Source organism: Dermacentor variabilis, chromosome 3 (assembly GCF_050947875.1).
Source record: "Dermacentor variabilis isolate Ectoservices chromosome 3, ASM5094787v1, whole genome shotgun sequence".
NCBI lineage: Eukaryota > Metazoa > Arthropoda > Arachnida > Ixodida > Ixodidae > Dermacentor > Dermacentor variabilis.
In genome coordinates this window covers 65,981,895-66,053,983 of record NC_134570.1, presented here as the reverse complement: position 1 = coordinate 66,053,983, position 72,089 = coordinate 65,981,895, and the positions used below count along the sequence as shown (strand labels likewise).

The 72,089-nt window shown below is 46.3% G+C and overlaps 1 protein-coding gene across 2 annotated transcripts; it reads right to left on the bottom strand.

Annotated features, from left to right (window-relative positions):
• Positions 1-16,555: 16,555 nt before the first annotated feature.
• LOC142575772 (uncharacterized) lies at positions 16,556-67,616 on the bottom strand. Of its 2 annotated transcripts, XM_075685401.1 has the most exons (10): positions 67,451-67,616; positions 41,131-41,212; positions 40,553-40,628; positions 38,648-38,803; positions 37,888-38,073; positions 36,331-36,420; positions 24,298-24,364; positions 22,881-22,980; positions 20,312-20,463; positions 16,556-16,871 (listed from the first exon to the last, which is right to left on the bottom strand). In XM_075685401.1, exons 2-10 carry the CDS (start codon positions 41,194-41,196, stop codon positions 16,748-16,750), a joined length of 1,017 nt encoding a protein of 338 aa, XP_075541516.1. In that variant the 5' UTR covers positions 41,197-41,212; positions 67,451-67,616; the 3' UTR covers positions 16,556-16,747. The 2 variants fall into 2 exon arrangements, with proteins under 2 accessions (XP_075541516.1, XP_075541517.1); XM_075685402.1 differs by lacking the exons at positions 16,556-16,871; positions 20,312-20,463; positions 22,881-22,980; positions 24,298-24,364 and adding exons at positions 29,708-30,617; positions 32,420-32,641 and having other exon boundaries at positions 67,451-67,612.
• Between the last annotated feature and the right edge of the window lie 4,473 nt (positions 67,617-72,089).

Genomic DNA, 72,089 nt, shown 5'->3' with positions numbered 1-72,089 from the left:
GCCTCCTCAACTTGAAATCTCTAGACAGAGGCTTCCTCCACCTGAGAAAGGTTGCGGGGAAGGCAGCGGACATGCTGGTTGATGAGGGCATGCGTGACATGCTGGAGAATGCATTTTCGGGCTATGAAAACATAGCGGGGGTCAGAGAAATGCGAAAGAGGAGGAGTTAAGGGTGTTGAGAAAGAGGGAGGAATGTGATCTGTAAAGTCATTGTTGTGGTCATGACCATGTGCCTGCACCCAGTGGACTAATTTTCACACGTGTAGAATTGTGAATTTTGTGTGTCTGCTCACAAATATGCAACCTTTTTGCTTATCTTCGCCGATGTTGTCAGTGTAGACGTGGGTGATGTTGATGCGCATGCACTACAGTTGCATGCTCTCGCGGTCTGCTACGTAGCGTAGCAGACTCGCCGTGAGGTGCCGCGGCGAGTCCGCCGGCTGAGGGCGCTGCAGCTTGCGGAGGACAACCACGTTTAGCACGTGTTACGTCTCAAAAACGGACAGTCCTTAGGTGTTTCCCACAAGGCAGCCCCTTTATGAGCACCTGCCCAGACGGCGATGGGCTCCGACATAGACTGTTAGGAGAAAACAAAGGAGCTCACTTCGAGGCGACAATAGCCGCCGCCCTCCGTAGATCCGGGAACTACCGCGAAGGTCACTCTCACTCTCCTGACCCTGACAACCTGACCGTCGCGGAGAGCCCACTAATTAATGCACGAGGCCAACGTCGGGGATTTCTGTGGGAACTGCGTTGACCGGTTTTCCAAATTGCCACGTGGTTGCCTCGTACACGTGGGTGATCGCGCAACATGGTGCGACGCCATGAGTGGGATTTTGGGAACGATTCGACGATTGTGATTGGTGAAGGCCCATTCATCAGATTCCCTAGTCTGGTCATCCTAGGAAAATGAACTGTTTAAAAGGGACATTCCTTAAGTGCTTGGTTCCTTGGTGCAGTGGTGTGTCCTGACGTCTTCCGATGTGTGCTCGGACACGTGAGCCGAGACCTCTTAAAGTGCTCCTACATGGAGTGGGTTTCCCTATCTGGAGCCAGTGTAAATAATGTTAAACAAAACCTGTTCTCTCACTCCTACTCCTGGACGTACTCATCCCTGTGCCTGGAAGATTCCTGGCCTAAACACTACTCCGAGCCGCAACACGCGTCGTAGGCCCCGAGATCGGAAGTAGGTGCTTCTGCGTGAACATCCAAAATAAAATTTGAACTGCGCGTCACGTTGACATTCAGTAAGCAGAGCTCTGTGGGCACGCCCCGCTCCGCTATTGCCTTCGCAGTGCAAGACATTGAAGAAGCGGGAGCGCCACGCGAGGTATGTTTAATTGCCAATAACTCTGCTTCTGCTGAACGCATTGAAGTACTTTTTGCGGCAAAGTTTTTCTGGAATAGTCTGTTTCACCTTCAAATGCATTTGTCGATTTTGATAAAAAATGGTTCAGGGGCGCTTAAGCTTTCTTGCTCACTGTTGCTGCTCAACAAGCTCATAAATGGCATTATGCTGTGCGTGCTCTTGTGTTGGTGTATGTGTTAGACGAGGGAGGGCGGAAATTGCCGTCATGGCACTTCTGCTGTAACCTCAAATTTGTCCCACTGTTGAGAAGTCAGAGGTAGGAACTGCGCTTGATATATAATGCGAGACTGCAGGGCGGAGCGCACGAGGCAACGAGCCACGTCAGTGGGTTATTTCGCGCTGTGTACTGTCAGTGCGCTCACAAACACACATTAAAGTTGATCCGCACGGCCAGTGGCCGACAAATCACACATGTACAGAGTCTTGCGCACTGCTGCCGCCTCCACCAAAAATGAAACTAGCAGGGATATAATGTTAAATGGTTTACTGGTTAAATGGTTAAATGGTTTACTATTAAGAAGACATGGCCGGTACAAGCAGTATGGCGGGACGTTGGGCTAGCCACCACTACGTCGTCTCCTTCTTGTTTTCTTGATCGTCTTCTTTGTCGCTCTCGTAGCACCGTGACAATATTTTATTTAACGTACGCTTGAAAATACATGTACCGCGTGTCGCTTGTGGGAACGGCGCGGTTCGTCAGTCCACGCCAACGGGCCCCAGTCCTGGCCGGCCACGCCCAAGAGCGCCCAGCTGAGCCTCGAACCACCGCTCGCGCTAACGAGTCACTAAATTTGTCCTCAACTTCTTCGACTGCTGCCTCCGATGCCGGAGTTCCCAATAAGCTATACAGAATAAAATAAATGTCAGCCAACCGCTACCGGCAACCACCGTCCAATCATGACGTTTTAATTTTTGCGTTGGGTCGTATATATAAAGCGCTTATTTGTTTCTTTTACTGATTTCGCTTCTTTGTAGGCATTCGTCGGACGAAAAATACGGGCCAACTTCGTAGGCAGAGCGTTCTAACATAGCGTCTCAAAGAGCAAGCTGTCACGATGGAAAAATGCGAGAAACTGGCACGGGGCGCACACTCCAGGCTTTTCAACTGTTACTTCGGCACCAGAGAAGCATGCATGCGATCGTACGCCAACAGAGCATTTGGCTGCTGTGCTGAAAGGGACAGGCTCGATGCCACCATCGGTCGCGCGTTACCTTATAGCATTAATGACAGACTTCATTGACTTTGGCGATATCTAGCTCGAGGTGTGTTGAGCGCACGCGAGCGCACCACAGCGTGCACGAAATCAGAACTATAGGCTAAAGATAAGAGGTACAGAAACGTTACTTTGATAACTGAGAGGGGAAGGTCGCTTATGACGCGTGCGTCTGCTGATATTGGAACTTCATAATCGTCGTCTTCAAAGTATCATTTGAAAATTAACGATGCTACGCTGTGGACTACTTTTCTATATTGTTACCGAGCGATCCGTACACGGATGAACGTGTGAGGCTTGGCAGAGTTACGAAGATGGCGATGAAAATCCTTGCACTTGGGCCAGATCAGTCATCTTCTCTTGCCCTAGGTTTCCTTGTAAATACTCTGTAAACATGTATCCTTCGCGTACATCTCGCATCCGTCAAACTTTGGTGGAGGTGTGCTGTACGTCACGCCTCGCAACGGAACTCCGCAGCGGAAGTCGTTTCGGACGTCTGTCCGCAATGGCGGAAGACACGTCGCCTACATCAGCGCCTGCCACTTCTACGGTCGTGCTTGTGCAACCCCGGGATTCTGGCACGCCCTGCGGTTCCGGCAAAGCGGACCTTGAAGACTGGCTGGCGTAGTACGAACGCGTGAATGCCAACAACCGGTGGGACCCTACCACCCTACCCTTTAACGCGATAGTGCTGAGGGCCCCCGTATCGCAGAAAATCCAGCATCGCGGTTACGGGGTTGGACGTTGCCGTGCCGAAAAAAAATTTTGAACCGCGCATACCCGATCACGCAGGCCCTACATGTGACGTAAGGAAATTACTGAACTAATTTAATTTCTCAAGGTAGAATACGTAGAAAAATCGTAAAGTATGATTTACACACAACATGCAGAGATGATAGCGTCGGATTGTAAGTTGGAATGTATACGAGAAAACAATTCTGTTAAGAGAAAACAAAACAGAAAATCATTTTCCAGCGTTTCTACCATTCATGTAGTGGTCATGGCCTCCCACATTTTCGCGCGCAAATCTCAAATGCCATAAAGCGGCGCGCCCGGTTCTTTGCAATATCTCCAGATGGCGCTCGCCTCCACCGCATCCTAAAGCCCCTTAATAATTTGAAAGTAGCGACACTCTCCTCCACTCCCGCGCTTTCCTCCTCGATTCTCCTCGCCCGCCGGCTGTGCGCGCTGCGCACGGCACGCTTCGCAGGCCATCGCGCGCTCGGCGGCCCGATGCATCAGCTGGCACCCGTGATCGCACCTAACTTCGGGATTTTTTTCTCGCTCTATTATTAAACGAAAGCACTAGACAGGGATGCAATGTGCTTGACTCTACCATGACCCACATTTATCACCTTCTCGTTTGAGCAATGAAAGCGCTAAACGTGCGCGTTTGCGGCATGAATTAACAATCGCAGCGTATTGTATATAGCCCACATTGGCTTTGATATCTTTATACTGGTCACTTCAACAGGGCAGAGCTTTAATTAGCGCAGTATTTAATTTAAATTTGTACATTCTTTAATATTTTTCGACACAGTGACGCTCCGTTAAATGCAATTTCAACTAGTGCTGCATTTTCGCGGAAGTACTTTTTATGACACTATATTTTTGCAGTCGAGCCAGGCAGAGATTGCGGTAATTTAGTTGGACGTCATTGCGTGCGTGAAGCTTCAGAAGCAGGACAGTGGCCGCAAAAATGATGCGAAATTTGCTATAACGTGATTATGGATATTTTTTTTGGGGGGGGGACAGGGTGGGAGAAGTTCAGTCCTAAAAGGCTTGGGGCCTCGGTGTAATGCATATGCCGCGCATTTAATACCTGGGCTATAGAAATTTCATTCCTGCTTGAAAGAGAACAATTTTTTTCTAGTTTTTCGTGCTCTCAAGAGATATATATTTTTATTGACTACTGTAGAAGTGAGCGTAGCCAACGGTTGGCTTGAAATTTATGAATGATTGCTGACGGCAACGGACGACTAGATTAAGAGATGGGAAGGGGATGCTGTCTCTGTGACTTATTCAGTGTAGCCCATCGAATGCATTCAATTAGTGCCTCAGACGCCCGTGGTGATGCAATATTCAGCGCTGTAAAGGACGATAAGAAAGGATTTAGCCCTTCTGTGACTGGGTCGGTTTCAAGGAAACAATTCGTACTATTTTAGAAACACAGAACTTAAGAATCTGACGTTATTTTGATAGCATAACTAAATATAAATTGTAAAGATTTCACCTATGGCGAATGAAAGTCAGCCTTAAAAGGCATCTCTGCTGACTCGCTCCTCACGTGACGCTAGACCTCGGAATCGCGGTAGACTTTCACAGTCGCGGCGGTCACACAAAGGCCTTCATCGCTCTAAAGATCCATAGCAGGCAAGAAGATGCTCAAAGCTTATTTGCGCGAAGTTTTGGTCCTCCTTTGCACATTATTCTTCCCATCTGTGGCATTAATGACTCTCCCAGATGTCATTCCTTTTGCAATTTGCCAATAAAGCTGTTTCGTAAGAGCTGGAAAAGCTACCAGCCGCAGCCATTACCATAGATCTGAGAGGGCGGCATGCAGGGTTTTGCCAGTTTTTTCAGCTACTTACTGAAAACATCGTGCCACCCCAACACAAATTTCAGACGCAGAGTACAGGTCTGGAGCATAGAATACACAGCCACTGTGACACACCAGCACATATCTGGCCAGATGCAATTTTTATTGCAGCTGACTCCTGAAACGTTACACGGAAAACACACAAAACATCCAGGATGGCACACACTTCGGAAAATAAAAATATTTATAGACCGTTTCATCGGGCGAGGAGGATAGGGCGCGCGGACAGCCTTTCCTCCTCTCTGGCTTGGGCGATCCGGCACGGCGCTGCTAGAAAGTATATTGCTGTCGCGTGCTGCGGAACGATTTCGAGATGTTTTAGATCTTACTTTGGGAAATTTACGCCATGTTCGTTCATATAAGGTCGTCAGGGAAGCCTTTCGGTGCATCAGCAACTACTGTAGGCGGAAATATGTCTTGGGGGCGCAAAAATGTGACGTGCATAATCAGCCACGGTGTACGCGCATTATCAGTCGCGGTGCGTGTATGAGTTGTTTACTATTTTGCTAATATTGATTATAATTCTACAAAGAAAACCGGCTTCTCTGTATTACCAGCATTAAATGGTAAATCAACTGACTGTCTGATCGATTAGCGTAGGGAGTAAAATATAAAACATACCAGCGCATGCTCGTGCACGGCCAACCTAAGGCAACCACGAAACATCTGAGCGGCAGGCGCTATCAAATATTTGTGATACACTGGCATCGTTCTCACGCATTTCAAGTCTAGTGTGCTTGAAATTACCATATGTCTACGCTAGCCTTGCTGCATGAGGCCCATGGCGCTGCTCAACACAGCGATCACTGCGGTTGGTGAGCCAGCACGATACATACATAAGCTGTGTGCTTCGGCATTGCCTTTTTGGCCTATATACAGGCATAGTAAATGAGAGGGTTCGCATAAAAAGAATGCGATGGCTATTTTTGAGCGCAAAATTTCCGTAATACGTGTCATTACGTCGTAGAGGACTGAACGAACACAACCGAAAAAAAAATTCGGTTATCATCTTATTTCTCTAAAAAGCAAGTTAAACGGGCTAACGCCGCACAACGTTTATAAATATATAACCGCTGATGCCGCATGCTTGGACCATGCGCTATATAGAACAAATATATCTGTAACACAGCACCTACTACTGCTTAGGATGCTCGCGCAGTTCGTCAACGGTCGCTTTGCTGGACAAGCTTAATTCACACTCTAAGGTATGCTGCTATTACTAGCCAAAACTATTTTATTCATGGGTGGAAACCTCACCCATCCAACCAAGTAGTCACGCAATGTAACCTGCATCGAACATTTTGAACGCTTGTCAAAGTATAACAGCACAACTCCTATTGTAGCAGAACGATGCCCACGCTGTTACGATCGTCGCGTATTTTTCATGGCTCCTAAACCGCAGCTTAGAAATAGAGGATAATACTGCAATAAGGTCACATTAGTGATTGGAACATTGAGAAATACACAATTCATCTCCAAGGCTGATTGTAGGCTCAAATATGCGCGCACACATCGCGCTGCGTGCTCCGTCCACCTCAACGCCAGCAGAAATTCCGGCCATGACGCCTTAAACCACTTCAGCACGTCTCACAGAACCGTTTACCACGTAGAAGACGCACGTCATACTAAACAGACCGCACGACCGCGAAAACAAACGCCAGAACCTACCGCCAAGCGTATACCTGCCATGCAAAAGAACGCTTTCACCCAAGCCAGTATGGCGCTGCTCATAGGCGGCGCCACTGCGTTCACAATATGGCGGCGCCTACGAAAAAACGGTCTATATAAACCGCCGGTTAGAAGTAGCATAAGCTCGAACCCAGTAACATGAAACATTGCATGGTGTTATTCTCCAGACGATATGCGTCCGATGTTGTGAATCCACTTTATTCTGCGGCTGATGTCGTTCTTCCCTCGAGGAATCGTGAAAAGCATGAAGCTATTTTTTCACGCTGGCTTGTGCACTGAAATGCGCAGCAACCCGGCATAACGCGGTGCGAAATGCAGAGTTCGAATTAGCTGAATAAAGGAACACGGCCTGCCCATGGCGCCGAAGAAAAACAACAACACAAGCAAAGCGACGCTTTCGCGCGCGCTTCCAAGGCGACGGCTGGGGCCGGCCGGAGCGGCCAATCATCGGTCAGAAAAGCGCCGAGTGGAAAGGCGGGCGAGGAGGATGTGCGAAAGTTGGCGGCGCGGCGGCAAAGTTCACAGAATGGCGCTACTTTCAGTATCAAGGGGCTTTACCGCATCCCGGCTCACGCAAGAGGCAGCGCTTCTACCAGAAAACTCGCCTTCATGCATAAGCTGCAGTTGCAGGGCAGCGTGAGAAGCGGGGGTCTTTGATTGCCATCGAGTTCCACTCTTAAAGGCGAAGCTTAAGCGTCCTTTAAGTTTTTCTACCTGAAAGGCACTGCGAAAGTATGGTTCGATAACCACGAAGCTGAGTTGGAAGCTGGGACACCTGCAAAGAAAAACTACGGGGCTTGTTTGGGAAGCCCGTTGGTCGCAAGATCGCCGCAAGATGCTCGCGTCACTTGCGCAGACGTCTACAGAATCTTACGTCCCGTACACAGAAGACGTGTTATCGCTATGCCGAATGGCCGATGCAGAGACGACAAGGTTGGACATATATATTGAAACTTGCAGGGTGTCTACCAACTGGGAAAACGGGGAATTCTCAGGGATCTTGAGTAGTCTGGAAAAACTCATGGAAAACTCGGGGGATTTGTTCTTCTATCAGGGAAAATTAGCTGTAACTTTATTGAAAGGGAACGAAAGTCGCGATAATGCTGTCTCGAGTAACAGAGAGGAGTCATAACGAATCATCATTAACTCCCGTGTCGTCGGTTGGAGTAGTTGCCAGTGTGCAGTCAACGACTGACTTTCCGGACGCCCGAGAATTCGGACGGCTTCGCGGCACCACCAATACTCCATCGGGTCAGTGTACAAGAACGTCTGAAATTTCGGATGCAAGAACCCTTCGCCTACGAACTTGCCGGACGTTCTGCCGTGACCGCAGGTCCGTAACGGCATTAATCAAAGCCACCACCACCGCCATATTGATTACCTCGCGGCCTCGAACCGGCGCTCTCGCACGCAAATCCGCTGGCAGCCGTAGCCACCACCGTGGCGACGCTAGGCCTAGCTACTTCGACGTTCGCACCGTATTTTTCATTGAAACAATTCACCGCTGTCAGCAATGGCACCGACAGCGCGGTTGTGGTCTTCGCGAGTGGCTTCGAAGCTCGGAAAAACACGGCGCGTTGCATAATGCCGGTTCCCTAGAGTCAGCTTCGCCTCAATTCAGCATTGTTACGCTGTGAAGCATATGCGAAAGTATTTCCGGTGAAGCATAACAAGAGTGCGAAGGGGCAATTATCACGGGACACGGTCATCATCATCATCAGTCCATTTCATCTCCACTGCAGGACGAAAGCCTCTCCCTGCGTTCTCCAATTACTTAATTATATTCCTTAATTATACACGTGTGCACCCGCCATCTCTTCTGACAGTACAAGCACCGATATGCCTAATAAGTGTACTGGCAGGCCTTCAACGCTTTTTCACATGTGCTTGAGGCGATTTGAGCTTTTAAGGGCAGTAAAAGACATGCATTCATATTTTAGAACTGCCAGATTTTCGGACGTTTTCGCGGGCCCTTGGGAGTCCGAAAAATCGAACGTTGACTGTACAACTGTCCAAAGGGATGCTTCAAACGGTTCGTGTGGTGAACGCGCAGCGGAAGGAAGACAAGAACACAAAGGATCTACGCATTGAGTAATTAACGGGAAGGAAGCGTGCCGCTGCTTCTTTGAAGGAGCTTGAGCTCAAAAAACAACGTGGTGGTGGACGCCGAGATGCAGGTGTCCCTCATCCAAACCAAAATAAACTCTTTAAAGCAGTGAAATGCAACACTGAGGCGTTGTGCGCGGGCTGAGAGTGTGTCAGGACAGTTGAGGTTGACTTACCAGCTGTTGCGAGAGAATCTCGCTTGTGACAAAGTTCGGGCCTCATACCAATGAGCTTGCTATCAGCTGATAGATATAGCTCATATTCGAAAATATTTGCTTCGCTATTTATCTATCTCCTTTTTATTTGTATTTGAGAATGTTCGACTCGATTTGCAATAAGTTTTACCATTTGTTTCGAACATATTTTCACGGTCGCTCGTTGCAAAAGCACAAGGTGCGGCCCGCTGCGTCGCGCCTGAACGGCCTCTCGGGCCTAGTTCTCCGTGCGCCCGCTGCGGCGCCACTGTTTGGGGGCGCCTAGGGGCGGCTGCTGATAGAAAGCGCCTTCACAGCTGCGTCGGCACGCGGGATCTCCACTCCAATCAAGGCGTAAATAATGCGTTTTATATTTGGAAATTGCAGATAATATCTTTAAGTCGTCATTAGAAGTTCTGCATGATTACACCACAAAGGCCAACAGATTGTCACAGGGGTGGAAATCTGTTCTAGAATACGCCTGAACGCTATCCGTGACGGTTGCCCGTACGATGCACGACCGGGTAACGCACTTCCATCGAGAGGTTCTGCTTGAAGCAATCTATCAGTACTTTTATTCACATCTCGTGAACACGTACGCAAATCAAAAACTTTACATAGGGAGAACTTGTACCGAGTTTCCCAAGTAATGCGAACTAACTTAGATGAAATAAAAACGCTTATCATTGCAAATAATCACCAGTAGATTGTTTCTCAAGACGAAGCATATTGAGTTATGCTGGAGCTTATCTAAGGAGTGCGCCCCTTTTCACGAAGTTTAACTTTTCCTCTCTCTTGCCAGTGTTCCTGACAAGTATGACTCGCCCAAGAGCGCCTCCCCCTCCCCATCCTGCTTGGCATCAGAATCACCCCAGGCCCTGTAAAAAAAAAAAAAAAAAAAGAAACAAACAAACAAAAAAACAAAAAACTGCCCACATGTTTGGATGTCCACATTTAAGTCATTAATAGAAACAAACAATTCAGTACAGGTGAAGTCGGAAGTTTACAAGTGCAGCTGCAGCCAAGAAAAGGGCAAAAAAAAAAAAATGCTTCAGCCAGCAGGTTGATACTTTTATTGCATTGTCATAAACAAGGAAGAATATATTCACTGGTATTCACAAACGGGGAACCTTCCTTGAGAGAGGTTTATGCGACAACGTCAAAAATCGATCCACTGTTGAATTAATATTCCCAGCCCAGTTGGCTAAGAGGGGCCGCAGCAACTTCTTCAAGAATATTTTGCAAAGCTCCTCAGTGTGAGCATGATAATTTCTCCCACACATTAACTACCGACACTGTGCGAAATGCGGAAGCAATGCTGACATCAACAGGTGGCACATATTGCTGCTTTTTCGAATCTCATCTGTCTTCATGACCAGCTGAACAAAGATGCAAGTCAGCTGGCGAAGCTTAACTTCCATTTTAGGGCATGTCAAGCCTCCATTGTCCATATTTGCTATCAACCTGTAGAGTGACCCGACACTCCTTGGCGAGATATGTTTTTCAGACACGCTTCTCGACGCTCGAATTCGCAGGGGAACTCGTAATATTCCATAGTCGGGTCCTTCTTGGCATTTGTGCCGCAGAGTGGCCCACAACAGTTGCGCGGCATCGCGCCACATGAACGAGGCTGGCTACGGCACACACGCACACCGAAGACCCTTAACAAAGCACAGCAAGCACAGGCAAACTTGCTCACACACACGCACGTGAAAAAAGCACGAGATGAATGCATATCGCACGAGGCAAATACTTTCTGATGCGAGAACCAACGCCCGCTTAGCCCCGGCGCGAAGTCGCGGAAGTATCCCCGAGCAGTGGCGCCGTCACCAAGAAAAGCGGTCGCAACTGTAAACTCGCCCGAGACGCGCCCGCCTATTGTTCGCGGCGCGACGTAGCTGCAGCCGCACCTTGCTTTGCATCGAGCGGCCGTGATATTTTATTCGCTGTGCGTTTTACTAACCCCTCCCTTCTGTTTTCTTTGGGAATAAAATAAACGCTACTCTTTACTATTCAAACTGGATTAAGTTGTTTAAGATGCTTAAGATGTGTAAGATGATTAAGATGCTTACTAGAGAGTGACAGAATCGGGTGACTGGTGTCAGCCCGTCTTGAATAAAACAAAGTTCTTCTGTCACTCAGGGAATTTCGCAAAGGAACTCAGGAAAAACCTGGAAAACTCAGGGAATTCGGAAATGTCAATTTAGTAAACACAAACAAAACGAAAGCTCTTCAGGCCTAAAAATAAGCCAGTGAATTCAAATATTAACATTATGTACGGGGAAAAACGATAAAAATGGTTACTAGTAAGAGAACTCTCGGTGTAACGTTTTCGAGTAATATGCTTTGGGACGAACACATTGACGCAGTCACAATCCAGTTATCTAGGGTCATTGGCATGACGTGGAAATGTAAATCACTATTGCCGTTTAAAGTTAAACTTCTCATTTATAACTCGCTTTTTTATTCGTACCTCTATTATTGCTTATTGGTGTGGGGTACAACTACCTTTGTTAATTTGCATAAACTACTTGTCTTGCAAAAGAAGTTTGTTCGGCTGCTCTTTAATGTCCTCTACAACTCCCATACTATAAACTTGTTCCAGGTAGCCAACATAATTTCTGTGTTAAATTTATACCAGTACAAGTTAACAACTGCATTTAGGCGGGAAGTAAAACTGTACTGCTCCTTCCTACGAGAACTTTGTAAACTTGAACTTAATGACAAATTTTATGTTACCCGTCATAAAGAGATATGGCGGGTGGTCACACCCAGAACAAATTATTTAAGGGAAAAGCTGTCACACACAATGCCAATGCTTCTAAATAAATATAATAATCTAGGCGTTGATATCACCCAAATAACGACCCAACAACTGAGAGACTTGTATGTGCAGGATTTTTAAATTACTGTTCAAGTGTACATCCTCTCGGCTAGTATGTATATAAAGTGTGCATATATGCTTTTGTATATGTGTGTGTGTATATATGTAGGTATGCATACGAGTGTGTATGCATATACGGGTATATGAATGCATGTGTGTGTATATATATGTGTGTATATATATGTGTGTATATAGTGTTCAGCGGCGTCTTCTTGTTTCATTTGTATTCACCACGAGAACCACACAGGCTACCCTAAGTATTTTTGATTTAGTCACCAGTGGCTCTCTATGGATATGGGTGTGCATGTGTATATGCGAGTATGTGGGTTCATGAGAGTATATATATATATATATATATATATATATATATATATATATATATATATATATATATATATATATATATATAATGTATGTATGTATGATGCATATGTGTTTGCATGTATGCTGTTGCCGAAAATTCTGTAGGTGGGGCTGCGGGCCTCGTCAAGCTGCATCTACTGGAGCAGGTTTTACTTGCAGCCTCCTCCATCAAGTAGATGGAAATAAAGCTATTCTATTCTATTCTAGTAGACACTCTGGAAAGGGATCGTCAACGACACCTTCAACCTTTTAATGTGCAAAAATTTTGTAATGTCGACGCTACAGTCGAGTTATAAAGGCTTGCCGGCGCATTGGCCACGCGTGTGCCTGGCTTCCCAACACGGCGGTAACAACGACGCACTGGCTCAGCTAACGTAACTGGACGCGGTTAACGCGGTCCGATGAGCCTGGCGTCGATATGGCTCCTGCTGCACCCGCGCTTTGGTCGTGCCAACTACGGCGACCCACAATGCATTGCGCGCGGAAAAAGTAAACTTCCCGTATATAGTTGAACGCGGTTAAACCAAGTTTATCGAGCGGTAGCTCGGTTTTGCTTCTTTGGGAAAGGACGAGATCATTGGTTTGCAGATATTTACCTTTTAGTAGCAGCAAGTACCGCATTTACAATTGAACCACAAGACAACACCCAAGATGCTGCTCACCCAAGACAACACCCAACACCCACAAGACAACACCCAAGACGCCGCTCGGCGCCGTCGACGCGAACGCGCAGTGGATGGATGGATGCTATGAGCGTCCCATTTGTAACGGGGCGGTGGGTTGCGCCACCAAGCTCTTGCTATTATACTGCCTAAGGTCCTACCTAGGTTAAACAAGAAAAAGAAAAAAAAACACTTGGATAAAGCCAGCGCCTCTGGCGGTGGCGGCGCGAAAGACTGACCTTGAGCCGCCGTTCGTTCTCATTCCGCAATACATTAGACAGGCTAAGTCCCAGTTTGACCCTGGCTGAGCTTGAAGGCCAGGTTTACGGAACCAGGCGTTTTCTCAGTTTCTACCTGGAGTAGTAGAGCTATCGCTATAAAAAAATTGCTTGAGGTTTAACTCTTGTAAACCTAGTTATTCCAAGCGAAAGGTTTGTTTGGCTTGGTTTTGCAAAGACTATGCATCCAGTCGTAATGCGTAGTAGAGCTTTCGCTCTACTACGCATTACTACGATTTACTAAGCTGTACAGCTTCAGCGTGCGCGCTTCATTTAGAGCTCATTAGAGCTCACCAACACTAAAGCGCTCAGGTACTAACTACCATTTGACGTCTTCGAATAGACCATCGCCAGGTCTTCAATGTTTTTAAACCGTGCTTGTACACACTAAAATCTGCTACTATTTTTTTAGGTGTCGTGTCAACAATGACCCTCCCTAGTACCGCACTCAGTAAGCAACAGTCACACTGCCTGGTTTGTCTTGCATAGCTTTCTTTTTATTTAGCTTACAATACAGCGAATGAGGGCGCAATGCTGAAAGCGTGAGGGTCATCAATATTTTCTTGGGCGTATAGAGGATAATGCATCAGCGAGCACTAGAAGACCTGCACGACGCAAAGGTATAGCGTATATCTATATGATAAAGGAAACAAACAATCACAAAATGAGCAATTGAAAAAATAAAGAAAACTACACACCCCATTACTCATCATCTCTTCGCTCATACTTCACTGTGGACGTGTTCCCAACGAGTCTATTGCAATGGCTGGAAAGATTTAAGCTTGCGTTCGCGATATAAACTGTGATGGTTTGACGATTATATATGGTTGTTATAAAAAAGCCTGAAGCTTACTTCCTCTCTCTGCCTACTGCGCGCTCAGATGTGTTTGTTTGAATTAGCAGGTGACTGCAAAGTGTCAAGAGATGAGGCTGAGGCAGCAGGGACTCACAAAATTGTGGCTACATGTCAGAACGCACAAGTGCTCCGAATTATTACCGCCGTGAGGGGAAAAGACGACAAAAGCGAGTGTTGCGAGAAGCTGCCATGAGAGGTTTATACTGTTATTTTGTTTACCTGCATCCTAACGCAGTGTTCTTTTTCCACACAAGTGCACCGTTGATAGGTACACTTGCTGTAAGTATATGGTCAAATCGGCAACAAATTTACCGGTTACCACTTTGGTAGAGTGCTTACACCGCTGAGGATGTGTGCCTGACCGTCTTCTCCGACTGAGACTACACGCCAGCCTCAAGAGTGGTCCTATGCCAGCTGGTTAAAGGTGTAATCGTCTAAAAAACTCCGCTTACCTTATGCCGACAATAGTTTTACGCTGAGACTTACAGTGTACTCAACTATTGCTTTGGGTGCAGGAAAGTCTCTTTAGAAAGCGAAGATGTCAGAAGCGCGATGCCATTTTTTGGAATTTCACATTACCGTAATCTTCGTATGCGCAACACTTGCGAGAAGCACAAAATCTTTTAGATAGATTTACAGGGTCGCGTTTAGCTCGTGTAGTAAAGCATAGGGATTAAAATTAAAGTCTGCTTCGTCCGGAACTGCATAAACGCGACATTTGGGGCTCATTCACTTTTCTTTTCCATCAATAGGAAAACAATAACTATAGGGCTCTTTTTGCTGAAAGAATGGTTTGTCGAATATTTTTTAATCACTTCAATGATTCTATTCTACGAATTCAGCGAGCTATGTTCGAGAGCCAATAGCCCTTAGTAAGCCTATATCACTTGATGCCACGCACCACATCGGCCATTCTGCCTCCACAGGAATGTATACGTACCCCACTAGGGAACCAAACGTAATTCTTTGAAGCGTCGTCGAGCTGTTTCATGATATCGGCCCAATTATTGCGGTCGCAATACAATCAGTTGAACATTTAACGACCGGACTATAACAAGAGTTCAATCACATAGTTAATTTCACAGCTTACGTCGACATTCGCAAAATCAGAAACCATGCCGAAGGAAAAGTCGACCTAAAATACAGCACGTAACTCGCATACACACATTAACAAATCACACTCCATTGCATAGTTTAAAAGGACGCTTCGGAGAAATATTAGAGAGTTTTAGCTTGTCCGTTATTTTGCTAAACATAGGCGGCCTGGGTGTTTTGCCGGATGGGCGGAGGCACAAATGTGACTGACCTGCGCGGTGCAGTCACCTGGTTACGTAGTGATCAGTAAGACAAAGACAGAGCTATTACTGCAGTTACCAAGCAGTAATAGATCTGTCTTTGTGTGGTTGAGCTCTGCGCCACCAGGTGGCTGCACCATGCAGACCACTACAAGGGGCCTCAATGTGCACCTCCTCGGAACACATCGAGGCACCTTAGGCCACTCACGTTTGCGCCTCCGCCCATCTGGCAAAACGTCCAGTGTGCCTGCGTTTAACGAAATACCGGACACGCTAAAGCTCGGTATTAAGTCCATTTAGACTAGTAGATTATTATTCCAATGCTCCACTTGCATTTCGCAGGCGGAAAGGGGTCGTTTATTCACGGAGACAGCGGGCAAAGTTCTCGTCGTCCCCAGACTGCCACAGCCATGACGTCAGCTTGAGATAGCGGATGTTGTTCAATTTTCGCTCATTTAGCCGGTGCTCTTGTTTCAAAAAAAATTTGTGAAATAGCTCAGTAAGAGCTTTTTACATCCTTTCGAGGGCAATGTACACGCTCTCTATACTTATATACAATGGGAAAACTCAGAACAGATGTCAAAATCAATGACGTCACCGAGTGGTGTTGCGGCAAGACCCAGATGGCGTCGCCTCCTGTCTTTCTTTTTCGCGTCTCTTATGGCTTATAAAGGCTTAGCTGGCTGTAACACTAGCTTTTATGAAATTCATTATGTATAATATAGCCGAACTTATCGGTCAATTTAACTTCCCTTTAACATTAAACTTCGAAAGCAGCGTACACGCAACTATATTACATGTAATGGTGAGAACCAACGCTATTGTTTCTTGTGTGACAACGTATCTATAATGCTCAGGATTGACTTGCTCGCACGGGGCCAGGTGCTGCTTGCTATTAAGTATGAACCGACTAAAACAGGAGCAACTGCTGATAAATTGATTGCACAGATACAACTCAAAATGCAGTTATTCGAGCTCCACCATGTCATTGCTCTTAGATACGGGTGTACTATACCATGACTTAAGCAAGAACATCGAGGCAGGTATAAAATTTTCACCTTTATAGAAACAAAAAAAAATTCCCATCTCTAGAGTGATGCCCCTCACAGAAACGCACGAAGTGCGATGGGTACTGTACACTCGTGAACGCGCAGCTCACTTTTTTTCTTCTCTCTTTTCCGTTGAAAATACAACAATAAAAGACTAGATAGGTGTATGTCGTCGGCGCTACGGAGGGGTCAATCCTTGTTGACGAGGTTGCGGTACAGGCTCTGCACGTAGGTGAAGACGCACTTCCAGTCGGGCTTCTTCATCAGCACCATGTCTTCCGTGTCGAGCAACGGCGATATGCCAGCCTGCTCCCTGAAAAAGGAACGGTTTGTATTACGTCACCTTCATCACGCGGGACATCGCAGAGAGCTACGAGAACATTGTTCATTTTGGAGGGACACAAGTGGTTTATGGACTACTGTGTATGGAGGTATAATCGGAAAAGTTAGGATCCTTGTATTTTTAGCAGTTTGTCTGGGTGCACAGTTTCCGGCAAGAAGTATGCTCGCGCCTTCACGATAAATTTGGTTCGGCTGTGTGGTGCGGCTACTGTGGCGCTCGTGGCAGTACAGACCTCTGATGGTGAGCACGAGAGTTCCTTTTAGCTCGTTCACGGCACTAGAACTTATGCCAAATCGCAGGAACTCTTTTGAACAGTCTGTATTCAGCTTGCCTGTCACAGGCAACGTAGTACGTATACTTTTGACAAAGAGTGTGCATTCGATACACAAAAGTACACGCACAGAACCACAACGAGGGATTTATGCATTGCCATTTGTTGGGCGTGTTGGTAAATCGAAAGCATATTTAGCGCCAGCAAACAAGGACGGAAGGGAGACGACAACACAATGCGCTAACTTCAACAAATTGATTTTCAGGAAATACACCTATATAACCCATGCACAGTGGCGCCACCTTATCCAAATCTTACCCATCCAAAAAAGCCGTCTCCTTATCTAACAGGTCGATTGAAGGGGCACTAACACACGTGTCTCTATTCCGCCAGATAGCCTGAGCTTCAATGATCTCTCGCACGTCTTCATCTTTGTGCTTCGCAAGAACCCGGCAGGATTCATACACCGGCGCACAGCCGCATTCTTCACAGTGGGTTGACAGATGACCGTATTGCTTATTTTTCACAGTTTGACAATGTTCCCGTAATCGGTCATTAAGACATCTCCCTGTCTGTCCGATGTATTTTTTCCCACAGGACAGCGGAAGCTCATATACGACAGTCTGTACGCATCTCACTGGCACTTTTCGATGATTCGTAGAGCATCCGGCAGCTGGCTTACGGTACGGGTCCGTCAATCGACATATTTTTGCCAGCTTTTCTGGTGCGGAAAAGACCACTTTTGTGTCCACCCGGCTAGCCATTTTCTTAAGTTTATGTGCCGTTCTATGCAGGTAGGGCACTACCGCTACCTTCCTTCTACGTTCCGTCCCTTGATTTGCCGTGTCCTGAATTGTGCTATCTGACCTGCACCAAGTTTCGGTCGTCGAGGGGCTGCTAAAAAGGTTTCATACACCGGCGGCTGTGCGCCGGTGTATGAATCCTGCCGGGTTCTTGCGAAGCACATAGTTAAAGACGTGCTAGAGATCATTGAAGCTCAGGCTATCTGGCGGAATAGAGACACGTGTGTTAGTGCCCCTTCAATCGACCTGTTAGATAAGTAGACGGCTTTTTTGGAAGGGTAAGATTTGGATAAGGTGGCGGCACTGTGCATGGGTTATATAGGTGTATTTCCTGAAAATCAAGTTGTTGAAGTTAGCGCATTGTGTTGTCGTCTCCCTTCCGTCCTTGTTTGCTGGCGCTAAATATGCTTTCGATTTATGCATGTCTGACTTTTGTGCAGCGTTGTTTATGCTGTCCGAATTGCCTTTATATAAATTTATTTCTTTGGACCCAAACTAGCCTAGGACTATTGGTTCACTCAGTGTTTGCAAGCTCTGTTTAGAAAATCAATCAATCAATCAATCAATCAATCAATCAATCAATCAATCAATCAATCAATCAATCAATCAATCAATCAATCAATCAATCAATCATATATATTATATAATATTATATTATATATATATTATAATCAATCGCAACGATTCGATGTTCTGGAGCCATGTGATGCTTTGAATTGTATGTACTTTACGTGGTCGAAATTTCCGGAGTCCTCCACTACGGCGTGCCTCATAATCAGAAAGTGGTTTTGGCACGTAAAACCCCATAATTCACAATTCAATTGTATGTACTTTTTAACTGGCAATATTGAGTGATATAGTCGAAATAACACATGGGAAATAATGTGATGGGTTATTGTATTATAATATATTCTTAGTCGTTTTCGAACAGTTACCCGACCAAACAGATTCATGAACCGATAGACGACAGAACCTCCCTCATGACGACCGATTCAATGCACACGGCAGCGTGAATATCAAATATGGGTGCGTTTTGATTACTCACGAATCTGACTGCTGCTTTTTTTGGCGTTGATGCATCGTGGGAAGCTAAATATGCTTGACCAAACTGTAAGCTTGGTTGGCATTCAGTGGTTACAAAATGCATCTAACACATAACGTGAAAATAGAAACGGAAACGTTTCTTCGACGCTAATCGTTGGTTGAATTATCCCAGTTTCAATTGTAACGAGTCTACCTCGAAGTTGATGTGTGAGGCCATAAGTACGTGATTGTCTACTCATGAACTATACACATTAGAAAGATATTGCGTGTATACTATAGTACATCATTCACGGCAGTGTGCTCACGAGCTTTCTACAATCTGGAAGAATAAATCTTGGCAACGATTTGGAAAGGACAGCGAGGATTGAGTTACTGTTATTACTGTCACACCGCTACAACCACTAGTATCACTTATTCTACTACTACCACAACTACAGCAACAACTAGCATTGCTACCATCGCTCAGGCAGTGAAGGGAAATCGAGACGTGCATGACAAGATGCACAGAGGCGTTCAGTACGAGCTGCAACACGGTGCCCGTGGTCGACGGGGCTCCAAGAATACCATGGCGGCGCCGACATTTATAAGAAAAATTACCGCAACACGCACCAGTAATGGTAACGGTACTTAGCTCCCCAATTATTCGTATGTCAGCGTCGCCGTGCAGTTTTGGTGCCCTTTCGAACAAAGGGCAACGGGCTGCAGCTCATATTGAACGAGGCTGCATACGCACATATCTGAACTTCCATTATGATGCCGATCGAGTATCAAAGCGATGTTTGTTATTAGAATGTACATACGCTACGAATGTTTGGGCCGCAACAGGAAAGACGACGCCTTAAATTACGTGGTTGGCATCGCTGTCAATCCGAAATGTCGCGCTTATGATGAAGCCTGTGTGAGCGGCATGACGATTTCGGGAGAGCTCGTTCTGATGTTAAATGCTCCAATATTGCTGCAGCACCGTTACGTCGCATTTATGAACGCCGGACGATGGGACTTAACCTTGTTGGTGGGTTTTCGCAACAGCCGCAACAAAGAACTGTGAAATTGAAAGTGGAGCAGGGATTCTGTAGTTGCGCCAGTTCCTGTGCACGAAATTCCGTTAAAAAAAATATAAAGCGTCCGCTCTATCACAACACAAACGCACCGCGCCGAATGTATCATGGCTAAATTTTAGCAAATATATACTTCACCTATGGGAAGAGACAATAAAAAAACAAAAAAACAAGCAGGAACGTATTTTCTGTGTAAATTTCTTGATTCAGTTTCTTGAAGACAAGCTCACGTACTCGGCTGTGCGGAAGGCAAGGTCGAAGTTGTGCCTGCGGTTCTTGGGCTCCAGCTGGTCGTAGTCGAATGCGTCAGGGTAGAAGTGGTGGATGAGCGCGCAGAACGCCATGCCGTCATTCCAGCTCGTCGAGAAGTTCGTGATGTCCACGTGCTGCACGCAAGAAAGAGTCAATAAGTAGGAATTTACAACGCCAGAGCCACGCAACTGATAGATGCCGCACCGCCTCTTGTTACTTCAAGAATACGCAGTTCTACATCGATAGATTGTCTCTTGAGGAAGTTAGTTGGGCTATACACGAGGATTTGAAAAGTTTGCCGGGTTCAGTTATTATGCATTCAACAGATGTCAAAACTCGGCTCCTGCTCTATAAGTCTGAAGCAAGTATACGTTGGGAGCATTTGCGTATTTTTACACGAGCATGCATCCCATCACGCTCGTCCAGAATATGCTATATTGCTGCGCTCGCTACTGCAGCTGTGAAGTGTGTTTGTGTGATTGTGGGTTTGCGTACGTATGTACCGTATGCGTTCGAATATAGGTCGACCTTTTTCCCTCGGAAATCCGACCCAAATAAGTTATCGACCTATATTCGTGAGCAAAGAATCTCGATTTATATTAGGGAACAAAGCTGGCAAGGTACCGACGTAACGAAGTTCCTCCCTCGCGCCCTCCGTAAAGCCAGCCTGGAGATTATCCAGACTCGCGTTAACAAATTCTGCATGTACACCCGTGAGCAAATGTATGCGGACCAGGGATTGCGCGATAAAACTCAATTCCTCCCCTGTCTGCGGAGACAACTTGAAATTAAAGACTGCAGCCTAAACTTGGCATTACGAATTGTCTAGTGCACTTGTCAGTTTCCGTTTATGCGTGTTAATTGCGATGAAATTATGTTTTTTCGGCGACCCTGTGGTCTGTACACTTTTGCTCACGGGTGTACAACACACTCGACAGCACGATGTCGTTTAAGGTGCCGACGACGCCCGCGAAGCATCCCACGAGGGCGAGTTCTCCGGCTGTTGCGACGAGGGTGCCGCTTGCGGCATCAACTAGAGAGGTTTAGTAGGTTTAGTGGCCTGCCTTACGGTAAGTGAAGCTGTGTTATGTTTAATGTTTATCGTTTTCTCTTTAAATAAAGACATTGGTGGACCTGTATTCAGATTAGAACTTTTTATTTCTCGGAAAGTTCAATAATAGAGGTCGACCAGTATTCGAGTAAATACGGTATGTATGTATGTATGTATGTATGTATGTATGTATGTATGTATGTATGTATGTATGTATGTATGTATGTATGTATGTATGTATGTATGTATGTATGTATGTATGTATGTATGTATGTATGTATGTATGTATGTATGTATGTATGTATGTATGTATGTATGTATGTATGTATGTATGTATGTATGTATGTATGTATGTATGTATGTATGTATGTATGTATGTATGTATGTATGTATGTATGTATGTATGTATGTATGTATGTATGTATGTATGTATGTATGTATGTTAGCTTATAATCAATAGCCTGGCATGCTGCCACTGTTGCTAAGTACATATAATAAATAAAAAAAAACTGAACCAGAACTTGGCACCGCTAACTCTCTGAGTATGCGACAGCATGATTAGATTTTGACGTAGACCTACGCGATGCCGTCCCGAAAACATACAGCGACATCCTGAGCCACTACAGACTGGGTAGAAGGACCTACCCACCCCCGCATCCCAAACTGACTAGAGAAGAGGCGGTGATCTTCCGCAAACTACAGACCGGCACATTTCCACACGGCACCCTACTGCACGCCATGTATCCTGCGAGCTACAGTGCGAGTGCGCCTTCTGCCCTGCGCCCACGGCCCTGTACCACGTGTCTTGGGAGTGTAGACACAACCCAGCTATACCACACATAACCGGACCAACCGTCGAGCAGTGGGAGGCCCAGCCGACAAGCCCGCGGGCCCCGAAGACCAGCATCGCCTGGTGAGCAGGGCCAAGCTATCGGCTCAAGCCCAAGGCATCCTGGACTAGGGACGCCGTCCACCTCGGACGACTACACCGTCAGCTCATTTTTACAAGCAAAAATTTATTCCTCCTCCTATCGACAGGTGTGTAGTGACGAGCGATTATGTGCACAGTCTCATTTATCAAAGTGACGTTCCTATACCTCTCTTCTCTTTCGCGATTTCGTGCGCACTGTGACGCGATCGCGTACGCTGAGATAACTGCATAATAGGCGAAGTTCACCCATAATGCTTTAAAGAAGTGCATGACCGATGGCGAGATCGAACATCTGTCTTCCAGCAAAGCATGCCAATGCTCCAACCATTAGGCCATGATAGCAAGTGTGATTCTGTTATGCCAAACGGCGTGCGGCGACGATGTTGTCGCCCTTGAACTTTAAACAGAACATCATGGCGACGGCAACGGCAGAAATGCGCCTGGAGTGTCCACTTAATTGCTATCGCAATGAAAAGGAAAATAAAATGAGCGGACATGTACATTCAGCGACGTACGCCAGGAAGAATGAACATTGTTCAGGAGCTCCTGCAATCTGCTAAATGACTCACCTCGTACCCCTTGGTCTTGCTTTTACACCAGTTCAACAGCATCTCCTTAATATCGCTGGCACTTCGCGCCGTCGTTGCTCCACGAACCGGAACGCTGAAGCTGCAGTGACGAAGAGACACCGCAGTTAATCACCGTGTCCTGTAGCACGCTTCATGTAACCCAAGTATCAGCTCTAACTTCATTATTTCGGCAAGAATTGGTTTGCCAATTACAGCGAGAGATTTTACACGGACTGTCTAGCTGTGCCTATGATGCCGCCTACGGATATATCGCGGTTGTGTCGTTTTTATTATCCGACGCCGCCGTGTAAGGGGAAAAGTATTTTTCTGACTTTGGTAATCTGTAATACAGTCCAGCCATTTTTACTGAAAGAATGAGCCACTAAGCTATTTCTAGATTTTTGCATTAGTTGGGTTGGGTAAATATTGCTTATATGCCGCGAAAAACACGTGCGTACCTGTCGTTCCTTACACTTCGTGCACACGCTTTCGCTGGACATGCCTGCAGTATTGCGTCATTGAAAATGAAAGCTGTCATTGGCTGTTTCTCAGCCGGATATTGGGGTTGTATTATGGGAAGCGTTCTAGTGGAGGACTACCAAATAATTCCGACCGTTCTGGCGTTATTCAACCTGCGTGTAAATCTATGCCCACGGATTTTTTTTCCTTTTTTTTTGCGTCCCTTCAACATAGGAACGTGGCAGTCGAACCTGCGACCTTGTGTTGAAGAGGAGAACGCCGTAGTCACTATGAGCCGCGGCGCGTCACCTTTACAATTTGCAAATGTGAGGAGAAAAAAGGGCTATGATTGAAATACGTGCGCCAGCGAGATGTGTTGTAGGGCTGCTTTGAGAGTACAACGTGTGACTTTTTAAATTGATATATTGAGATTGTTAGTTATACAACTACGCGAAGCCAACAGGGAACAGAGCCAAGGAAAACAGGGGAAATTAACCATATTTTCTTTTGAAGCTTTAAAGGAAACTGAATTTGAACAAAATACAAGTTGTCGCAAGTGGAAGCCGAACCCACGTATTTCGCATTATGCGTGCGATGCTAAACTGTTGAGCTACAGCGGCGGTCGTCCACCTGTCTGCTATTTCTTTTGGGGGGGGGGGGGAGGATATTTGCGCATGCGTAGTAGATTTAGCCCTGGGAGTGCTAGACAGCGCCAATCACAGCCATGGCGGCGGATGTGGAACAATCTTTGAAACGCAGGCGTCACGTGGCACGTGAACTTAGGAGCATAAGCGCTCGCATGTTATATCTCGTGGCATCGTGATGGCCGTAGTCGAGACCCTCGCTGTGCATTGAATGCTGTACACAATTTTAAGTGCAGCGTAGCGCGACCTTCGCTATGCGACGTACCACCGTTGCACACAACTATACACGCCTTCTTAGAGCGCTGTATACTTACGCGGGTCTCGCCGGCTTGGTAGCGGCATCCATCTGCTGGAACTTGGCGAACGCATTTTTGGGGGCTTCTGCGAGAGACGGGAGTACGTGACAGTAATCGTCAAAAGAGAGAGAAAAAATAGATATAATAGTTTTTTTTTTCTACTATCCCCTTGTCGGGGGACTTAAGTAACGCTCCGTTCGCGGAAATTGGATTACAGGAAGAGAGCCGCGCCGCCAGCCACGAGCTGGGGATGCCGTAACTGCACGAAACTGAGGAAGGAGAAAGAACGTGGATGAAGGAAAGAGGAAGGAGGCCTGTCATTTCCAGTTACAGCGTTTACGTGAACGGAAATTCGAAGCTATTTGACGTTGCTACGCTGGCCGGCCGTTTGCTCAGGGTCGCCAACTCTCTTGTGATAAATGCCGGTATAGGGTTCCTGGGGAAGGGTATGAACGGATCACTTAGAAACCTGCAAGGTGAAAGGTACGCGCCTATATCGTTTTTCATTCCTTCATTTATATCTGTCCTTTAATGGTATACGCGGATTGGTACGACCTTTCCTTCAATGGTAAATATAAGTGTTATTATTGGAAAAGTGAATGTTGACTTCAAGTACAGCATTGATGTGGTCCGATTTCCATTTTGTTGTTTTCCCGCAAGGTTTTCATTTGTACTGAATGCTCAAGAAGGCATTGCGATATTGTTTACGCAAAAAGGAAAGAAAGCAACTAAAAAAAAAAATATTGACTCGCCATCCCGACCCTGCGAAAGTGGCTGGCCAGCGAAGCTGCTGGAAAACCACTCAAATGCCATCGATGGGGATATGAAATTTTTTATTGTTCTGCCTAGTCTTAGCACGAAACCGTTGTTGAGCATTATGATTTTGCATTTTTCGGCGCTCATCGTATATATTCACGCTGCTCTTCGGGAGTCTGCGTGGTCTACCCGTAGCGGGCTTGCAAAGAATTGAATAAGTTGCTAAGTAGGTCTCTCTTTTATACATGAAGTTTGGTGATGTCACTCACTGATTCCTATGCTGCTGCTGCCCCTTCTACCGGGAATCTCTACCGGGAAACAAACGGTGGGGAGAAGGAACGTGCCTTGCATTTTTCACAGGCGCCTTATAACCCATCATGTGGTTTCGACGCTTGTTTTGTGCTTTTCTTTATTGAGATGAATACTGAGCTGTGTGTGTTGTATGCTGGATTACAAAGGAGATATTCACTTTTTTTTCGGCTCAAATTTATTTTTTATTTTTTTGCTGGCGGAAATGAAAAATCTGTACCAACCAGAGGCTAACAGCTTCGCTGTAAAATGTAATGAACATTTCAACATTTGCAAAACACTGCTTGTTGCATATATGTGCAAGGTGTGATTGCATTGAGAAAGGGTGACCGAATACATGTGTCCCATGACCGTAATAAAACCGTTCCACTAGAACCCAGGCCAGTTGGTGACGCTATGGGAAAGTCGGCTAAATGTTCATTATACATACTAGAAGGAGTAAAAACAGACAGAACTATATATATATATATATATATATATATATATATATATATATATATATATATATATATATATATACGCTTCACATTATTGTTTTCGCATCAGTAGGTTGTTCATGGGTCTCCCTAAGTTTCCTGGACGAGAGCGATCTGCTGTCAGGCTTGCGCTTAGGCTTTTACAATTGCCTTCTTATATACGAGAGCAAGGCTTGCTTTGTACTTCTTCAACCCCAGGCCTTACCCTTTCATTTTGCGATAAGGGAATACCCGAGAAAGGTCGTGGCATGAAACTCGTCCTCTGCTGCGTCCTTATAATAAAGTACGATATATTTGTCTTGTTCCTATGTTTTCGATATGCCACTGGCGGTGAAAATTAGCTCTTCCGACGAACATGGATAAGCGTTTTTACGTATGATGTCGGCTTTCGTACAAACGAAAGTTTTGCCGTTTTTGCTACTGCTTTTATTTGTTATATCACAGATATATATACCGATACTGACTGCGTTAGTCACTAATTACTAGCTAAACTTGTGACTCCATCCGTTTGCTTTCAATATGTCGAAGTTTGAACACTCCCTTCCCCCCCCCTCACTTACCCCCCCAGGAGAAAAACAATGTATATAAAGAAAGGCAAATCAACAAAAATAAAAAGTGTAAGGGCGAAATTCGTATCTGTTAAGTTTGGTCACATGCATTGGGACATGACCGTGTGAAGGCTTGCGTCTTTCAACTGGCTGTCGAAAATCGCTGTGTCTTTCTTTCGCTTTGTGCAAGTTTTAGCGCTGCTCTAGATATAAATGTAACCAGTTTGCTATTTTCCATATTGTTTATTTGCCACTAAAAGAGAACCGCAGCAGCATGGGTTTTCCTTGTACTATTAAAATAAGAACTCACTCTTACAACAAACAAGGTTATACCATGCCACTGTTTAACCACAGTCGGGTAAAGACATCGGGGGCCTCTGATAGCCCTGGGGTTATTATATATTTGTACAACACAGACAACCTGCGCAATGAATTCCGTACCAGGCTGGCGTTGCCACATAGCTACGTAACACGGCAATGATGACGCAGGGAGTTCCACGCCGGACTATCTGGCGCTTGACGTGCTGTAATGCAGAACAGCAGCGCCAGCTTCAAAGTGCATTTAAAACGTTTGTATGTTTGTCTGTACATGTAGTCTGATTTACACAGAAGGTAACAATGAAATTTCTAAAGAGGAATTTGAAGGATTTGGCATTGAGGGTGGCACAGTATATCATTCGTAGTATAAGCGTTTTGTCTTTTTTTTACCGTATTCACCTTCTTCCCGCGAGGTTACTCTGACGCAGCATGTCTACTCTCACCCCTTCCCCAGCCACCCCAGTAGCTTTGTTCTTCGAGGGTGCACGTTATCTCTCTGTTAGGCAACAGAAAGAGAGAGATGAGAGCACTCAGTCTAGCTCTTTCAAGATTCTGTCGGTAAAAAAGAAGAGTCACAAGTTGTAAGTTATACTTATGCTGTAGCTTGTACGACCCGTGAAACATTGCGGTGGCAGCAATATAAAAATGAAATAAGAATATAAGAAAAAGAAAAAAAAAAGGGGCGGGCACCTGACCATCAAGATGTATGGGAAAGCGTTTCTTCTTTTTTTGTTGTTGTTGTCGCATTTCCATGTCCCCTTGACTGATTTCCTCCCGCCAATGCGGGTCATTGCTGAAAAAGTAATCTCGGCATTCCAGAGAGTGGCTTCACATTAGGTACCCAACCTGCCCTCGCGAACATACTATACACACGTGCACGGTCTCGCTTGTCGGTGGAAAGTACTGTTCTGTTCTCGAAAGATCGCAATATGCGATTCCTGGAAAATGTCATGCGACCGAATGTTTAAAGTACGTGGGTACGTATGTACTGTATATTCTCTCGAAGATTGTATGCTACGTTTTATGAGTGCTTTGTGAGCATTTCGTGACCTTCTCTGCCTACTATCTATGAGATTTTTACGAGTTCTCCGTCCCATGAGCTATTATAAGCTCTTCCCGAGTCCTTTATGAGCCCTCCACGACCCCTCCGTTAACATTTTCAAAACCCGCTTATAAGCGCTTCGGTGGTTCTTTATGCAGCCTCCATGAGCCTTGACATGAGTGCTTTATGATTGGTTTGTAATTCCTTTGTGAACTTCGCCATTATCCTTTCTACGACTGCTGTATGAACCCGTAGGGAGCCTTTCTATATGAACACTTGTACGAGTCCTTCATGAGCCCTTCGTAAGTACTTTGTGATCCCTCCGCGAGCTTTTCTATGACCTGGCCGAGTCCGTTGTGAGCTCTTGCGAGCGTTTAGGATGGTTCTGTGCGCGAAAGAATGAAACATTGCTTTAGATTTCGGGTGGCGAACTATACATAAGCAAGAAAATGGGGCATAGAAAGAGCGAACGTCACGGACTGACATATGTTATCTCTGTCACCGCACGAGGGGTTAACTATTCCCTACTACTTGTCCTTGTAGCGAATGATGCCTTCGATTCACGTCATGCGCGAAAGTGTGACGAAAAAAACAAAAGCTCCACGCTCCTTCCGACGCGTCTCCGACAGGGAGCACATGGTAAAAAGGCGGCCATGACGTGAAGCATCGAAACCAAGAAGCAGCGTTAACGCACAGCGGTACTCGGTCGGCGCAGGACCGGGTTAGTGACGTCAAAAGAAACCGCACACAGGCAGCGCGCAGAGAGACAACACGGCAATGTGAGAGCGAAGAATAGCAGCGGGTTAGCGGGGTTTCGACTCTCGTCTGCGGAGCGTAGACAGCGTGCTCACCTGCTCGCGGGGAGAACTGAGGGGCTTTGCTCCGCATCGATGCCGAGACGACGGCGTCCGCAGAGGCCGCTGTTCACCGTTCCTGGAACTTGGGATTTCTGTGCGCTAAATGACGGAAGCAGACTCGTCGTGCGCCACTGTATATCACTGAACATTTATTCTGGCGCCTTCATCGTCGCCATCGTCGCAAATCAACGTCGTCATCGTCAATACGAACTGAATCGAATCCTCTGTGAGACACGGGTTTCTCTCGGTGACTGCCTGTCATGTGTAGACAGCCAGGCGCCTCCAAGCTGCAAGTTTCTTGGCTTCATCTTTGAACCTTCAACTTGAACTTGAATCAGTGTGCCGTTAGGTCATCTACTATTTGTTTCTTTTTTGGTTTTTCCATTTTCATCAGCATTTTTCGAGTAATTTCTCTCGAGTGTATTCTTTTACTAATTTCAGCCTTAACTCATTCCATTCCGAAGTGAAATGGCGTATCATGAACGATATGGCACTATCGAATCAATCAATCAATCAATCAATCAATCAATCAATCAATCAATCAATCAATCAATCAATCAATCAATCAATCAATCAATCAATCAATCAATCAATCAATCAATCAATCAATCAATCAATCTCATATTATGGTATGTATTCCCTTTGTACTTGAGATAATTATGTACGCTTAATGTTTAACAGCAATACTAGTAACGGCTGGAGTCTTAAACCAATGCGGTCATTTACTCGTAATACCCGCACATAGACTAGTGGGGCGAACTTTTATTTATTTATGCTTTGGTTGCTCTTAGGCGGGAACTGTACATTCACTTGTCACAGTGAAACAAAAGTATAAAGAAATGCAGTCTAGCAATGAATTTACTGAGTGTCAGAAACCCTTCTTTTTTCATCCTTCCTTGCAACTAGATGGTAAGAAACTGTCATGGACAGCTGTTTCATCGTATTTCTTGCCCATTTACAGCGGGCTGAAGCCAACATTAACTGGTGCTAGCTTACCTAAAGTAGGTGGACCCTATAAGATGGCCTACTCGAGCGCGCGCGATACTCACTTTGTGCACGTTCGCAACGTGAAAAAAAAAGAAGAAAAAAGGGGAATGATGCAGAACCAGATTTTCCATGAAATAAGTTATACATCTGCTTTATTGAGCTAAAATTTAAAAAACAAGAATGTAAATATTGTGGTTCAACACTTAACAATTTGTTGTATCGCCTCTGTCTACTGACGAAGTTCGTGCTCCAGCTTGACAGATAAGTGCGCTTTTGCAGAACAAGTATTGTAAACAACAGTAGCAATAAAAAAATTACAACAAGCAACAAAAACAACAGGGGCGTCACGCGGGCAAACTCAAAAGCCCTCGAACGCAATCGCGATTGGACTCACGGTAGTAAAAGGCCTCAATTACCCCATCGCACGGCTCAGCCATAGGAGCAACAGGTATTCGACGTTTGCGAACAGTCACGAAAGACTGAGTGGGCCGGCCGAGTTGTCCCGAGTCCATGCGCGATGGCGCCTAACGACCAGTGACAAAGCGCGCGTGACGCCGGCGCAACAGAAACGTAACATTCACACTTCGCGCACGTCGCTTGACCGTCCGTCCAGAAGTGTGAGGGCGTTCACAGCAGTTAGTACTTTGATGTTTCTTCGGCACAAGAGGTAATGAGATCTTCGCTAGCCGGTCCGGAGGGTTACGAGCGTTTCGTTGTCGCTACACTTCGCTTACGTCGAGCTATGGGGAGCACAAAGGAAAAAAAACGGCGTTGCTCTGCTGTGTTGCCTTCTTTTCGTTTCGTCAAACTGTGGCCGTTGCCATCGTCGGGGGCGTCTTGCTTATTCGGCTCGCCCCCGTGAGGGCGCTGACGGGGTGACTCAAAAGCGAGGGAGAGGGTGACGAAGGTTGAGAGGGGAGAGGAGGGCAGTGACGCAGTTACCGGGCTCCCGCCCGCTGCTGCTGCGGCGTCTTGACAGAAGCAATGCCGCCCTTGAATCCCGTCGTGCAGCTGTATGGGTTCTCGAACGTCACGTCTTCGGGCACTGCGCGTCAGCCGGTCAGGTGATGACCATTGCGACCACGGCGGTAGGGGAGAGGAGAAGGCAAAGAGGAGGAGAAAAAAAAAAGAAGAAATGCGTTGATCAACATTTTGATGGTTTTGAGTAAAGTGGTTTCTCTTTTTTTTTTCTTAACAAAGAGCCGTAAAAGCTGTAAGATCACTTACACTCAGTTGCGTGACAACTTGGCACTGTATTAAAAGCTGCAGCTGGCGCAAGCCAATCAAAAGCGCAGTCGTGTTGATGCGCGACGACCCTATGCTGCCTGTCGTTCTCTCTGTTATCGTCGTCTGCTCACTCTCAAGCTCAGTATCACCCGCCGCAGTATCTCATCGAATATGGCGTTGCGCTGCTGAAAGCGAGGGCTTGGGTTCGACCCCGGCCGCGGCGGCCGCATTTCTACGGTGGCGGAATGCGAGAACGCTCGTGTACCGTGCACTGGCAGCACGATAAAGAACCACGAGGGGTTAAAATTAATCCGGAGCCCTACAATCCGGAGCGCCACATAACCCAATGTGCAGCTCTGTGACATTAAATCCATAATTTAATTTACGCTCAGTATGGAGCGTAGGGCACGTCTTTGAGCTTGCACGAATGTACCGGATCACCGGGAAAGGATACGAAAAAGCAGGTGCGGGAAAAAAGGCCCTCTCGCGAAAAACAGCCACATTTGATCCGGAATGCTCAGATGTCGAAGTGTGTATTACTTAACTTACAGGTTTCGGTATTCTTGTTCACCATGAAAGAAGAAAGACGGGAGTCCAACCGGAATTGCAGTAGCCGATATTTCGTTCTAACTCCCTCAGAAAGGGGGCTTTCTTACGATATTAGTGTTTATGCAGCGAAGCCTGACTCGCGCGTCTCTGATGACGAACATTCGGGTGTCTGCGAGCAAGCAATCGGACGCCCATTTCTACTGGCTCTCAAATTTTACTGAAAACATTCTTGCTTATCGTGTGCGGAGCTGCAAATTAAGTACGAGGCCTTACGACGGTTCGCGCGATTACGAGCTATAAGTAAGCTTTCTTTTTCTTCTTCCATCTCGATCGACGCATATGGGATCGAGTCGTAATGCTGGCTGAAACATTTTGCGAACTCGACTGACATTCATAAGCGAAGGGTTGTATTGCCTTCGAGCCTTTAGTTTGTCGCGCGCCAGTGCCATGGTGCGAACGTGCGTTCTCAAAAGGCGGCGTTTCAGCCCCTGTTTTCAGCTCGCACGCGCCACTGGCAGCTGTTGTTCATCTTGGACTGCTATACCGTAGCGCGAACAAAACGAAGTATCGAGAACACCGCACGAACACAAAGACGTGGCGCTGTCTTCCAACAGCAGTCGCTTTTGTCACTGAATAGGCGTCAAATTGCAAACGCTTGTGCGACTGAACAAAGAATAGCAAGAAGAAAGGAAAGAAGAATAATATACTGAAACTCAGTGCTTAACCTCAGCTCATGCGCGAGAATTTTAGTTATTCATTTGACAAGTGACAAGCGACAAGTGCGAGCACTTGCATGTTCTTTTGTATAAGTGTTCACGCTTACACGCTTGCTCTCTGCCGCGTGATGCAAAAGGTACGTCGCGGTACTTGGAAATAAACACTGCTGTCGGTAGTTAGAGGCCGTGTCTGCATGTTCGTGCGCTTCTGTCGCGTCCTCCTTTTGCTTGCACTGCATTACATAAATGAGATGGCATACCAACAAGGCCGCATCGCGATGGTGGCTGTTCGCGTTCACAGTTCTATGCCTTCGCCTCGCGTATGCGCGTGTGTTTACCCTCAGGGCACGCGTACCTTGCAGGTTGGTGTACTCCTCGAGGCAGACGGTCTTGGGTCCGGCACCGCTGCGTGCCGCCACCTGGTACGCGGCCAGGATGCGCCGCTTGCGCTCCTCGGCTTCGCGCTGCCTCTGCCGGATTCCGCGCTGCACGGCGTCCATCTCGGGCTCCTCCTCGCCCGTCAGCGACATCTGGCGCCACGCTGGGGCGCCCGCCGCGGGCGGAGTCACCGGCACCGCTGGAGACGACGACCACCGCTAGAATTTACACCTGTGCTCCCTCGTTCCTCTGATAATGCCAAGTCGTGCACTTTCTACAACCCGCGTGGAGTCTTTAGTCCGGCGCGTGTTTGAGTAACGAAATAGGAGATTGAAATCCGGGTGACCGCAGCACGAAGCTGCGGCAGATCGACAAGGACAACTACGAGCGCTTCGTTTGGGTAACCTCGAAATAACGTAATCTCCCTTTAAAAGGTGTTGCTGGGCCGGCGGGTTACCTTGAGTGGAATTCGCGATCGACCCTAATAAGCGGACTGGAAGAGCAAAATTGAGAAGTGTCTAGGCTTCCAGTGTCGTTCTGCATGTCTCTGCCTACATTTCGTCTTGTGTGTTTTAAGCTGGCATCTTCATATGAACCGACAGGCAAGAAAGCCTGCACCAACGAGTCTCATCCCTCAAGGGCGTATTGTCTTGCAGCTTTCAGTAGGGCTCAACTATTCATGTGGGGCTAGTTCGGTGCTAAGTCAGCAGTTTTCGTATCCCGCGACTGTTTGTCTCTGGCGCGACTTAACTACAATAGTATGAATCTTCTGAGACGTCGCCATTTTTTCCAACCTACTAGAACGAGTTCCGTGGTAAGTTTGTCACTAAGAAAATTCTGCGACACGCTACTATAAGCTGCAACAAGAAAAGAAGAAAGGTTGAGACCAAACGTCCGTTCGTGTGGACCAATCTCCAGATTAACAAAGTTGTTAATTTGATTCTACGCTAAAAACTAAAGCTACAGTAAAGGTTTGCTAGGTAATATGCAGCCTTAGGGAACAAAAAGAGCTGTTGAGCGCAAAAAGAGACAAACGATGCAAAAAAAGTAAAGAAACATTGTCAAAGCGGCGCTCAAAAACACGCAGACACAACAAGGCCGCATGACAGGAGCACCAACAAATGGGCACAACAACCATGCGGGGTGATCATGCTCGCGAGGTGTCCAGAAAGAGGCATGCTGGGAAGAGAAAAAAAAAATGAAACAGTAACGGCCGACGAGAGAGCTGGGCAGCGGCGCTTGCGTCGCTACAAGGACAAGCGAAACTTGTGGTGCGCTTTGTGCCAACTGTGATATCGGAGCAACACGTTGTCGGGCGCGGGCCTTACGGGCTGGAGCACCTAGGGAACCCCTTTAGAGCTTTTTATTTCCCTATTTTCTGTGAAACACATCAAAAGATTTTTCATTTCAACTTGGTCAAAAGTATTCGTCGGCACATATAAGACGGGAGACATCGGGTGCAGCAGCAAGAAAATTGTCCGAGGTGAGAAAACAAGAGCAATACCGCGATAAACAGCGAACCAGTTGTTTCAATAGCAGCAGTGAATTCTACCGGACTCCTCTCCTCTACAGGGCCGGTGTATTTGACTGCGTCTGCTGCAAGCAGCGGTCGAACAAAGGATACCTCAGGCTGGAGCCAACGTCTCGACGAGGGCGTCTTTGTCAGGGAAGTTGTTGTCAGTTGTCTGTCTGATGTAGACAAGAGTTCTGCTAGGAGACTGGTCCCCTTGTTAAATCTTCGACATCAGCCTGAGACCGTCTTTGTTCGGCCACCGCATCACTTCAGGTCTCCGTCAGTCTGTAGACTTATGTCTCATTTGGATATCAGCCACAGCTTCACATTTTATTCATGGCGTGTTTCTAGTAAATCTCCGCATCAAGTCGTTTCTTCATTTGCTGTGACGTGCTGAGACAGTAGGAACTGACGTCCACTCAGCCTATGCGCCGAGCAGAAAAAAGGGACATCGACATCAAAAGAGCAGGGACACCTACCCCAAGAAAGAGGTAGAAGCAGAGCGCAGGACTGACCGGGACCAGTTAGCCGGGGTTCGTATCCGGGAATACCCCAGAGTACTTAGCTTGGATGAAATGTGCTACGCTGCGTAATATTTTTGGTCTCAGAATTTGTTCACCGTTCTTCTTGTTATTAAGTTCCCTTCATGTATAGAAGAAAGAAATAGCGTATGAACTTTATTAAAAGAACCACGGTCCGGGCTCGCCTGCTTTGGAATGAAAATTACACGAAACTCATTCAGAATTCTGGGTTGATTTGCACCTCACCAGGTTACGTCTGACCATCCCGATTTTTGTTGGGCATTCAGAGAAAACGGGCAGATGAACTGCTTTCTTGAACTTTGTTATTGTTTTATTTACTTCCGAACTTATCTTTTACTAACACCGGAGTATTCCTACCGCCGGAGTATGCCAGAACCTTGAATCAAGTGAACGATTTCTATTGCTTCAGTTTTGTTGACGCAGTACGCCATTTACCAAAAGTAGCCGGACCACCCATTCTCTCGGCGAGAACGGTCGCCTAAACGTGGGGCGAGGCTTCTGTGCTACTCCAGAAGCTATAAAGATAAAACAAACCAGTGCAGAAGACTGTCTTTCTTGTAGTATTGAGCGTCGACACTCCTAACGACTTCTTAGAAGCGTACTTTCGATTCTGGCACTTCTGTATATTGTTATATTTATTCTAGGCGGCCTCTTCTGAGTTGTTTGGTGTTTTGTTTTTCTTGGTTCTTGCACAGCGTGCAAAGCGATCTGCACGAACCACTCTCTCCCAAGCAGCGCACGCCTGCAAAGCCGGACGCTTGGCCGGGGGGCCGCTTGTAACCGGTACATTGTCTGGCGGTGGGTATCGAATGATGCATCTGCCGCAATCGAGCCGGGCGTCCTACCCACTGAGTCACGGCTGGCTATTATCATTGTAGTCTGTGCCTAGAAGCTCAACAGAACGGTGTCCAGCTGCTCCTGGCGCTCAAAGACAGGAGCCAGCCTTGCTCAAGTGAACAGGGTAGTCCTCCGCAGCGCCGATAACCTCAAAGTACCAGTCTGCCAGGCGCCGAATTCACAAAGCTTTTCGTTCATAAGTGTTATTTGTCAGTGGCCAGCCGCCTTCGCTAACAATAGGTACAGCATCAGGACTGGCTGACATTTTCTCTTATGAACAATTATATCGTTAAGACCTCTTTGTGAATACGAGCCCGTAACGGTACCTTATGAAACCGAATCTATGCGCTGATGACTACACGCTTCTAGGTCAAAGAGTAGTTTAGACAGGTACTGTAGCCTATGGAGATCGCCATCTGTAGTAGCAGATCACGAACACAACTTGTAAAACGCGTATCAATCTTCTTCTATGCCATCCAGAATCGCACCTAGCTATAGCTAAATTCAGAAATAAGGCGTGCTATTGACAAGAAGGACTTAAAAGAAACGCAACATACATGAACCTGTCAGAATCCTATCACTATGCCTCAAGACAGGCTAACGTTTATGGTTATTACTCTTAATCGACTAAAATTATTCTCTGATTGAAAAGTGTAAGGAAAGAACTGGGGAGCTTGGCGTGTGGTAAAGTTTATTTCCTGCGGCTACTGCAGGCTTTGACGCTAGTGTGTGCGCGCATTACCGCATGGAATGCTACGCTATTTGGCATGCTCTGTATTAACACAAGGTATTCGCATTCTGCAAGTTACTAGGCTACGCACCTACGCTACACGGATATGCTACATGATCGTTCGGTATATGCTGTTGGCAAACACTGTTCGCATGCGCTATTCGCACGCTCTCAAAGGCGACTTGCTAGCCAGGATAACAGGCACCAACTCCTACACATGAACAAACAAAAGAAATGAAAGAATCACGTCGGTAAGAAGTACTGACCTTTGACGATCTTTGGCACTCCGCCAGCTGCGCAGAATGTCGACGAGCCTGTGGCAGCACCGGTGGGCTTGGGGACTTCGAACGTTGACACTGTGGAAGTTCGGTAACCATGTTGCTCCGGTACGCCACAGGCGTCAAATGTTTCAAAAGCATCCGGTTCACATAATATTTCTCTGAAAAAAGCTCGCGCTGGTGTTGCGTTGGCGCAAAATCGAACGTTTTAATGTTGCTTCCTATTTAGTTCCTAATGGCACAGCTTGTCGGGTTTAACTTTAGTTCAACTGTGACTTCCGCAGATGATATCCTCCATGCGCAGTGTTTGGTGAGGCGACGATCGAAGTGTCGTTAGTGTATGCGTTCCTGTGTTCTACAGTGAGAGAACGCTAATTGCATACCAAGTTCCTCGAGTCATTCAGCACCTTTCAGCTTATCAAAGGAATCGCCGAGACGTCTGTGAAGCGTCGCGTAGGCTCGCTGGTACACGTCAAAACAACTTTAACGTCACCTTGGTGTGCCAAGAATACGTTTTTTTTTCTTCTACCGCACTATTCAGGTTAGAGCCCTCGTTTATCACTCTGACTTTAATTTGGGCTGACCTGCGGCTAACATTAAAACTTCTTTCTGGGCGAGTTGGTAGATACTTGACTTAGAAATTGTAACAGCGCAAGCACATGTAACCACAAAGTAACAAGGGCGAGACGCAAGCGCTTGTGCCTCGTCCTTGTTACTTTGTGGTTGCATGTGGTTGCGCTGTTACAATTTCTAAGTCAACTGCGGCTAACAGTTGCACTTTGACCAATTGCGCGAAAGCTTTTGAAAAGTCACACAAAGTATACGTTTTAACCGATTGTGGACCAACTCGCCTAAATTACTATCGCAACCAAGCGCGGACGCAGCTTGGGCGCGACATGGGAGTTTCACTGCATTTCGTCGCTGCCTACGGGTTGTGACTGAGGGCGCCCCCCCCCCCCCCCCCCGCTCTTCCCCTAGGGTGATCCGCCTCTGCCCGTACACAATCAAAATGAATTTCTATCTTTCTAAAGCCTTTGGACTATTCGTTTGCTTTGCCCCCCATATATGGATCATACCCATTAAGGGGGATTAGCCTTGAATCGGATGGTTTAGAAAGCTGATTAGTCAAGTCTAAGAAACTGCATTGAAAAAACTTGATAACATCAAAGGAAGAGTAAGATAACAGAATTTTTTAAGAATGTAACCAGGTAGTCGTCATAAGAAGCAGAAATTTCCCGATTACTTCGAATACACCCATAAGACAATGTCCTACAGAGGAGGCTTCCTAAAGACAAAATATTAGGAATGGAATGGTTCAATGCAAATACGGCGAAATGGTCGTTCTAAAATAGTTTTTTTTTCTTAATGACGAGAAATTGTGGCATAATAGGATAACGTGATCGATCGTCATATTGTGCCCCATAGTCCGCATCAATAATCAAAACCGCCTCGTCTTTCTTTTCCTTCTTTGTACGTCACGCGTCCTTCATCTTCGCATGCCTGCACGAACGCGCCCGGCGACGGCATGTCGTGAGCGTGACGCACCGTCGGCCTTCTTGAAGGAGTCGAAGTCCACGGTCTTGACTACGCCGGCGGGGCCGGACTTGGCCGCCGCGTCGTAGGCGGCCAGGATGCGCTTCTTGCGCAGGTCGGCCTCCCGCTGCCGCTGCTTGATGGCGTCCTCGACGAGGTCCACCTTGCCCGACTCGTCGTCCTCCTGAGACTCCACGCCTGCGCAAACGAACATCGAGCGTGTGCCGGGCCGTTAACATTTTCGTGCGAATGAACGCGAACGTGCACTGTCGGAATCACACTCGTCTATAGTGGTCAAGTGGCCGGCTGCGGACCGCGCCAGCGTCCATAGCTGCTACCGTTGCCGCGACTGCTATGTTCCGCATACGTTTCTCAGTCGAGGGGCTTTGACATTGACCTGTTAAGGCACCGGCTTCTTTTTCTCAGTACTTTCCCCCTTCTACGCTTCTGAAAGACTGCCACGGAAACATATAGTAGCGGCATGAAAATTTTAAAAATCACATGGGGAATAGATAGATAGATAGATAGATAGATAGATAGATAGATAGATAGATAGATAGATAGATAGATAGATAGATAGATAGATAGATAGATAGATAGATAGATAGATAGATAGATAGATAGATAGATAGATAGATAGATAGATAGATAGATAGATAGATAGATAGATAGATAGATAGATAGATAGATAGATAGATAGATAGATAGATAGATAGATAGATAGATAGATAGATAGATAGATAGATAGATAGATAGATAGATAGATACCGACCTTCCCTGTACAGCGTGGTGTCCAGCTTGCCGGTCTTGGCCATCTTGTCGTACATGGCGAGTGTGCGCTGCTTTTGCTCAGCGGCTTCCTGCTGCCGCTGGCGGATGGCGTTCTCACGCTCCTGCTCACGGTTGCGAACCAGGGCTTCCCGCTTGGCTGCTCACAAGAAGGGAGGGAGAGGAATCAGCAGTTAGAGAAAGAAAGGGCTGGCCACTCCATCAGCATTATCACTCGCGGTAGCTCAGCGTCGAGTGACTCCGTCAGCATGAAGTAAGTTACTCGATGCCGCACATCTCCGCACGAGAGACGCGGATAAATTAATTTACTAAAATAAGAAATCTGCGAGGTCGGCCTGTATCGAAGTTCTGATACGCTGCTCGAGCAGAGGGGAATAAAAACGGGAGTCAAAAGTGAAAGAGAGAAAAGTGTTGATGATGAGCGCGAAAATGGTGGCATGAATGAACACGAACGGCGAAAAACTCTCCAAGAACCTCAAGTATGCAGACCACTCTCGCGCAATAATTTGACATTGTAACCTTTATTATAACACGCCGGAGACAAAAGGATCCGCCCGACATCCCGAGAGAACATGTTCGTACAAATATTGATTGATGAGCTTTGACATTACCTCTGCCAGTGAGTGTTTTTTGACAGAATATGGCGAGAGATGTGGCGACATGCTATCGAGGCATCCTATTCCAGCACTACGCCTTTGGCTGCGGCGTATATAAGCGTCGAAAACTACGCCCGTCACGCATGCCGTATAGAACATACCCTGACACGGCATTCATTCATGCTTTGATGGTTAGTCTGCTACATTTTTTAATGGCGCAGCCAGTTGGTGCTAGTCCTACTGACCGTGGTCGCTTCGTCGGCGGCGGCGTTGTGTAAATAGAACCTGTCATTACGACATCCGTGCTCGCTCAGGCGTTCTCTGGGCATTTACGATGACAAGAAAAGAAATAATGTAAAAGGAAACAAGATAATGCAATTTCACGGCACAGAAATAATGACTATGAAGGGCGACCTGTAGCAGACGAATTCGCAAAGACATTCACGAAGACTTGTGACAACAAATATGGAAACTACGGACGTCATTTTGGGAGTAACTGCTCCGGTTACACATGTGCGATGCGTAAGTAGTCCTGTGTAGTCTCTTTGTGGGATGCATGTCGTGAGGTACACTTGGAAAATAACGGTTAATACAGCGTCGCCTTGACATCACAATGTCGAACGTCGCGTGGCTTACCTAATGTCTGTTGTCGGCAGCTGTGACAACAGTGAAATGAGGGGTCTAAGTTTTTATGTTACAGGGTGTACGAAAGCATATTCAAGAGGAAGCGAGACCTTTGTTACATTGTGCTGACTTTTGGCAACCGGAATAACGTTTCTGAAGCAAAGTGTGAAAAAAGAAAAGAAAAGTAGTACGGGAAAACAAAAGCGTGCAGCCATGTTCCATAGGGTGTTCAAGTACCAAGGCAACAGGGTGCTCGGTTTCACTTCTCATAGGGAACGGATTTGATCGACCATGGTCCTTGACCATCTGGCGGTAAAACATGTGTTTCAGTAATGTGTCGTGAACGAAAAGGAATGAAGAAAAGAAGAAGGAAAAAAATAAAGAAAACACCAGTGTTTGCATGCTAAGTGTTCGCCCTTTTAAAGGTGAACGCGTGAAGGGATGGACGAAGGAAAAATACTAGAAGGGAAAGTGACGCGACAATTTGAAAGCCCTTTCATGAAAAATTACACGAAGGCAATGCTCACGGGAAATAGCTCCTTGCCATTTCACCGGCAATCAGTAATTTATAGCCACCTGGCACGGGGAGATTACGGGAGAAAGATTGCGGGAAACGAACTAAAATGATTGGGCGTAGACAATATCGTCACCATCATCTCAGAGCTCACCTTTGTTTACGGCCTTCACCTCCTGAAGCCTGGAACGCACCACCTTACGCTCTTCGAAGTCCTCCGTTGAGTCAAGCTGCCCGTTGGAAAGCGTAGAAAACATTGTTTTACATACCCAGTGGGTGTGGGAGAAGCCTGTGCTTAAACATTTCCAAGCCTAATTTTGTCTTCTGCTTCTAGATAACTGTGCGTAAGCGACTGTGAATACCCTTCATATTTGCCAGTCTTTTATTGCGTGCGAATGTTATTTTTCGTCCTGTTTGTTTTTTATTTGTTTTACTTGCGGTAAAATTAAAGACCACCGGGGCACGTTAATTTGGTTCTGCTCAGAAAATATATGCAATTCTATGTACTTCGAGCTGTACGTAATTGACAATTCGCAAAGCTACAGGAGAGTGTCTTGTGCATGAAAAAGTGTACAAGCACCGGACAGGCGGTATAGTTGAAAAGAAAATACAAGTACTAGTGAATGTTTCAAAATCTAAAGTTACATTATGCTGTATTAGCTTCGAATTATACTCGTTCCACAGTGAGTGCCAAGGGTATAAAAAAAAAAGAAGAAAAGAAGCTTCACTCACGATTTCCATCAACTTGAACTCGTCATCAAGACTGTCGATGTTGATGCCTTTCACTACCCGTGCCATTATTGCTGCTTTGTCTCTGCAAGAAAAGTAAAGCGGGTAGGTATAGATATGCAGTCGATAGATATGGAGAGAGAGAAAAATGGAGTGGGATAGGCAAGGAGCTTAACCGGAAGAGATTGCGGTTTGGTAACCCGCACTGAGGGAAAGGTAAGGGGAAATGATTGACGGAAAGAATAGATGTAGAAATACAGCAAGATGTAATATCGCGCTCGCGTCTCCGCGACCGACGTACGCACACACGCATGTAGAAGTGAGTGCCCCTATATTGGATTGCTCCGGTGTGCATTAAAGCGGCTACAACTTCAAAAATTTTTTAACCAATATAACTCGCTTAAGCAAGACCTCATTTCAGAGCCTTCGTACATGTTGCGTGTTGATCATCGGTTTAAAGTGTTAATTCCTTTTTGTCACACATACGTTTTCTCTGATTCATGTCTGCCAAAAGCCAGGGCCGAGTAAAACTGCCTTTGCCCCGCCCCCCCTCCCCCATCGCCTGTATCGAGGAGGCATCATCTTTCAAGATTGAAATAGCTGACTATGTTTTGAGTTTATCACCTAAATACTAATAATTGTTTGAACGTGTTGTATTTTTTATTATTGTACCCACCCCCTGTGTATAACGCCCTTCTGGGTCCTAAGGGTACTGCAAAAAAAAAAAAAAAAAAAAAAAAACCTGTTGAACGTTGTGCAGCGCACCAGAGTTATGTTGGGAAGCCATGTTTAAGTTTGGTGATCGGGATATTTGTTGAGAGCCCGTAGCGCCCGCGAACAGTTACAAAAGCTAAGAAAACTCAGCGCAATTCTGGTTCAGTGACCACAAACATTTACCTCGAACCCACTTCAGTGCTTTGAAGAGACGGCACGTTACAGTAAATGTTTCACGTTATAGAAATGCGCGCACGGCGTTGCGTCAAAAGCGTGAGGTCGGACAAAGCCCGCTTCCTTTGTTTCCTGGCGCTCCTTGTTCCTTAGCAGAATTCGAACCAGTGATCAATCCGTGGTGTTTGTTGTTTGCTGTCAACTCCATGGAAAGGCACGCGCCTCGCCGTTTGCACGGCGTTCACTGGCACTCGACTGGCGTCACGCCAGAGCGCGGCTCGAACCGCTGGGTCTCACATTCTCGAAGCTTCTGTAGAATTGCTAAAGAATGTGGAGCACTGCACCGCAAGGAACGCGGCGCTTCTTCCAACGCGTTCTAAGTGTGGCCCGTGTCTGCAGGCGTAATCAACCGTTGTCACGATAGCAGAAGGGCATGCGTCCGTTCCAGACGGCAACCACGAGGACTTTATACATTTTAGACGGCATCATGAGCCAGCTATCGTGCGATGCAAAACGGGCTCTGCGGTACCGCATGACACGACACTGAATTAAATGTAGTTCGCTATGTGACACTAAAACAAGCCGGAATTACGCTCTTTGTGGTCGCGGAATAAAGGTGTAACAATCATCACTACCGCGGCCAGTTCCAGGTCTCGTCTGTTCGCGAAAGACAGCGTTTCAGGGGTCGTTAAGGGCTCGCGGTCGCTAGAGGCGCTAGTTGTTCATTCCCACAACTCAACTTCTATACAGAAAAAATATTCTAGCTGCGAAGCCACGCGTAGAATCTGCTTCATATATACGGCAATCTCAGTTCAGGGCCTGTGTGCGTGCTTAGATGCCCGCGGAAAGGCACTGTTACAGCACCTGCATGTATTCAGCTCAGTGCCGCATCTAGGGCCACTTGTTGTTTATGCACCGCACGTATGAAGGAAAGAAACTGAGCGGGAGTCGTGACGCAACTCTTTTGAGGCCCGAACGGGACGGATTGCGCAACTTGCTGGGACCACCTTCTTTCTCCTCTGCCTACTATCATTACTGTCACGTCCGTTCTTGTGAGTCCATTGGCTTGTCTCGCCTCTACCGCACTGTCACGCCGTGCTATGGCGAGTGTCGGATTTTCGTAGCATCGAGTCACCGGCATTTCCAAAGAGTTGGTGACAAAGTGAAAGTTCTTCGGTAGTTGTGCGTGCGTAGAGCGTTGTCAGCGTTCCCAGCGTGGCCAGGATATTCGGCAATCGGTGAGTTTTGGGCGCGGTGCAAGCCCGACCTCGCTGACAGGCCTCACAGAGGCGACCGTGGGCTAGCCCCACACGGTGAGGCGAATCAACTACGGAAGTGCGGTTACGTTGCTGTTTACACCATAGCTTCCTCGCCAAAAAAGGAAATTAGGCAGATGCGATGCACATGTTGGAATCTGACTGAAGCGAATCTTTCGTGAAGCAGTTACTATAAGTTCACTAGGGTTGAGGAATGGACGAGTTGGTATTGTGTTCTAAAACTGGTACAGCGCAACATGGAAATGAAGAAACCTGTCTTGTTTTCTTTCTTTGTTTCTTGCTTTCCATGTTGCCCTGCACCAGCTTTAGAAAGTTGATTTAAGACTGTGCAACTCTCGATCTTTGACACGGCGTTTCGCAGCATAGCGACTGCGCGCCTGCGCGGCAAGACCTCCACCACGCGACCCACGTGAACCACGCGACTGAGAATCGCGTTGCATCCGGCAACGGCCAAGTATTTATTACATCATTAAGTCGGCCCAGTTTACTATAGTTCACTGTTTCCTGGATTTACTCACCTTGCTTGGCGAGAAACCGACGAAGCAGACGAGCCCAACTTCGAGAAAGAAAGCATAGAAAGTTTCGCTCTAATAGAGGAATTACGCGCTCGAAGGCCTACGTTTGTTGCAGTGAGGATATTTAGTTACCGCTTTCATTGCGTAGTTCCGCACAGAACAGAGCCGGTCATTAGTAGGCGTACATTCTAAATACGGGCAGAGTATGTTAAGAGTAGAAGGGTCGAGCACACACTTCAAAGCATTGTTTTACTCTCGGGAAACGTCGCATGGAGTGAAATGTATTGTTTACTCCGTTAGGAACAAGATAGTGGAAAGTTGTTTGTACTCCGTTCGGCTGAGAGAAAGAGCAGGATGCCCGTTCTACTCTTGTGGCAACGGAGAGAAACGCGTAGCGAACGCTCCTACTTCAGCTGCCCGCTGAAGTCCCGAGCCGGCCCAGGACTTGGCAATGTAATGCTTGCGCACAGATCTGTATGCATATATAAACCGATTCGTTATATGAGTACTGTCCCGCGAGGGAGCTACTGGACAAGACCGCCGCAGCAAGAGCACCCAGCAGCCGTGGTCAGCACATTAGGTCCGCGAGGGTCCGCAAACAAATCCTTGCTAAAAAAAAAAAAGAACATTCCACTTCCTCCAGACTTGCTGTGGCGCAACCAGGCCTGGCCTGTTCGCCGGGGCTTGTCCCGAAGCTTTCCGACGTCTGTGGTGCACACAATGCCTGCCCTTGTTTTCGGCCTTTGCTAAACTGTGTTTCCGAGATTTGTGCTGCGCATAAGGCTGGAGCATCAGGTGTCAAAAGAAAGCAGAAGCACCACCAGCGGCCAGAAATAGAAGCGCGCCTCGTTGCGTCGAGCCCTTTTCCGCTGCCGCGCGAGATCGTCTCACATTCATCCGCGGCTCTTGCGCGCGCACCATTTGGTGTACGCGCATGCTGCACCTTGCTTCGTGCGTGTGAATGCTCTCGACTCACGACTTCTCTCTCTCTCTCTCTCTGTCTCTCTGTTTCACTTCCCTGTACCCCCTCATTACGTATAGTATACCAAAATTGACAACGTATTGCTAACCTCCCAGCATTTCCATCACCTTCTCCCCCCCCTCTCCCACCGGCGGACTACGCTGATCGAGGCTTCTATTGGTGGACGCCTGTCACATGCCTACATGCCTGCCAAAGGCACGTGCGTCATTTGTATCATAATATACTTACGTCCAACTACAAGAAAAAAAAAACGGCCTGTCGTTTCTCCTGTCCACCACTCAGAACTGTGTGCTGTAGGCCCTTCTACCCGTGACACCATTTTTTTCCCGCTCTGTTTCGTCTTGTTGTTTCGCAAGCTCACGCAGTAGGAAGGCAGCCGGCGTAACTTTCACACAGACCTCTTGGCTATCAGGTTACAGTGGTCATGGCGCAATTACCCATACTGCAACAATGTTGAGTAATATGTCGCTGGTGCAACTTGCTGTGTCTATTTTTACTAATGCAGTCATGACAGTGCTTTCGCTGACAATTTCCCTCTCCGGACTACAACGAGCAGCGTTGCGAGTCAGCGTATCTATGCCGGTTGGCTATTTGGCAATTTTCTCTTGACGCTCGTCAGTACCGTGCTATTTCTGTTTTTGAGGCCGAATTCAGAAAGTTCTTTTTTTTTTGAGGGTGAGGGGGAGGAGATTACATTCGGTTGAGCGTCATTGGGGATACTATAAGTCCCTTATCCCAATCAGCCGGTGCTGGCTGTTACGAGTCGACTCAGAGTATGACCTGCTTTGTGAGAACCCGCCGTGGTTGCTCAGTGGCTATGGTGTTGGGCTGCTGAGCACGAGGTCGCGGGATCGAATCCCGGCCACGGCGGCCGCATTTCGATGGGGGCGAAATGCGAAAACACCCGTGTGCTTAGATTTAGGTGCACGTTAAAGAACCCCAGGTGGTCAAAATTTCCGGAGTCCTCCACTACGGCGTGCCTCATAATCAGAAAGTGGTTTTGGCACGTAAAACCCCAAATATTATTATTATTATGCTTTGTGAGGGCTGTGAGTGTGTTTCTGGGACCATACATTCGGAATACCATGTGTCCCAGCTAACGTTAGCCAAGCTGTTCAACGAAAAAGAACATTTAACAAACACAGTCCAAAATACAATGATAAAACTTGCGGTGTTCGTTTGTCACAGGTCGAGTTAACAGGGGTAACAGAGGTAGCACCATAGGTCTTAAGATCGTATCTTGCACAGTTTAATACAACAGCTTGTCTAATGTTAGCTGCGACACCTTATATATATATATGTGTTTATGCTGCTGCCTTTGCGGAGCTTCAGAAGAGGAGGTGAACGCTACATATATTTTTTTTTCTGGTCAGAAAAAAGATATAATGAAACTTGACTTTATATGCGAAGAAAATGGCATCACATGCATGGAGTAACAAAACCATCAATAAGGATGACGCCAGAAGGTTCAACAAGACTTCGAATATCGCTTCGTACTTTAGCACACAGCCTCAAATCAAGCGGCACTAACGCACGGTGAGGCACGTTAACTGCCCACATGTGTGTTGAAGTTTACGGCGGGAAGCATTCCAGAAACTTTGACTTTTGATGCCGTAACGCACGCAATAAGAAATAAAAGAAGAAACCTTGCTTACGTTTTATCTTAAATAATTTTGACCGTGCGGTCGAGATTTATCGCACATAACTTTAAAAAAAAAGATAACTGTCCTTCTGAACACGTAACGCTGCTTTGCCACTGTCACTTCCATGTCGCATGTACCCTTTTTTGTCATTGACCGCACCATCGCTTTTATCATATTTCTTAATACTTTTCGGTCATTATTGGCCCTTACACCATAGAATCCTATAGGTTATCTTATGCTATGGACTGTCACTGAAATACAAGCCGTATCTGTAGTGCTGTGGTTTTATTGCGGCGTTTAAATAAATTATTTCAGGGTTTTATGCGTGCCAAAAACCACAGCATGATCATAAGGCACGTAGTATAGTGAGGGACTCCGGAATAATTTTGACCAGCTGATGTTCTTAAACGCGCACCTTCGTGCACCTTCTTAAACCTGCCATTATAGTTGACTTTAACGCGATAGTATCGCGCGTACTGGACAGATCTTAGGGTAGTCTGCGGTGAGATTAAGCATTAATCGTTTGCAGATCTTTCGTGCTCTCTGACTACGTGTAGAGATAGACGGGCTTTGCTTGATTTACGGGATGTTTTAGTTCTGTGATTCCTTTATTTTCTTCATGGCTAGGGCATTTTGTTTTTTGAACAGAATATTTAAAGCCGGGCGTTACCCAACAATTATCCTGAAACGAAACGACACATAACATCTGCAGTTAGAGATGAACGCATGTGAAAGTAAAATAACATTGCGTGCATCGTGTCGGTCTTAAATGCGCACATTTGATTAAAACTTTTCAAGAAAGTTTCTACAAGAACTATACAAGTGCTTCGATGTGCCGTATTTTTTTTCTTTTCCATATTTTTTAGACACTGAGGTATATTTCGATGCTTAGGTGATAGCTCTTTTGTGGCTCAATTTCATAAGCTCGCATAACTTAATAAACAAGAAGAGGCGCGTCACTTTTTTAAGAGAGAACACCTTGTGAAAAAGTCGCGCCACAGCTTATTTCCTGCAGGGATGACATTGAAAGTTTTAGGCGTGGACCTTTACGGAAGTTGAGGGCGTGGTAAAAAAGAAAGTATAGGAAGCGTTGATCTAGCCAATAGAGCCTTCTTCACAGCGAGCACGTTCATCTGAAACTAACCCGTCTTTTTTTCAGTGAAGAAATACTTCTGCTCTCCTTCTGCTTGCGTTATTCATTCTCTGGTTTTTGCTGGTTTGTTCACATTGCAACAAGGGGAATGCAAAAGAGAGGAAAGACGGGGAAGTTCGTCAATGTAAATACCGGCTGGCTACATGTGCTGGGGAAATGGGGCAAAAGAAACAAAAGGTGACAAAAGGAGAGACGGAATTAAAAAAAATGAGCGAGGAAAATGCACACATTGATGCGATGCAACGCACGCTACAACTTTCAGAGTCGGTCAGTCAATGGAGGAAAGTCCTCATGCGTCGGAGCAATGGATTTAAAGCCTTATCTGCCGAACAACGAGCAGACTAGTTTCACAAGATGCTCTCCTCCGTCAAGGGACTACCGTCTACTTTGTCAAGCCCGGTCGGAAGCGCTTTTCTCGGTGCACTGTAAACGGGACAGTCACAGGGGAAGAGCTTGCTCGTTTTACCCAGCCGCCGTGATCGCAAGCAGGGTTGTCGGCCGTTCCAATGCGCAATGAACATACATTCTTGAATGCTACAACATTCCGCGCAGGCCATCGGAGGTGATTGTTGAAGTAAGCGAAGCTTATAGAGGGTTTCTCAGCTAGTTCAAGGAAAAAGAAGCATAAGAGGACATGTGGTCCAAAATGCGGTTTTAAGACCTGTGGTCTTCGGCTGATGACATAAACAGCTTGGCTAACGTTAGCTGGTGCATACGGTGTGCTTCCTTTTTATTTATAGACATACTTCACAGGCTCCAAGTGGAGCATAGCGTAAGGGGGGAGGGTAAAAAATACATATAGCGAAAACAGAAGAACATAACTAACAACAAATCAAACAACTTAAAAAAGAAATAAGACGCCGTTTAACATCAAACAAGCGAGGAACAACAACAAAAACACTGTGGGCGATCAGAAACCCGCATGGCTCAACGAAACTCTTGGTAAAGAACTGCAAACGTATGTATACATGTAAATAGCCGGCAAGAAACAAGGATGGCAACGGCTAAGTCACATGGGACAAATGAAACAGCATGTGCGCGTGACTACACTACGAAATCATTGTTGAAAGTGTTTCTCTAAAAGGCTCCAGGTTATTAATTTCAACAACGTGGCTTGGAAGTTCGTTCCAAGCTGCTGTCGCCCGAGATGATACAGACTTACTAAAGCGATTGCGCGGTGAAACAAACGCGCAGAAGCTTGTGTGTGGATATAAGCGGCGAGATGCGCGAAATAGCCGGAAGAGTGGTAAAGTAATTGCGCGTTGACTGTGAGTGATGTTTGTGGAGTAAGCAAAGCAGGGCTATTGTCCTTCTTGATTCGAAAAGATGGGAGTGATAGTGAGTGAAGCTTCTTAAAGCGCTAGCTTGCACGAGACTCAGACTAGCAAGGTTATTCAGCCATCGCCATCGTGCACGTGATCTCTTCATTGACCGACAGCTTGGGTCGAGCCATCGAGGCGAGAAACCGACCGGTCGGCCCAACGACGCCAAACCACGGGGAAATAGCTAAAGAAAGCTTCGCCTCACAAGAGGTGCTTTGTTGTGCAGTTTTGGCGTGTGCGCTGCCAAATGGGAGGCCGAGTGTGTCGCCCACGTGTGGTTAGGTCAGTACGAAAGGCGTCCAACACCTGCCTTCTAGGCGGCTGTCAGCGCACCTCTGTCCCAAAACGCTGGCTGGCTCGTCCTTTTGCTATGAATAAACTGCGCCAGCACCCCGCAACTCTCTCTCTCTCTCTCTCTCTCTCTCTCTCTCTCTCTCTCTCTCTCTCTCTCTCTCCTTCCTTCCTTCCTTCCACAGTTCTGGCGTTGGCGTACCCGTCTCCTTCCTCCAAAAAGGCCTCTACATCTGCTTTCTTTCTTTCTTTCTTTCTTTCTTTTTTTCTTTCTTTCTTTCTTTCTTTTATATCTAGGCCCTCGTTACGCCCGACGAAAAAACAAATAATAAGGAACAGAAAGAAAGGTGTGATGTCGCAGGCAAACGAATAAAAAGGATAGACTTGCGGCAAGCCATCTTGCGACACTTTCAACGTGACTGCCCCTACAAAAAGAAAGAGAGGAATTTTGACAGCAGGCTGCTGCTCAACTTTCAATTCGTTCCAGATGTTGTCGTGGAGTATGGGGCGATGACCGAGCATGACACCGTTATTTTTCGCCGCGCTTTATTTTCTCTTCGAACTGGGGATTCTGTCGTTCGCGCTCATCTTGAGTGGCGACAAAACGCCGAGACCCCGTTCACGGAGGCGTGACCTTTCGTCGTCAAGATGTCGAATATTGTGTAAGAGCTTCCTCACCCTCCTGGCATCTAGCCTCACGTCGTTCGAGCCTCACCTCTTTTGCTTTTCACGTGTTTCTGGATCATTGCTCACGCCAACGGGGCTACGGTCGATTTAGCTTTGTCGCTCGTTCAGCTGACCTACTACCATTCATTTTCTTGCTTTGTTTTTTTTCTCTCTTTCTTTCATTCTCGCACCTTTTGGAATGGAATCTAAATTTCACTGTCTTCTTTTCTCAGTTGTTCTCGGAGTCTGTGCGCTGTCTCCAAGTTGAAGGCTGAGCATGCTAATATCTTGAATTATTGAATGTGGTTTTATTATTACTATACAAGACAAGATACAGTACAAGGGAATATTATATAGGACGGGGTCCCGAGGTCAAAGGCTGTAGTGAGACCTGCTGTACAGTGTATGAGTAAAAATATGAACTACATTACAACGAATAACGTAAAAAATAAAAAATAGCAAACATATTACTGGTTTATGTTTAGCAGTACTAATACAAATCAGCTACAGACATGCTAGTAAAAAGTATAATAATGATTTTTACATTCGACTAATTAAAGAAGTAACTATAACGCCATTATGAAAGTAAATGAATAATGAGACATAACCAACCGAACTTTTATTTGTGTAGCGTAAGTATTAACAAAATGTACGTTTGGAAGGGAGAAAAGGAAAAAAAAAAAGGACTTATCTAAGTGGTTGAAGATGATAAAATGTGGACTTCTAGTTCTCGTTTAAATTAAAATGATTTACGTGACTTAATAATAGGAGGTAGTGTGTTCCAGAAGGAAACAAACGAAAAATGAATAGCCTGTTTACCATAATTTGTGCGTACCTTGGGCAAATCAATAGGTTGAAACCTAATCCACGGTTGCATCTTTTGAATGGCTCTAAATGCCCGCCGGCATTGCCAAAAGCCATATAAGAAACCAAGAAAAGTACCAGGTTACTGCTCTCTGTACTCCCCTTTTTCCTACAATGAAATTAAACGCATTTGCTTGAAGGTTAACGTACTGCGAAAGCCGAAACAGCATAATTGAAGACCTGCAGGTGAGAACATCACTATGATGATGATTTGGGATTTTAATGGCACAGCAGCAGTGCAGGCCATAGTGCACCAAGCACATGTTTTTCGAAGTAGCTCATTTGTTCGAATGTGGTAAAATGTTGCAAATGGCCAAGTAAAAATATATGAGCACGAAATGTGCTACAGTTCCTGTAGGGTTCCTGTGGCCCTCAAATAATTAAATGTATCTTCATATGGCACAAGTGGTTCATCGCTCAATAATAGCATGGGATGGAGCGTCACTATGAGTGGCAGCTTCTGAAACCACGCCAGTGCGCTCGAAGCAAAACACGTTCTCCTGCTAATTGCCCTAAGAACTCGTAGAAAATTGACGTTACAAGAACGTGGGACTTATTGGAAGGGAAAAGTAGTGAATGCATTAGTGTGCGCTTTCATTTTACTGGATTCATCAGTTATGCCTTGTGTGTCTTAGCTGCGTAGGGATAAGTTGTTTGTCCCTATAGCACAGTACTCCGTTTGAGCAAGCGCTTGGAGCCAAGATTGTATACGTAAACTGCGCAGAACACGCCAGTACAAAAGGCAAGCACAATGAATTTTTGCTGGTATAGTAGGCGCACGTTCGGCTTCAAAGTTATTATTTTTTTTGTGTGAGACGAACGAAGGTGTGCGCTAGCGATACACAATCACTCGTCTTGCGAATCTTGTTTATGCGTTCATCCTGTTGTTAATTTTTTATGGCCCTTGCGCCCCAATTACTTGATCTGATTGACAAGCCTCTACGCTTTCCGCTTCATCCCCATTCAGCGGTGGACGTGGTTTCGTTCCGTTTTACGTCTTCTGGCTTTCAACGTTCACTGACCGCCTCGAGAGCAGTCCGGCTCCATTCGCACTCAATCAGACTCTATTTTTCGATCCGAAACGTCACACTCAAGCGTCACAGCTGAAGTCACTGTAAAGTCACCCCTGTAGAAGAATTCGGCAACCACGTGGAACGATTTTGCGACACAGTTCCCGTGCGGCTCCTCTTTGAAGCTGTGCGCTATTAGGGGTGTTATGAAGGCCTCGATGTGCATCACGGAGATTTCGGCTTCGGTCGGCAGCAAGACGGAGCATGTTCCTAGGGGTAATTACAGCGTGTTCACCACACTGCAGCGTAAAATACAAGACGGCTAGAGGTTGGGTGGGACGCCACGCCGAAAATACCCCTGAAATATGTTCCATATCACTTCCGCTTGGATGTTGTGCGCGAGCCTGTTCTGCAGCGACGCTTCGTGCTAGCGCAAACGGCAAGTGCGCTCATATCCGGCCTCCAGCCGGCGAGCCAGCGCCGGTCCAGCTCCATTTTCCCCGCTGGCCCCGAGAGAGATAGAGACAGACGCGGCGCGACGGACGACTGTGGTTCGTCTTCCAGCAGAGCCCGCCCGGCCGCGTTCTAAGAAAAGCCGGTGGCCTGGAGTGCGAGCCCGGCGAACGCGGGAAAGAAGGAGAGAAACCGCCCGTTGCCTGCAACTCGCCCCGCAAGCCCGACACATGCGCTGCTGAACTTCTTTTCTCAAAACCGGAGAGCGCGTGCGTGCTCTCGCCCCGCGCAAGACGCGCCTGCTGCCCCGCGACCGGCGCGCAGCCTCCTGTTGCTGCCGACCGGAGCTTGGCTGGACCCGAGCCTCTCCTCGGTGCCGACTGTTTTGCTGCCTCGTTGTTTCTAACCCGCCTCTTCTTCTCGCTCGACGCCGACCCCCGTCCTCCTCTCGTCGTCGGCGTTCTAACCCCTGGAGACGGGCCAGGACTCCAAATAGGGTCCGCCCACGCCACAGCCGCGGCGGCTACGGTGGCGGTGTACGACTGTTCTAAACACGCCACCACCGACGGCATCGGAGTTCGCGGCAGCTAGCCGCACCAGCGGCAGCACCTCGAGGAGCACGTGTCAGCATGCCCGGCAGCTCTCGGGCGTACGAGGGAAACGAGTCGCCCGCTCTGAGCAGCCTATAGCATAAACGACTGCCGTTACGCGCGGATCGTGTAAACGGGCTTTCGTCGCCTGGCTGTGCAGGCCACGTCACACATGCGCAAGTTCACGATGTAGCAATCCTGAATTTTATACGTTACACCATCGAAATAGAGGCGGAGTCAGGGGCGTTGCATTACACAACTGACCTTTGACTTAATAACACAATGTTCAGCGATGGGTACCATGTGACTGGGTTCCCGGCGCAGAAGCTGCGTCTGTCATGTTACTCACTGAGAGCAATCAGTGTTCATTTTTTTGCCGGTATTCCAGTAGTTAACGCGGTCGCGGCTTGTTTCCCATATTCGAGTAAACATTATCTAGTACGTTCCTGCGTTACAATGCACGCAACAGCACTGTGAGATTTGATGTGTTTAACTTTGAAGTTATGTCACGTGTGTGCGTGGGCGCAGGTTTATATTTACTGCTCTGCCTTCGCAGTACGTTTCAATTTCGATGGTGGCTTCTAGAAACTCGGCGCAAATATATAACAATGCGTTGATAATACGAGCAAGTGTCGATGGTACCAGTCTCTAGAGTGTCTAAGGTGAACTACAATTTATGAGAAGAATACTTAAGTGCGACAATTGTCCCAAGCACGATAGAAGTGCAGGATGGCATATATACTTTTCTCCCCGTCTAGAAACTGCAAACAAGGTGAAGCAGTTACAATACATTGACCCGTGCTCACGAAGATAACGACTTAACAATCACGACGCTTCGAAACTTGACCCCGGCCCACGTTACAGACATTCATGTATTCTTTTATGCTGTAGTTTATTCCCTTCGCCTCTCTTTGAGAAGAATGGAATGACGTGGCAAGAAATTTTGTTCCGTTAGAGAATAACATTGATCAAACGAATGAAATTGCCGGTTAACAGAACCCACACATTGCTGCACCCTAGGAGAGTACGGCTGTCTTAAAGTGGTGACAATGTAAAGCACCATTACATCATTTATGCGTACACTTTGCAGTTTAATTTTTATTTTCCTAATAAATATTTTCACTTTTTTGTGTTCGTTTCAGAGAGAAGGAAAGCGAATTGAATACTGCGAATATAGAAGCGAAGGGAAGAAAAGAAACACAGTGTGCACAATTAAGGATCCAAATAACTAAGCTTCACTGTGCCCAAGTCAACGCGTGCGAAATTCAGTGCCGATCTAAAGGGATAAATTTCGTCCGTCCCAATGCATGCATCACGTTTCTTACCGTTTACGAGGCGTTAGATACAGCACGCGAAGGACGCGGTTATTTGGAAGCAGTGACTAAAAAAGCCAAGTGTACGGCACCTTCATTGCATTTGCTCGAATACAGCCACCATAGCTCGCTTCACTTATTCTCATAATACCGTCGGCCTGAACAACCGACAACGTCATTCTGTCTCGACACTCGTGCCACGACACGTCACCTCATTTAAATTAAGTAAGCCAAAAGACGTCCGTCATGTGCCACTTCGTCGCCTTTGCGCGAGCAAGTAAAAAAAAAAGAAGACAAACAAAGGAAAGAAAAAAAAATTGGGGACTTCCGCTTGGCCCACATCACGTGCCAAGTGGGACAAGCGAGCGGCCTTGATTGCCCCGGTCCCGGGAAGCGCCGGGTGGCGGACGTCAACGCCTGGTCGAGCAGTTAGAGCATGTAAACAAGCGGCCCCGCGACGTGCGTCGGCGGGCGTCGGCGGGCGTCGGCGGGCGTCGGCGGGCGTCGGCGGGCGTCGGCGGAGCAACTCGTGGAGATGCGGCGGCGGCGATCCTCGAAATAGCGACCAGCACGGGGGCAACGATAACAACAACGCCAGATTGTGCGCCGGGCGACACTGCTCGCTTCATTAACGCTAAACGTAAATCGAATGATTAGGTTTCACGTACCAGAGCAACCCTGAAACCATGAAAAGCCGCGTAGTATGGGTCTAGGGATCAATTTCGGCCACGTGGTGTTCTTTGACGTGTGCATAAGTACAAGAATGTTTTTCTTTTAAAAAGTTTTTTTTGCATGCGACCACCCGGGGCCGGCAATCGAACCCGCAAACTCGTGCTCAGCAGCAGAACGCCACGGCCACTGAGCCAACACCGCGAGCGATTCATTAAAACAACATTAACGTGCAGAATCAGCTTGAACTGCTACAGCATTCTTTCAAAACTCTATTCGCGCTTCTTTGGCAGTAGAAGGCCTATTATTAAAACGGAGAAAATGAAGGCCCTAATTTTATTTTCATCTTCCTTTAAATTTTGTAGCTGAACGACAGCGCTGTGTTTCGCCAGAGCAGGCTTTCTCCACTTAGATTCTATATTGTGTAACAAGACAGCCTCGAAATTTTGGAAGTACCTCCGTATTTCGATGCTGCTGGTTGTTTGATCGCACAGTAGGCGGAAGGCTCACCATCTCACTTTATTTTTTATCAGTTAGCCATCTGACGCGTGTATTATTTCCAGAAAACACACGCGCGATCAACGAAACTGCGTTTGTTTGTTGAGCAAGTTTGCCCATCCTTAGTACAGACATGTCCTACAGAGCAAGCACGCTTTACAGGAGGACAGCAGGGGAAAAACAAATTTGCATTTAGCAATAGCAACAATTGTTAGGAAACATGCTCCTGGGCCCCGACAAATAATTACAAATACTTGTGCACCAATTTTGAGCTGTTTGATAACAAGCTTTGATGATGACGGACCGCCGCAGTATAAGTAGGTCCTTCTGATAGGCGTTGAAGACGAACCCATGAGTGTCAGTGTCGAAGGAAGTAATGACCTGACGCTTTCGAGGGGGGGGGGGGGGAGGAGATTGCGCCATTCGTGAATCTGCTCTAAACGAAATTGCAGTAGAGAAAAAACAAGGAGTTTGTGTCAAAGGTGACGTCAGATGATGGAGAGGAGGCGGCGTTCTTTGTCACCGTGGCAACGTTGCATCAGTAAGGAGGCCTGACGGAGAGTAATGCCTCCCGCCAGGAGTTGGCGGAGAGCGTTGCCTCCCAGGAGCGATTAGTGATGCAAGAACGCGACCACTAGACTGATGACGCACTAAACTGAGCAAGAAGCTCACATGCGTTGTAGGCTATGTTAGCTACACTCTACTATCCCTTTTCTTTCTTCAAGGCTCGAACAACAAGCCTCTTTCCGGTATTTAACTTTAGGTTTAACTTGTACGTATAGGGAATTTCAAGCTTAGGATGAGTTTATTGCGATCAAAATTACGCGAAGGCATTGGTGGGGAAACGAAGCAGAATGTTTACTGACGGGGGCAATGAGTAAGCAACTATTTGCTAGAGATTGTGCTTATGGGGTGACTCATAGCTGTGGCCTTCGAAGCTTTATTTTTTTACTCTCCTTATGTTGTTTCTCCCGAAGACGCAACCATAACGAAATGAGATTGTTTTTCAGCTGAAAATTTTACACGTGCCCAGGAACTGGTTTCTGTCAGGTGTGAAACGAGTAGTTTATTACTTTCTGATATTTTTAGTTGTATGTGCGCTTACTGCTCTAGATAATGATGACTGAATATCTACAACGCTCTCCAACGTTCGCGAAATACCTCTGTTGATGAACATTACTTCGTTAGCTGACTTGTTAGCTGACTTCGTTAGCTGACTTCGTTAGCCCACATGTCGTGTCTCTCCCGGTGACAGGAAGAGCCGGCAGCTAACAAGCCCTTCTGGAAACAAAGTTGTATGCTAGAATTGTGGCCGCAAAATGAAAGCTGAATGTCGGAACTTGCAGATTCGATACTCGGTCAGCTTTCAGGAGGTAGCTTTAGCTTGGGGCGACTTACAATGCCACCTATTCAGATACACGTAAAGCACAGAAATTCTTTTTGAGGCAACTGCTGCGATCGACTTGGATTGCATGTGTTGCATTTTAGAGAAAGGGCTGAATTTTAGTAACATTACAAAGCATAAGTTTGATTTAGGGCCTGCAATATCCCGAAATGTGCAAGTAAAAAAGAAATTGAAGCATGAAGTTTACAAATCTCTAACTCAGCACCAAAAAATAGACATCGCAGTTCTCTAAACTGAAACCGTTGGACAATCTCAAGCGTACAAATTTATTATATGAACTTACAGCTTACGCGAGAGAGAGAGAGAGATATGCAAATGAGAGAAAAGCAGGGAGGTTAATCAGACAGCTTACACGAAATTGTTACAACGTTTACCGACGGTTTTGCAAAAGCCCCACTTATAAGTTAGTTGTGAATTTCAAAGCACATCGATCTTGCCCGCTTTAGATGTATTATGAGGGTCATTTTACAAAATTGTGATGTCGTTTCTTGACTGCTAAGCTCTTAAGTCGTAAGTTTATTAATTGAGTTTCCTGAAATTTTTGAATTTTGAATAATGTTCCTTAAATAACTGACGGCGTAAATAAAAGATATTGTTTGTTGCACATAGTGGAGCTTAGTTTTGTTTTAAATTGTGGTTGCCACTAAAAACGATTTCTATATTATAAAGTATTAAGATAGGAGGAAGAGCTTGATGTGGGCGGGGTGAGGTAACATACTTCAAGGAAAACATGTCGTACATGTTCTTCTTTTCGTCCTCGTCTCTTTAGCGTTGTTTTTCTTCAAGAATTAAGATAGGACTTCCCGAGCTAAACATTTATCCTAATGGAAGAAATAAAAAAGAAAAAATGAAAAAAAGGGAAAGGACAACGTATAGGAAAAAATATAATTTGTTGATATATTTTTATCCTGTTAGGCTCCTCAAGACTGGCTCAAATATGTCTCTAGAGCGTTTCAGTGGTGCAGTCTTTCGTGTCTTCGCGTTCAGCTTGTGGACATAAATGGCGTAGTATTTATCAATCTAGTACCTCTGCAAGCGCTTAGGTGTAACGCAGGCGAAGTGATGGTAAGCGTTCTGCAAGCGTCTGCCTAAGCAACCGAATCGTTTCTAAATCCAAACGGTTGCAAACAAAAGACACCTTTGGGAGAACTCTCTGCGCAGTGAGTGGTGCCAAACAGCACTTGATGATCGCTAATGCGATAAATACCCGCTTATCAGGCGGTTCCTCCCGGTCGCCGCAAGTTGTACGAGGGACTGTTCCGACAATTTTCTTGTCTTTTTTTTTCTTGTCGACGCGAGTGCGTGCGTAAATAATAGATCGCGAAGAGGGAGGGGGAGTTCTTTCTTTACAGTTGTCAGTACCGTCGCTTCGAAGCCCGCCGACTTTATTTTAAGTGGCTTCCCGCCAGTTGGCGCACCTCTTACGAATGCACCGTTTCGCAATGCAGCAGCTTCCGAGAGGAAATTGCACGCGTAAAACGCCCCAGTCGAGATCGCCTCCCATTGTTAAAAATAAAACCGCGCTTTATTGGATTGCAGAGCATGTCACCGGCTCTTCAAGTGGCTCGAAAGAAAAGAAAGAACTAACACAGGAGATAAAACAACGTACCCAATGCCGCAACGCAGTAGCTAGGAGACAATGGTGTTGCTATGCCGTGTGCAAATCCGTGGGTTCGCGTCCGCCTATGTCTATGAAATATATATGGGAAGTGAAATTAAACAACACACGCCTTGGTGCATCTTGGTGGACGGTAAAAAAAAACCACGTAGTCGTATATTTAATTTGCACATGAAGTAATCCCTCGTAGCTCATCTGTAGATATTACGGTATGTAAGTGAGACGCTTATTACCTTTATCAAAGCATGTGTAGAGCTATGATTCAGTAAACAACTATCTCAGAATCCGCACATTATCTAACGAAATCTTGTCATTTTTTGAAGAACAAATAAGACAAAAGAAGCACCGGCAATGACAAAGGGAATTTTATTTGTAGGAAATGCGGGTAAGCTTGCGGTTTGCATATGCCAAATATTGGCCTTCGAGTAGGAAAACAAATATCTATCCATCTAGGCGTGGCTTTTCTCAAAGCGAATCTTTCTTTTCCTACTTTCGCGTGTTTCGCGTGGCTGTCTGGCCATTGGGTCAGTTGGTTGTCGCCGAATAGATTTGTGTGTATATATATATATATATATATATATATATATATATATATATATATATATATCCGAAGTTATATGAAAGTACCTACGAAGTGGCTCATATAACTCTTGTATGTTGACCAAGTATGCCAACCTGTTATTGGAATGGTGACTCCTGTTCAACATCTTCTTGAACCACTTTATTTTCATTGATTTAACCACTCAGTGTTTGCCACTGAGTGGCAAACATCCACGGATCCACTCACTGTTTGCCACTGAGTGGCAAACACTGAGTGGATCCCGAAATGACTGAAAGGATCCCGAAATGTTTCTTGATTCGAGTCGCACTTTTTCTTTGGGAACGTAACTCAGCTTTCGGTATGTATGTATGTATGTATGTATGTATGTATGTATGTATGTATGTATGTATGTATGTATGTATGTATGTATGTATGTATGTATGTATGTATGTATGTATGTATGTATGTATGTATGTATGTATGTATGTATGTATGTATGTATGTATGTATGTATGTATGTATGTATGTATGTATGTATGTATGTATGTATGTATGTATGTATGTATGTATGTATGTATGTATGTATGTATGTATGTATGTATGTATGTATGTATGTATGTATGTATGTATGTACGTACGTACGTACGTACGTGCCTGACCTCGTTCACGCTAACTTCCGTCACTGGTCACTATGGCCAATCGGGTAGAGCAACGCGCTGCTGGGCTGAGGCAACGAGGCTCAAAACCAACCGGTTAACCAATTCGGGTCACTGGGTATGCAACACTGGGTATGTGCCGCTATCTTTTCCGCCGACTTGGGTCACTCGCTGTGTGCTTCTCTTCAATGAACCTCTGTGACACCAACTTGGTCAGGTCACTGGGTATGGCACGGTGGGTACATGCCATTCATCAATGGACACGCTCCACGCCAATTTGGGTCACAGGGTACGGAAGGTGCGGGTATGTGCCGCTATTCAATAAACCCTTTTGCCGTCAACTTGGGTCACTGGTCATGGGACACTGGGTGTGTGCCGCTCTTCAATGAACCTCTTTTATTCGAACTTGAGTCACTCAGTTGTTGTGTTGTGTGCCGCTCTTCAATGAACATAATTCATGCCAACTTGGGTCACAGCGTGTGTGCCATTGGGTTATGTGCTTCTATTAAAAAAAAAAAACTCCTTCTGACTCCAAATTTAGTCACTGCGTGTGTGGCACTGGGTATGCGCCACTTTTCATAATAATAATCGCACAAAATATATCATCACCAAAACACACCATTCATAAGAGATATTACTAATTGCATTAAGGTAGCCAGTTATCTGAAAGGATGGATGCGCCGCCAATTAAAAAAAAAAGAGAAGCGCAAGATGAATGGGTGCTCATATCACCGTTACCACTGGTTCCTCTTGACGCCCCTCGGTACTTTTAGTGTGAAACGCCACGTTCTCGCTCACATCGTCCTGGGCCACACAACCGCCCCTCAATGTCTTGCTTTCAGAAGTAACTGGCCAAGGTTCCCGAAACCATTAGGCCATTTTCTTGTTTTGTTTCCTCTTGCTTTTTTCTTTATCAGATCCCCACTAGAATATCTCTTCGCCACTGAAGCAAAACCTAGAACGGGGACGCGAAATGCAGAATCACTTCACAGCGCCGCCTTTCTTCTCTCGTCCCCCCCACTTTCTCTTCTAGCGTCGACGACGGCGGAGTGTAACCGCTTCTGGTCGAGGGTTCTTGCGAGGCCTCGTGTTACGATCGTCTTTCTTTAACGCAAAGCTTTCTTTGCCTCTTCCTTCGACTTTCCCACTGCTGCTGCTGCTGCTGTTGCTACTGCTTTTGTCTGGCACACCGTGTCAGGGGGTGGAGCGTGTGCATGCATGACAGAAGCGAGACAACGAGGAAAGACGACGCGAGAAACTTGTTTGGACCTCAGAGCCGCCTTGAATGTGCGCAATGCCCTCTGGAGCTCCCTGCTTGCCGCCATATCAGCCTCTTGACAACTGTAATTATCCGTGAGCCCCCCCGAAAGCATAGCAGAAATTGCAGCGCTTGCCTTTCTACGGACATGCAAGTCCAGAGGGAAGCGAGATAGAATGGTTGAGAGGAGGGGGGACAGGAGGAATAGAATGAGTGTAATCGAGGCAGTAGCGAAACAAGTGAATAACAGCCTTGACAGTTTTCGCTCGCAGTTCCCAGACATGGGGGAGGGGGGGTGATTGGGATAAGGTGACGGAAGAAGGGAAGGAAATGCTGCTACTGTAGACATGACAGTGGCTGCGGGCAAACGGGATAAATTTAAATTCAAGGTACGGTACGATACGTTTCTGCTATTTCTGAAAGATAAACACCATGCAAATTTGTCAAGCGGACAACTTACGCAGGCCGTGCGGAAGCGGAGCCGCATTAAAGCGCACCGTAGGGTCTAGGTGGCACAAAGGAAGCGGTCGCACGTCAAATCAACTTCTGTGCCCACCGCGGTAGCTTTGCGGCTATGACAGTGCTCGGAGTCGCACGTTTAATCCCGACCGCGGCAGCCGCATTTCTACAGGGACGTAATAAAAAAAAAAGCGCTCGTGCACTTAGGTTTAGGGAGACGTTAAAGAACACCACAGGTGTCAAAGTTAATCCGGAGTCCGCCACTACGGCCTGCCTCATATTCCGATTGCGGTTTGGGCACCTACAGCCTCATAGTTAAATTAAAGTTTAACACTTTTGCCACGATGCGATGTGCCATGTGAGACATTTAATATGCTCAGCCTTCTCAGAGGTTACGAAGTACGGCGCACAGCAACACCTCAAGCAAACACCTTCCCTGTGTGTTGTGTCTACTACGCAGACAAACAGCAGTGGTGCACGCAAGGTAACGTTTAACATCAACTCACCACTCTCGTGTCGGATTAAGCGTTGAGGAAATTAAGCATTCGCCGTTAACATCACCGCTAATTATCGACAATCAAAGCAAACAGGACAGAAAGGTTCGCTTACATCGATTCCCACAGTGCGTGGGATCCGCATATTATTTTCTGACGCGCTCCCCCCCAGGTGATGAGGAGCTCTGCAAAAAGCGTGCAACCAGCAACGGCGATGCCAAGTCTGCGTTCCCCATCTCATTAAGGCGAGGCAATAGTGTACTTGCCAGCGTTTCCAAATGAAAGACACCACGAAAAAAAAAAACAGTTATAGTATAACCACGCTAAAGCAAGTCAGCTTTCCTCTTTGCCAACATAGCTCAAGACCGCCTTCGTTTACTTCTCTTTGCCTTTCATTTATAGCGCACCCGAGGAACAGGGCGAAAAAAATGTCGTCCTGCTTGTGATTTTCTAACGCACTGGAACAGAACGTAGAAAGAGCGGCACTCTTCGATGCCCTTTCGGGTGGTCGCTATAAAATGAAAACAAGAGAGAACTCAAGGGGTGGCTGCCTAAAATGTAGGAAGCTTCACGAGGCTCCGTGTATGTGGTATAGCATTGTAAACCGCCGGACTTTTGACAAACAGGACCTTACCGCGACTTACCTCGGCGATTTCTTAGGCGAAGATATCTTCACTTCATTCTAGGCACTTTGCACTGGGTCGGTAAGTAGCTAGGCAGGTAAGAATTTCGTGCCTCGTCACATTTCAGACCTCTTCAATGAAAAGGAATGCAGCACCCACAGTGGAATCTAACCTGTCCGATTCGAGCGCCGCAGTTCATTGCTCTGACCAGTAGACCCCAATTTCACGCATGCACCTCTCGCGCCAGAGCTCACCAGAGCGCTTTGAAACGTTTGGCGTGCATCGCGACATGCCTGTTTCTAGCGTTCCGCCCTCGTGACAGCGCGCGCTTCGAGACACTTCAACCCCGTCTCCGGGATCGGCCCACATTCCCCAGCACTTTCCTAGTCGTAGCTAATGCTATACGTAGAAACAGTGCGACGCTGTTCTGCCGTCACGGTCGGCCCAGGTATAACAGGTTTTTTTCATGTTTCATCTGCGGAGTGCAAATGCTGTCGTCGTTTCAGCATACTACACATCACGTTACATAGAAGTAGATACGTACGATTGTATAACGCGGCAGTCACTGATGACGTCACAATCCGCGTTTCTCTCGCCTGCACCTCGCCCAGTGCTTATACTATGTAGAACGGCATGTTGTAAGCTCGCGTCGAACGACCGTAGTAGAAATCGTGCCGTCGGGCGCTCACACGATTGTGGCCATCTTGCTGCTGTCGGCACATACAGGCTCGCGTGGGACGCGTGGCCGTTCGTCTTGTGCAAACGCGTAGTAACGTAGTAACCTGGTAACGCGTTGCGTAATCCCGAACGAGGCTGGGTAGCCAGCTGGTCAGCTGTTTCCGTCTACATGTGCGCGGGTATGGGACGCCAACCTTTCTCGAACGCGAATTCCTGCCAATTAACTAGCGCAGCGTTCTGTGGTTTTATGCTTCGCATAACATCGATTCCAACAATGCGTTATATTTGCTTCCTTTTTTTTTATTAAAGCAGTCATTTAGCATTGCTTTTCCTTTCTAGTGGTCGCGTTCAGTTGTTTTCGTTACATTAGATTACACTGCGTCACACTACAATACATGAATCTTTTGTTTTCTATTTTTTTTCTTGTTTTGGGGCAACACTGCAGAAATTGTGCTGCCAAAAGGCTTACTAGCGCTAACGTGAGCGCAAGTGTAATGAATTAATAAATAATTTGTTTTCTTGGACCACGGTCGTTTAGAGCCTCCAGGAATATAAGTAAAAAAAAAACAATCAGTAAGAAAGCATAACATTGAATATAAGAGTGCAAGTACAACAAGGTGCAAGGTGAATATCAAAGAAACAGGAGAAAAAGTGCAGTTGAGCAATCTGTCAAACTAGGACACAACAACGCAAAGCGAGGACAAGAATAATGACAGCGAGTTATGAAAAATATTGAGGTCAGGAAAATAAGCGTTGTAAAGACTCAGTATTTTGTGGAAAGTTAAGTGTTGGTGAAGGAACATGCAAAGGTCTATGTTCTATAGTGATCTTGCGCGTAATACGAAACGTGATACAACTGAGGAGTTCGGGGAAGGTGAGGATTCTGTGAAACAGTTTCAAAAGAAACAGACGGTCAGCGCGATTACATCGGCATCTAAGTAAGGATAATGACAATAATCCAACAATGCTAGAACAAGGTCGAGTGTCCGTGTTAGCAAAGCAGTGATGATATGTGCTTAGACCGTTTATCTGGACCCGTTCTATAAGGTCACTGTTGGATCTAGGAATGTCATTCCAGACGGCCGAGGCATATTCGAGTTGAGGAAGACAGATTGTTGTGTACAACTTGCGGGATGGTGTAGGGGAATTGAATGCCCTCGATAGTCTGCAAACACAACCATGAAAGCGCTTGACCCGCATTGCAACACGTTTATTGCGAGCAGAAAAGTGTAAGGTTGAATTAAAAAATACACCGAGACCATTGATCTCACAGACCTTACGCAATGGTACAGAATCTACAGGATTAGAAAAATAAATGCTTGTTGTTTTGAGTGTGAAAGTCATGCCTTTGGTCTTAGCATTATTCATGTTGAGGTTATTAGTTTTGTACCATTAAGAAAAAGAAAACAGGTCAGACTGCAGGATGCGACTGCCGGCGTCGGCAGCATGAATTTCCTTGCTTGATGTCATCGACATACAGAAGGAACGAAGAATTCCTAATACAGGAAAGAGCGTCACATATAAAAATGAAAAAAAAAAGAGTAGTCCTAACACTGATCCTTGAGGGGTGCCGCTAGTTGCCACGTAAAAAAAAAAAGAACGTCTGGCCATTGAAGTTAACATAACATAATCTATTAAGAAGATAACTGCGCCAGAGATTTACAATTGATGAGTCACCAACAAAGTGCATAAGCTTGATCAGAAGCAGTGAGTGGCTGACTACATCAAAACCTTTGCTGTTGTCACAGTAAACGGTGTCAACTGGTCCCCTATGAAATACCGGCGCGGCGATCTGTGTCATGCAACTTGCGTGATTTGTGATAGTGGAGCGGCTGGTGAGAAATCCATGCTGATTCTGAATCAATGATTTCTTCACAGCAAAGGACAATATGTTGTGAGGAGCAAGCCCAATAAACCTTGGACGTGGTACAGAACAGAGAAATCGGGCGATACTTCGAGACGTCGGTTTTTCAGCCGGACTTAGATGCAGGCAAATCACGACCAGATTTTCACATGTGAGGGAAAGTGGAACTATTCAAAGCATTATCAAATATTCATATCAATACCGGGAAAAATATACTGCCGCAGGTTTTTAGAATTGCGGAGGGGATGCAACCAGGGTAGCAGGATAGGGAAGGCTTCAAGCGCTTAAGGTATTCGCTGACGAGCTTTTCATCAAACGACAATGCACTAAATGCGAGAATTGTCATGTGTTGCTGACACCAGCGTTTAAACCTGAAGCCTTATATAAGGATGAGAAATTTGCAGCAAAACGTTCAGTGACTGCTTGGACTTTCACTCCACTAGAGCCGAGCAGCCGAGAACACCCTCCACGTTTTCTAGAGCGCTTGCGCATATACTTCCAAAATTCCGCCGGCTGTTTGGAGGCTCTCCTTTAATAATAATAATAATAATAATAATAATAATAATAATAATAATAATAATAATAATAATAATAATAATAATAATAATAATAATAATAATAATAATAATAATAATATTTCTGCTTACGATGATTGAAAAAAAAAAACCTTCAAGACAGGGAGAGAGAGAGAGATAGATGAATGAAATGCGAAAAGCAGGGAGGTTAACCGGTATATAGATATCCAGTTTGCTACCCTGTACTGGAGAATGGGTAAGGGGAGACAGAAAGAAAAAGAAATGCTTGTCATATTTATCAACATGTAAAATGTGTCGTCATGCTCCCTGTCTTACTGCCGTTTGCAAAGACAGAGGTGTACATTTTATGAACGCTCGATTTGTTGCGAGACTCCACACTATACTCTTGCGAGAGCCTATAGCTCCGTCTTCTGCAGCCCGGACATCAAAGCTGAGCAGTTGCCTGGACCGTCAAACCTAGGCCTAGACCATTCGGAACCTAACGACGCGTAACCAAAGGAGTCCGAGCCTGTCGTCCATCTTCAGCGAGTGTTTACGTTGTCGTATGAGCAGGCATCCCACCAGTCCTTTATGACGCGTGCAGGCGCACCAAGCGAAGCATTTCTGGCACGCCTCCTCGACCCATTTAGTTTCTCTTGCTGACATTCGCGAACGGGGCTTCCAGAAGCGCAGCTCGCCGAGCCTACAGTTTCGGGCGTTGATGTGCGCGAAAACAAACACGGCGGATGTTTTACTACTAAGGTCGTACGCGGCGCTGAGTTCCGAGAGTTGAGGAGGTGCTTTCACATCCGTTGCGGGTAGCCAGTTATCGGAGCACTGATAGCGCGGCGAATCACGCTGATACATTACGTCTACATCGCAGTGCACACGCGTAATCACACGCAATAAAGCTGAGTTGAGGTATTTGCGCTCCCTATGATCAAACAATATAGCACCAGCATGAACTCATCATAACGTATCTATTTGAGCCTGCTGATGGAGCCAGTGGTGCAGATTACGCAGCGCGTTAAGGGCAAGAAGAGCAAACAAAAAGCATGTGATACTGTTCATCGTTGTAACGCCGTGTGCGTATATTTTTTTTTTCCTTTCTGGTGACCTTGGCCATAACGAGCTACGCAATCTGAAGCACATATGTTGCTCGTGTTGTGACGGTAAAGTGTCGTTTCGTAGTCATTCGCAAAGTTCACTGTAGCTGCGCGTAGTGTGCTTTAACTTTATGTATCTTCATAAAACGTTATGGAACGCCTCAGAATGTCATTACGATGGACCGAGAAGGATGTGTGATCGCACACAGGTCAAGGTCCGAGCGGTTACTCGTGTAATCGAGCCTGCACTGAACTTAGTGTCGACAGCGATGACAGTAGATCGGAGGGACGGGATGGTCGTCACCAAAGAACGTAGCGTTGGCTTTACCACTGACACAGGTGTCACATGAACGCTAATCGGAGTGGACGATCTCTATCTGGACAAGGTTACTGCGTTTAAATTGCTTTCGGCGTCGTGGCAAACTTCGTACCAAGTTGGGGTATTACACATCGACCAAGACTATAAAGCCACCAGCTCCCTCAACCTAGGTGGCGAAGATCACCACGTGTACGATGACAGCATATCAGCGCTAGAGGGGTTATGACAGGTTATGCCGTGCGCGAAATCCGCAGATTCGCTCTCGCATGATCAATCAATGCATTCGTCCTGCGTAACCGCCCTTCGTGAAAGGCACGAAGCCACTGAGTCAAGAACTGCACTGACACTTTCGACCGGTGGTTTCGTACTTTCGTCCTGCTAGGTGACCACGCAGAAGCCAGTTTCTAACAATGCGGTCTATTGCACTGCCGTAGCTCAGATGTATCTAGATTTCCAGTTGCCGACGGTCAAGTATCCAAGCTCCCTCCGCTCTTCTTGAAGTGCTCCACATTGGAGCTCGCGCTACTGTTCCCCATCTATGCGGCGGCTTCGGAACTTTCAACCCGGTTAAACGAATCCCAGAGCGACAGCGAACGCCCGCATGCCACCCACATCACCGGCGAATTCGAAGGATGCGCGCTAGGGGAACTCACCTTGCTGGCTCGTAGCTCGCCGGTGGTTAACGCTATGCCCCTGGGCAAGGTGTCTGTGCTTAAGCGTCCTGCGGGAGGTGTGCTGCGTCTGTGCCCGCGCAAGGGAAGGCGAAGGGGAGGAACGGGGGCTGCGAGAAGGGGGTCCCCCTGGTGGTCGGGTGTGAAGACAGGACGGCGGCCAGGTCCCACTCTTTTTCATATAATGGGAACGTGACGTCTGCCCCCAGGAAGCCCAGCGCCAGCCGCCACTGAGCTCGGGGAGTCCCGCCCGAAAATAGACGCCGGCTGCTCGCTAGCGTGCGGTAAAAAGAGAAGCCGCGCAGCAGCACTCCCCCCCCCCCCTTCCCCCCGGCTGTTGCACGCGTGGTTTTGTGAGGCTGGGTGCATCACTCGGCTGCTTCTTCTTGTTTTTTGGGTGATTATTTGTTTGTGCGGCTCTTGTGCCGCTGTGCAGTGCTTGCCACACCTCAGTCGGCCAGCCTACGGTGTAACCACCTTCGCCACCGCCGCTGACGGTGCCCTTACCCGCCAGCACTATAGGGCGCCGCTGGTGTGACAAAGTACTGAGCACTCTTTGACCAGTTGTCATCTTTATCTCGCGCCTACGCGCAACGCGAACGCCTGCAAGGTGCACGAAAAAGAGCCACTGCCCTCGCCTTTGCCGACGGGTCACCGCGAGTGAGGTCGGCGACCAGGCGCTCCGTACGACTCTTTGACGCGGCGGACGTTTCTGAACGTGAAAGCGGCGTGACTTGGCCGTGAGGCCTAGTTTTTATTTCTTAGTCGGGCACGTGTTAGTTCGTGATGTCCCCAGCTACAACTTCGCAGAGATTGCGTAACTTGGCTGTGTTAAAGTCTAGCTTATGAAGAAAGCGAATGTTGAGAACGTTTAAGATTGACTTTTTTGATTGAGCTATAAAAGAATCAAAATGAGTCATGGCTAGCATACATGTGGTAAATGAAACTTAATGTGCATATCCTAGAAGAGAAAAAGAACGTTTTCGTTGTAATATTAGGTAGAAGCAACATACTCTTCACTAGAGGCATTGTTTCTGATTTAATCTCACCGCACTGAAATTGGAAAGCATAACTTCTACCCTACAACTACTCAGTACAACTTTTTTTTCAATGACGATGATGAGGCAACATTTACTGGGCCCGAAATAAATCGGTGGTCACCAGACGAGGTGGTTCCCTAGTTACTGGACCCATATGTTCCCAGCAGCTCCTGGCCCCTGTCCGTCAGTCCGAGCTGAATCACATGTACATCTGTTTTGCATAGAAATAAGGCGCACGAAGAACAAGTGCATGTAGCCACAATTATCCTTGTTATTCTTGTAGCTGGTTTTGCCTGAACGCATTTTAATGGTTCTGTGGTGCTGTGCATTTACAAAGCAAGTAGGCATCAGCGTGTGGAGGACTCAAGAGCTCGGCGTAGCATGTGTAAACATTCTTTTTAAAAATGTGAGAGAATTTTTCTTTCTTTACTCCCATCGAATTCGCTGAATATTACTTCATTGCCTCGAAGCAGGTAGGCCCCACTGGTGGAGCCCTAACACTCGTAAAAGCGCACACTATGTGTCAGAGAAACTGCGTTGCTTATCGATGCTCCTGATATGATGTCTATGATGATGTCACAATGATTACAATATATGATGATGGTGATGTCCATAATATTGATCATTATGATGACGATACCCATGCTTATGGTGATGCCTTATGCTTATGATGAACATGATGATGCGAGTGTTCGTCAGACACCCTCGCAGTGATTGACATCGGCAGTCATTGATAGGCGAGATTTATGTTTTTTTCATTTCATTAGTTCATTTCTTATGGTGTTTAGAAATGGTTGCACATGATGACTGGCTCAGGAAGAATATGAGTGGGCGGGTTAGTGGGGCAGTGGAGCGCTCGCTTTTTGTTTAAGTCAAGGCGCTAAGAAAAGGTCTTATTCAACACGGCGGGTGGGCCGCTCGTTCCAAAAAAACAAGCAGCTCCACAATAAGCAAACAATAAACCGCGTGAGTGTGCTTGTTTATGACTTCTTCCTTTCTGCGTTCTCTCCAAAGCCAGAGACATGGTATGTCACATTCAGATAAAGAGCCCCATGATACTTGCGACGCACGTCAAGGAACTTGAACAAAGCGATCGAAATGAATATCGCAGTAAAAGTGGCTCGACCCACTCGGATATGCCACCCTATGAACCACAGCCAAGTTTAGAATAGCTACAGCGGTCACTGATGAGCGGGCTTTCACTGCTGTCGTTAAGCACAGGCCGTCACTTACAGACAGTTGCAGACTAGGACATACATCACACCAACGACACTAAGCAGGATCAATCCTGACCTTCCTACTGAATGCCCACACTGCGGCCACGAATACAACAACTTCGAACACATGCTCTGGCTGTGCCCTGCCAACGCGAGCACGGACTTTCCCGACCAGTCTTCCTGGGACTCAGCGCTCAGAAGCACAGCGCTCATCGCTCAGCTCATGGCTGTCCAGAGGGCCCGGGCCGTCGCCGAAGGACTCTGTCTACCGGCCCCGACCTGGGTGGAGCCGCCGGATTGATTTCCCCTCAGGACCTAAATAAAGTTCTAACTCACTCATTCACTCTAATTCTGCGCCTTTTTTGTCATTAGCCCTCGGATATTGGTAAAAAATATTTCGGGCTGCGCCCACTTAGATTTTCTGTAACGCGATGTCACAAAACCGTCAAAACACACCACGTAAAAGAGACACGTACGCACTATAAATGCAATATTACCTCCAATATTACCTCCAATATTACGAATGGAATAGAAGATGGCTGCCCGCCTAAAGCTCTAGCAGTGGTTACTCGGAGCTGCCGGCAAAAATGGCAGCTCCGAGTACAATGTTTGCGCATAATAAAAAAATAATTGCGCGCCAACACAACGTTGCCGATCACTTTCGGCAAGTACACATCACTCTGCCTAATCTTCTTTCCTGAGGACCCGACTTAGCGGAATTTTTAACTCCTCGTTGCACGCCGTCCCAATTTTCGATCAGCCACAGCAAGCCAAGCAAGGGGAAGCTGACCAATCGCAGGCGCCGATACCAGCCTCCTCATCCGGTTATCCACTTTCACTGCGCTAGCTTGAAACTTGAAGTTTCCTGCACCATCAGAAGACTGTAGCCAATACTTGACTGGCAGTTGTCTTGAGACAATGTATTTGAGTCCAGTTTCGGAAACGGAAGTTTTCTCTATTATCATGAAATTAAGAAATACTAGCTCCAGTGATCTCTTTTAAATTCAAGTCCGCCCGATTAAATACATTGCTGACATTATTGCTGTCTCACTTGCCCACATCTTCAATCCTTGTCTGTTAAGTGGAGTATTTCTAGCACAGCTACAGTGCGCAAAGGTTTGTGTCTACACAAAAAAGGTGACAAAAATAATTTAGCAAATCACAGACCTATTTATATATTACCAATTTTTTCTAAAGTACTTGAAAACGCCATCCATTCACGTCTGGTTTTATTTACAGATAAACATAACATCCTGACTGACTGTCAATACGGTTTTAGGAAACATTGTTCCACCGAACTTCTCCTCCTTCATCAAAAAGAGTTCATTCTAAAAAAAAAAAAACTTGAAGAAAAACGATACGTACTGGGAGTTTCGATAGACTTTACAAAGGCATTTGGTTCTCTTAACCGAGGTATTTTGCTGACAAAATTAGAATTCTACGGAATTTGTGGCGTTGCCTTGAAGTTATTGGAATCATACCTTAGCACTCACATGCAGTCTGTTTCAGTAAACAGCAGCACCTCCACATTTAAATCTACTTTGTTTGGTGTTCCTCAGGGCAGTATTTTGGGACCGTATTTATTTAATATTTACATAAATGACATTGTTAACATTTATTTATTTATTTACACATACATTGATGATGATACGAAATTCCTAATCTACGCAGATGACACCAGCCTGTTTTTCGAGGGTGACGATTACGAAAAACTTGTTAATCGCGCAAACAGCACTTTAAGTAAATTTCACGATTGGTGCTCCTGCAACGGCTTGGTTATTAATACCCAAAAAACTAAAGCAGTCATATTCAGAGCGAAGGGCAGAGACATTGTTCCAAATAATCTTTTTCAAATACAGTGCCAGCCGATAGAAATTGTGACAGAATTTAAAACTCTAGGCCTAATTTTTTCAGAGCACATGCTCTGGGACTCGCACACTAATCATGTTATCACGACCCTAGCTCGGACTATAGGATTAATCCACAGGCATCGAGACCTATTTCCTGTAAGCACAAGACTGCTCATTTATCATTCACTGTTGTTATCGCGCATAAATTACTGCTTTTTAGTGTGGGGCAAGACAACCTCAACAAACGTCAGGAAACAAATGGTAATGCAAAATAAAGTAATCCGGATTATTGAAAATTCTCCACCAGACTACTCAGCAGACAGCTTGCTTAGAAAGTTTAGGCTAATTAAAATAGAGACCTTCTATAACTATCACCTTTGTAAAAAACTAAGAAATGAAAAGAAACAAGGCATTAATCTCATAACTAATCTGGCAAACTTCCAAACGAATACCTATCATTATTCAACCAGACATCCTGAGCACTGGGAAGTCCATCGTAACCGCACTAATTACG

Bases quoted from the DNA above. Each gene is read 5' to 3' on its own strand.
- LOC142575772 (XM_075685401.1), bottom strand. From the start codon at position 41,196: ATGGCACGGGTAGTGAAAGGCATCAACATCGACAGTCTTGATGACGAG. The intron at 38,804-40,552 runs GTGAGCTCTGAG...TCTTGTGAGCAG, and splicing joins GGTGAAGGCCGTAAACAAAG to CCAAGCGGGAAGCCCTGGTT. The intron at 20,464-22,880 runs GTGAGTCATTTA...TCTTGCGTGCAG, and splicing joins GCAAGACCAAGGGGTACGAG to CACGTGGACATCACGAACTT.